At 43.1% G+C, this 72,089-nt stretch overlaps 2 protein-coding genes across 3 annotated transcripts; one reads left to right on the forward strand and one right to left on the reverse strand.

Moving 5' to 3' along the window:
* The first annotated feature begins 9,650 nt into the window (after window positions 1-9,650).
* LOC147614748 (mitochondrial uncoupling protein 1-like) lies at window positions 9,651-49,395 on the forward strand. The gene is made up of 6 exons (XM_086780087.1): window positions 9,651-9,871; window positions 13,260-13,478; window positions 13,854-13,932; window positions 14,182-14,315; window positions 48,879-48,945; window positions 49,020-49,395. The coding sequence occupies exons 1-6, from the start codon at window positions 9,764-9,766 to the stop codon at window positions 49,253-49,255; spliced, it is 843 nt and encodes a 280-aa protein (XP_086636213.1). The 5' UTR covers window positions 9,651-9,763; the 3' UTR covers window positions 49,256-49,395.
* Window positions 49,396-63,566: 14,171 nt separating this feature from the next.
* LOC147614749 (putative sucrose-phosphate synthase 2) lies at window positions 63,567-69,479 on the reverse strand. 2 transcript variants are annotated; one of them, XM_086780078.1, is made up of 14 exons: window positions 69,028-69,437; window positions 68,338-68,427; window positions 67,980-68,197; window positions 67,831-67,894; window positions 67,020-67,721; window positions 66,738-66,866; window positions 66,517-66,648; window positions 66,224-66,400; window positions 66,048-66,101; window positions 65,815-65,877; window positions 64,701-65,708; window positions 64,465-64,592; window positions 64,076-64,332; window positions 63,567-63,716 (listed from the first exon to the last, which is right to left on the reverse strand). In XM_086780078.1, exons 1-14 carry the CDS (start codon window positions 69,214-69,216, stop codon window positions 63,670-63,672), a joined length of 3,258 nt encoding a protein of 1,085 aa, XP_086636204.1. In that variant the 5' UTR covers window positions 69,217-69,437; the 3' UTR covers window positions 63,567-63,669. The 2 variants fall into 2 exon arrangements, with proteins under 2 accessions (XP_086636204.1, XP_086636205.1); XM_086780079.1 differs by lacking the exon at window positions 63,567-63,716 and having other exon boundaries at window positions 64,009-64,332; window positions 69,028-69,479.
* Between the last annotated feature and the right edge of the window lie 2,610 nt (window positions 69,480-72,089).

The following is a 72,089-nucleotide window of genomic DNA, read 5'->3' on the forward strand; positions in this document are numbered from 1 at the left end:
TTTTCCCATGCAACATCCGCATGTCCCATGCATTACTAGCGTATAAATCCCACGTAACAATGTGTACGTGTCTCACGTGCTGCCATATGTAAGGGTCATAATAGAAATAAACACTGTTAAATAATACCCCCTTCCCCAATATATCACATGTCAAGAACTTCGGTCGTGGAGAGGCCTGACCTCTTAGAAATAAACGTGGTTCTTTTTGGAAAATAATACCCCTCTTCCCCAAAATAACACAAGTCAAGTCAAGATATTGGGCCATGAACTCAATGAAGCAATCCTAGAGACTCGCCAATATGTCCATACATGGCTCCTTCCACACCTCAAACATAGCTGCATTGCTTATGGTGGATCTTATGCAAGAAGGTGAAGTTGGAACAATATGGAGGCCATCGTGCCACATGATGGCCATTATGAGCTATGCTTGTGGGTTAATGATGCCCATACAAATACAAAGAGCCAAAATATGATTTTGGTCATGTTGTGGCTACTAGTGATGGCCTAGTAGTAGAAGCAGCACATGAGCAAGCAGTCTAGCAGAAATCTCAAGCAAACTCCAGAAGAGGCTAGGCTGCCATAATAATCCTTCCAAGGATTTAAAGTGAAAGCACTATATTATTTGGTATAGCTATGTGAAATCTTCATTGGCTCCGCTTTGTATATTGAAAGTGCTATTTTTTAAATGAGGAAAGTAATTTACCCTATGATTATTTATTTAAGTCCGCCATACCTCGTGTATAGTCCTTTTTTTTTATAATACAAACAACCACACGTGCACGATATGGAAAAGCAAGGTTTGAAATATTATTTTTCATGTTGCTAGCTCATGACAAACGTATTATTTCCAAGCTTTGTAGAGAATCCAAATGGTGCTAAGTGGTCACTACATTCTTTTCATACGAGGGAGTTTTGCTCAAAACAATCGAGGTGCACTTGTCTTGCCATGCCTTTATACTAGGGTTTTCAAAATGATGTCAAGTTCTTTCTAGAGCTACTAGCTTTGTTGTTAACACGCTATCATATCGTGTTTGTATTAACACATGGCTTTGATCCATCGCTTGCAGCAGCACCACTCCCAAGCACACCGTTCATATTCACAATTATAGTAAGAGGGAATGAAACTCAGACCCTGGGTGCTAATAGCTCTATCCACATTGCACAATACAACACTCGTGCGATGTGGATGCAACATAGAGAAGGTTTTATATGTGTTGTTGACTACCTAGGCACCCGCCCTCGAGCCAACTAGAGTAACTGCTACTAGTTTTGCATCCGCGTGTTGCTGCAGCATTGTCCTCACCCATGCATAGTCTACCCCTTTGTATAGTGCTGCCAAATGTGGCCAGAAAAAGAGGAGAGGAGATGGTTTTAAAAGAGGAGAGGAGATTGTTTTAGAAGAGGTGTGACATGTAGCGCATGCAGGAAGTAGTGGGTTAGTGTCACATTAATTCTACACGAGCGATCGCATGACTCTTGTACGTCGACGGGTGGTCAACTACTTGGGCCTTGCATGGCGGAGCCAAGTAGTGGTTGGTGTCAAGGTGAGAAAGAGGGAGTGAATGGATGGGGGGATTGGGATCCGGGTTCTGAGGAGGAGATGAAGCATCGAGGGGATGACATTGAGGTGGAGTGCTCCAAGAGAAAATGCGTGCCGAATTGGTTGAATGTGAGACTCTGTGCACACGTGAAAAATAAGATATGTTTGAAGCTCAATCAAGATTTCGTTAGAAGCTAGATAGGTATGTTTTCGATGTGCAATGTCTTCATCTTTTGTCTGGGTAAGCCTTCGTCTAAGGGTGAATTAGGAAGATGGCTTCAGGAGAGTATTCTGCGTGATTGTGCTGTTTCTAAGATTTTTATTTGGGGAAAGGTTTCTTCAATGTTCTCTTTATTAAGGGCCAATCAGTCTCTGAATTATTTGCTAAAGGGCCTCTATTCTTTGGGCAACGTTTGGTGTATGTCTTTCCCTTTGATCTGTTATTTGATGTTAATAAAAGCCTGCAGAATGCTTGTCCTGTGGGGGTAGAAGGGGTCGGGTCTTCCCCCCTGCCTCAGGCCTGCATTGCGAGATATAGCTCAAACTCTAGGTTCTGTGTTGTATGTCCCTAGTGATGATGTTGGAGGGAGGCAGGGTAACATTGTGTGTATTACTTGGAACTTGAAACCCCAAAATCAATTGACGTGGACCTAGGTCAATTGGGCACTCTGGAATTAGGTCTTAAATTTGGAGCTTTCCCTAGTGCATGCTTCAGGTGTGGTGCGTTTGGTCATATTGCCAAGGATTGTCCTGAATTGGTCACCAATAGGGAGGAGGTAAAAGAGGATAATGTAGGAGGAATTGATAAAGATAAAACTTTCCAAGAAAACCAGAAGAAAGAAGAGAAAGGAAAAGAAGTAGTGAAGGAGTCTCAGAAAAACGAGTAACAGGCAACTCTATGCTTAGTTTGGGTATCTGGTGGACTCATAAGTTTAATCCCACTTTGGCCCTACTTGATATCTCTACTGCAAAGAGTCTCAACAACAAAGGCATTAGGTATTTTGTTAGATTATCGTAACACCACTACGGGCGTTACCACAAGAGGGGACGGCCTCTGGCTCACCACCCAGCCATAGAGGAAGAATGAGGATTGCCCCTCATCCCCACGCTATATAGTGTGTGGCCTGCCGTCCACACTAGCCTGGCCGCCCATGACTCCGCACGGGCGTCCTCTCCCATTAAACCCCGGATGGCCACATCCTTGGCCATCCGGTCTGTCGTCAGTCATCACAGGCGTTACAGCCTACGTGACATTACCCCCCCTTAAGAAGAGTTTTCGTCCTCGAAAACAAACTCGGGAAACCGCTTGGAAATTGTACTATGGCGTTCCCAGGTAGCTACCTCCTCATCCCTATCTGTCCATTTAACAAGTACCTCTTGGTACACTTTATGTCGGGTTTGTCTGTCACAATACTCTAGAATCTTTTCAGGTGCATGTGGTATCTTTGGTGGCTCTATCAAGTCCACCAAAATCTCCAAAGAAACTGCGTTCTCTAACCCGTGAACTGATTTCTTCAGTTTACTGACATGGAAGACAGGATGGACTTGAGAACTCTCCGGTAACTCAAGTTTATATGCTACGTCCCCAATCTTCTTAAGGATTTTAAAAGGACCACAATATCTCGGAGAAAGTTTATCACACTTTCCCGTTTTCATGGTTTCTGACTGCGCAGGAACCTTGAGGAATACAACGTCACCTTCTGCAAAGGTCACCTTTCTACGTCCTTTATCTGCATAAGTTTTAGCGCGATCCTGAGTGCTACGAATGCTCTCACGTGCGGCTTTGAGCATATCATTCATATCTTCAAGGAAATCCTTGACAGATTGAATCTTCTCCTTTTCTAGGCCTACAGCCATCGGAGATCTCGGCTGGAATCCATACATTAACATGAATGGTGTAAATCCAGTCGCTGAGTGTTTGGAGCTGTTATAGGTAAACTCCAATAAGGGCAAGTACTCTTCCCAATTAGATTGCTTGTTACTAACATAAGAACGCAACATATCCTCTAGAATTTGGTTAACTCTTTCAGTTTGACCATCAGACTCCGGATGATCCGCTGTACTCATACTCAAAGTAGTATCCAACTTTTTGAAGACTTCCCTCCCAAAATGACTGTTGAACTTTCTATCTCTATCTGACACTATATCTGCGGGCAGGCCATATAGCTTGTAGAGATGTTCAATAAAGAGTTTTGCCAACTCTGGTGTTTTAACAGTTTTCTTCATGGCGATAAACTTTGCCATTTTAGTTAACCTGTCACACTACCACCCACACCGAGTCATTCCCTCGACTCATCTTAGGTAAACCGGTAATGAAATCCATGGAAATGCTTTCCCATTTCCCTTGAGGAATCTCCAGCGGATGGAGTAGTCCTCCAACCTTAAGACGTTCATGTTTATTGACCTGGCACTTATTGCATTTCAACACATAAGTCTGGACGTCCTTAAACAAACTAGGCCAATAAAACTATCTTTTTATTAGTGCATAGGTCTTCTGAATCCCGGGATGACCCGCACTTGGACTATCATGACTTTCTTTAAGAATTTGGGCCCGAAAGTCACCAATAGTTGGTACATATACTCTACCCTTGTAGAGTAAGTACCCGTCGTCAGAGTAATTAGCATATTTCTCCCCCCGACGAAGTTTATCACTCCCTTTTGAAGCCGTGGCAGTCAAAGGTGATGAAGGGCCTACGTCAGAGCTCTCCGGCTCCAAACTATACCCAGAAGACACGGCTAGTCTCTCCGGACTAACTCTCGCTTCCCTTCCCGTTGCACCTTCGGCCAGTCTCTCCGAACTAGCAATATGTGCCAAACGAGGGAGGTGGTCGCGTCTGTGAAGAAGTGCGTACACGCACAGCGTGCCAGACCTCTGTAAAAGATGGATCGTGCTCACATAAACCACGTAGTGACTCCAAGAAATCATTCTTGAAGACTGTGAAACTAAGTTCATTAATCTGTGGCATGCGACTAAGTGCATCTGCCACCACGTTATACGTACCTTTCTGGTAACGTATCTGAAGGTCAAACTCCTGTAGAATCTCCGCCCACCGAGCTTTTCTACCCTTCAGTTCATTTTGACTTGAAAACCATTTCAGACTTTCATGGTCCGTCCGGACCTCAAAAGTAGCACCATATAAATAGTGTCTCCACTTTTTCAGTGCATGAACTATCGCTAGTAACTCTCGCTCGTAAGCCGAGTAGTTACGCTGTGCACGATCTAACTTTTTACTCTCAAATGCAATTGGGCGTCCCCTTTGCATAAGTACGGCCCCAATGGCCTCATTACTAGCGTCTATTTCCAAAACAAACGGCTCATTTGGATCGACAATAGTCAAAATAGGTGCAGCTGCTACGGTCACCTTGAGCTTATCAAAGCTCTTCTGTTGGGCTTCCCCCCAACTAATGTTTTTAGTTTTTGACCGTATAACTGGTCAGTCACAACGGTTTAAGAATAGCCTCTACTTTTTCTAGCTCCATCCGCATACCATCGGCGGATATAATATGGCCAAGGTAGTGAATTTCTGTTTCAAAAAATTCACATTTGCTTTTCTTTGCAAATAGTTTGTGCTTTCGCAACAACTTGAACACTAGACGCAAATGCTCTGTGTGTTCGTTCTGTGTCATTGTACACAAGAATATCATCTAGGAAAACTACTAAGAATTTTCCCAAATATGGACATAAAATGCTGTCCATCAGCGTCATAAACGTCTCTGGAGCATTGGTTAGCCCAAATGGCATAACCAAAAACTCAAAATGCCCGAAACGGGTCCTAAATGCTGTCTTTGCAACATCTTCTTGTTTAATTCTAACCTGATGATATCCTGATCTCAGGTCTATTTTTGTGAAGTATCTCGATCCATAGAGTTGATCAAAGAACTCATCCATGCGTGGCATCAGATACTTGTTCTTAATCGTTATCTGATTAAGAGCCCTATAGTCTATGCACATCCGCATAGATCCGTCTTTCTTCTTTACCAGAAGAATAGGCGATGCCCACGGACTTGAACTAGGCCGAATGAAGCCTTTGTTCAAATATTCCGTCAATTGTTTTTCCACCTCCTGTGCCTCGGAGTGGCTTAATCTATAAGCAGGTTTGCTTATAGGTTTTGATCCTGGCATAACTTCGATGCCATGGTCTACTTCTCTAGATGGTGGTAAGCCATCTGACAAATCATCAGGAAAAACATCCTGAAATTCCTCTAGTAAATTCATTAAAGTATCTACGTACTTTTTCTTTAATGTCTCTTTCACCTTGGATTTTTTCTTGTTTGAATCGCAGGGTTTTCAAACAGTGGGTCTCGTCCAAGGCTATTTTGTTTTCCTTGTTTGTCTATGCAAACATCATTTACAGTTTTATCTACGGAAACAGAATTTAAAAGAGGGTAACAAGCATATACCTCTGCTATCTGGTCTCTGCGGACCGCTACGCATAGCTCCATGGAGGAAATAAGTGGTGTGGCGGGGACAGTACGGTCGCCCTGCAGGGTAATGACTCCAAGCCATACAGCCACTCCCTGCCTAGATATACGTCTGCTCTGGCTAAGTGCATGACTTGAAAGTCAAGCGGAGCCTCGTAGTTCTGCATAGATAATGGGACCCCCAATACTACGGTATTCCATACCGTTTTGTCATATCCGTTGGCTAGGCCAACAGTATACTCATGATCACTCCGGGTCTCAGTCAACCCCAACTTCTTGACTAACGAGTAATTCAAGAAGTTGTGGCTAGCTCCATCATCAATAAAAACTGTGACTCTACGGCCACCTATGGTGCCATACATGTGCACCATGTCATGCGGACCTACAGTAGGCTGCCACATCGCTGGTGTCACTGAACAAGCATGATGCTCATCACAATGACACACTGTCACCTCTTTGAACTTTGCGGAACTGAGAGGGAGTCTCTGCACTGTATGCAAGTGCCTCGAGGATTTACCATCTTTTTTGGGCTCGTTGCCACTCGTGCTAGCTTTAGGCTTTGGACACTCAGCCTTCGTGTGTCCTACATCATTGCAATTAAAGTAGCGATTTTCCTTTCGTGCTTTAATATACTGCTCTTTCTTTTGGATTTCGATGTCTCTTTTCTTCTTGGATGGTCGCGGTTTTTTAGACCAATGACCACCCTATCCTTCCTGGTCCGTCCTATCCCCTTGTTTATCACTGCGGAACCCTTTTCTTTTAAGACCTAACCTCCTCTTTTCACTACCCTCGGCCCTGCTCGAACCACCACGCGCACTACGGCGCTTGATGTCATCGAATATCTGTGCGTACTTAATTGCCTGTGCTAAGTCTTTAGGCCGTAAGGGCTCTACGTACTCAAGGTAATCATCTTTGAGGCCTCTTTTAAAGCCTCGCAATGTGTGGAATGCATCGATCCCATTTAGCTTGAGTACTATCTCCCTATAGTCTGAGATGTATTGAGTCAGGGATTTGTTCTCCATCGAGCACTTGTCCCATAAGTCCCAGCTTCTCTCCGCCTCATTAACAGGCAAAAACTCTTTTCGAAACATCGTTTCAAACTCCGTCCAAGTGGCAGGACGAGTTGTCAAACTCATCCACCACTTGTACGCTTTGCCGGTTAATGAGAGGCCTCTACGGGCTGTATCCGGCTAGGCTGCTGTCGCAGCGCGTGCAAATCTGACCACTTCGTTAGAAACATATTGACCGAGTCTTTGTTTCTCTCCTTCTCCTCTCGCCACCAAAACTAGGCGGCTTTATAAGTCTTTTAATAACGACAAAGCTGTCTCTACGGACGGCCCTGCAGGCGCATCGGCCTGTACTCCTACAACCACTGGCGAGGCTACGCTCACCCGTGCCGCAGGAGTTCGTCTATCACTCACGAGGAGTCGGAGTACTAGTCGAGGCGGCTGTCAGTGCATCTAACCGTGTGGAGATGCTCTGTAGCATCGTGACTAAGTGAGCCTGGACTTTACCCATATTGTTCAGTTTGGCATTAAGATATTTAAAAAGTCCACTAGAGAGCTCCGTCTCTGTCAGGACGTCGGCAGGGTCCAATAGGTCATAATCGTCGTCATCATATTCTAAGAGGTCCTCCTCAGTCCCCTCGGCGACGTCGGGGTGGGCTTCGCCCCCCCCTTCTGCGCAACAGCAGTTTCGTGTTTAGGGAGGCCGCCGCTGGCAGCACCAGGCAGCCGCATTATTTTTTCTAGCCGCACTCACCCGACGCAATGCTCCAGCAGCATCTTTCTCTACACAGCCACTTGCTCTACACCAGGCGACCTCTCTCTACACCCAATCGAAAATGTGTTTTTGCAGACAAGCTTCAACGCCAAAAGAAAAACGAAAAATGCTTACCTGCAGATTCGCTTTGGTGTGTGCTAGAGAGAGAGAGAGAGAGAGAGAGAGAGAGAGAGAGAGAGAGAGAGAGAGAGAGAGAGAGAGAGAGAGAGAGAGAGAGAGAGAGAATTCTTCCTTTCAATTCTGGCCGCCTCCCTCCACACAGTCCATTGTGGAGATAAGGATGAGATTTTGAATGGTTGAAAACCATTGAGTGGGCTCCGGTCCCCCGGTCACGCACTGACCCTGACGACCCAATCGAACGGACGCTCTGATACTAGTGTTAGATTATCGTAACACCACTACGGGCGTTACCATAAGAGGGGACGGCCTTTGGCTCACCACCCAGCCATAGAGGAAGAATGAGGATTGCCCCTCATTCCCTAGGCTATATAGTGTGTGGCCTGCCGTCCACACTAGCCTGGCCGCCCATGACTCCGCACGGGCGTCCTCTCCCACTGAACCCCGAATGGCCACGCCCTTGGCCATCCGGTCTGCCGCCGTCAGTCACATGCGTTATAGCCTACGTGACATATTTGGTTGACTGTTGGGATAGGTCATATGGTAGGGTGGAAAGATGTGGATCAGCTATCTTTGGAATTTCAGTTAGCTAGAAGGAAAAGAGATCTGATGGTCTAGGTACTGGATTTGCTTCAAAGGGAGTTATGTTTTACTACTGCTGATACCTCAGTTTGGATTAAAGATTGGGCTTGGCTTATAGTGTCAAACTTAAGGATGGCAAAACCAGAGATTTATACTCACTAATGAGAAATGGGGATACCAATGTGTTGTATTGCAATAAAATTTGGAATGCAAATTGGAGCCCTTCCAGTTGGAAGGAAATATATCTGGTGGCATTTGTACTAGGTGCAAGTCATCACTTGAAGATGGTAAACATGTGTTTTGGGATTACCCAATAATTAGGGGTAATTGGTTCAAAATGTCTAAATGGATAGAGAAGAGCTCGGGTATGCAAACATGCTGGAGGACTAGATCTTGGGTAAATGGTCAACATATTGGTCTGGTTTTTAATATTATCAGAGCTTGCATTTTGTTGGAAATCTGGTCTACAGGAATGCAATTGTATTTATGAAGGCTATATATAATGGTTTACAAGAGTCAGACTTGATGCATAAGTGTGTATACATGTGTTGGTCTGTGTGCAATGTGAATAAAATAAGATGTTCTGAGTTGGATATGTTGATTCAGAATTTGCAAAGGAATATGATCTGAATTCTGCCCCAGAGCTTGGTGAGCTTCAAGCATACTAGGAATAAATCCCTAACATTGGTTTGTATGTGGCAGGTGAGATGTTGGGAAGGCAAGAAAAGGCCCCCAAGTTTGGACCAAAAACTCTAAGGTGGTACCGCAAAGAAAAACAAGTTGATCATACATTTGTTGCCTTTATAGAAAACCCTGTGGGAACGAGACCCACTGTTAAAATTTGGTCCAAGAAAGGGGGAATGTTGGAAAAACAGTCCCCTCGTGGATGCACTACAGAAGCTATAATGGAGGCTAGCATCCTGTTGGGGTATCAGATATCTTGGGAACAATTCTGTTTTTTGATGGAAGAAGAGAGATGGGAATTTTTGTGTAAAACTCTGAATGAAGTTGAGAAAGAGTCGTAAATATGGATATTATAGCTCTGACCTGGTTGTGTTACAGTTTCTGAATAGTTATAGTTAATATATATAATTATTATTGATCCCAAAAAGAAAAAGAAAAAGAAAAATAAAAAGAAGAGACGGTAAAGAGAGTGCCTATCCTTAATAGAATAGATTTGGCCTACAAAAGCCTACATGCTTCAACTCTTCTACTTTTACTGTAGGTAGCTAATTCTCCAACGCAACCATTGAGAGAAGCCTTTCAGCATTTCACTTCAGAATCCGCAACAGCAAACCTGTTGAAAAACCTTCACCTACCATGGCTGCTGTTCCTGCTGCCCTTCAAAGCACAACCCCGCGCACCAGGAAACAGATATCTGTCGCCGGTACCTTTGCTAGCAGTGCCTTCAGTGCTCGCTGGGCCGAGGTAAGCTTTCTCTGATCTCGATCTAGGTCACATTTCTCTGAGATTTCTGCAATGTCTGCACTGAAAAAAAATAAAAAATATAAGGCAAGCTTTTCATGTCCTTACACTAGCTGCAATTTTTGCAGTGCTTTTTTTTTTCCTCCCTCGAGGTAAACTATCTATATCCTCTCTAGGTCACGCTTTTCTTCGATTTCTGCAATATTTGCACTGATCCTTTTTTTTTCCAAGGTAAGCTTTCCACGGCCTCAGAAAAAAGCGGTAGAGAAATCGCAGAGAAAATGTAAGGCCATTGAAAGTTCACTTCGTGGGGAAAAAAAGGGCGTACAAACAGCGGAAATAACAGAGAAGAGTGTAAGGCCATGCAAAGCTTACCGCCAAGAGAAAAAAAAAACATTGCAGAAATCGTATACCTTTCTCTTTTCTGCGTCAACTGCCATGACAGTTGAGAAAGCTTTCCATGACCTTTTCTCTTCAAACTTCGAAAATTCAGGGTACACTTTTTACCTTCCTACAGTATAAACGATCTCTAATTTCCAGAGATTCTTAAGCTTTTCCAAGCATTGACAACCATGTCTGGTTTGCAGAAACTACTTTACCATGTAAGCTCTCACTGTTTACAGAGTAGAGAATCTACGAATCAGCTCTATTTATTTCCTCCAAGGATTCATGCTGTGAGCTTGTTGATTGAATGAAAAATCCTGATTTTTGCATTGTGAGGATAGCAAACATTTCTAGTTTCATCTTGCTTTCTTGTCAAAAATTTAATTGAAGGAGATAGCACAGGCAGAAGCATAAACAATAAACATATGAGAGAGTGCAAAAGAGATTGAGAGAGTTGGACAAGATCACCTTTTATAACAGCAGTAAAGCTTTACAATGGCAATGGCCAGCAACTGAGAGTTGAACTATGTGCAAGGGAAGTGGATGAAAGAGTGAATAATGGGGAACTCCTTATATAGTGCAGGAGGAAACTGGCCGATTGTCTCTAGGGCTAACTGACTGGCCCTGGACAAATAAATAGGAGAAAAATCTAGTAAAATCCCAGATAAATAGTAAAGCCCCAAAACACTGAGATGCACAATTCTAACACCCCCTCTGCAGCTCATAGTGTGCAAGAGTCGGAAGAAGATAAGTCGATGAAGATGCAACCATGGACCCTCCAGCACCGCGAATACTGGAATCACCTCGGAGAGAGCATCCGCCAACCTGTTTCCTCGAAACAAGATGCCACCACGAAGAGCAAGGAACTTTGCTTGGCCACAAATTCCTACACAAGTGTGTAGTGAACTCCAAAAATAGATGATGAGTTGCTAGACACACCGTGTCCATAATTCCCAACAGTGGACAAAACACATCACGTTCCAATAGCCTCGAACAATGAACTTGGAACAGATCCAGTTCATAATCTCTGCTGTACCAAAGATAACCAAGTCCTGCCAGATGTCTAATGCTTGGAACTCCAAATCACGGTCCCCATGCAGCAGTAGGTGGAGCTGTAATCAGCTCCCTTTCCCGCCCACAAGCCTCTTCTGGTTGGAAGCACATGGGGGAAAACTGCATGTGTACTAGAGAAGCATACCATCTGGGGTCTCCTGGGCCGGAAGCATACCATCTGGGGTCTCCTGGAGCCCTAGAAGTGGTACTAGAATCTGTATCACTATCCTGTGGCGTGTCTTTGCCTTTTCTCTGAGATGAAGCCTTGCCCTTGGTCTTGTCCTTCTTCTTGGACAAACAATCCTTGGACAGATGTCCTCTTTTCCCGCAACAAGAGAAACAATGACTCTAACGTGCCTGGTCAGAATTGTTGATTGACACCTTCAATTTACCCTGGGAGATGAGAATGGACTCCTCCAAAAGTAGGGAGCTAAGATCATCAAAATTCAACTGAGTGGATGTGACCTGGCACCGCAAAGATCGAGAAATAACATCATAGTCCGGAGGAAGCTTGGTGAGGATAAGAGCAGTCAACTGAGAAGAGGACAAAGCAGTACCCATAGCTAGTAACTGGTCATGGATTGGCCTTCATGAGAAAAGACTGCATGGAATTGCTTTCAAGGAAATAACAAGTCGTAGAGCTGTCCCTGGAAGGTAACTGCCCTCATCGATAAAAGAGATCCTCCAATTTTGACCATACTTGATGAGCACTGGTGAGAGTTTGCACTGCCGGTGAGACCTCCTCGGTGATGGTCCGCGTAAGCACAGAATGTGCCTTCGAGTCTTGATTCTTCCAGTCTTGTAATTGCACAACAAATTCATCCTCCTGATCCTTAGTCCACCGCCTAGAGTTTTGAGGATGCTCAGGCTTCCTTTCAGTGCCCTGAACAATGTCCCACAAACCCTTGTGGATGAACAAGATCCGCATCTGAAGCTTCCAATGAGCATAGTTGGGTCCTTTCAACTTGTCATCCTTGTTCGTAAGGGGGGAGCCATATCCACAGCAACAAAGAACAAATCTCAGCTCTCAAACACTTCTCTCAAGTGCTTTCCAACGAAGCAAGGCACCAGGAACAATTAACTCCCTCTCAAACTGTAGAGAGGAGGAGGCAGGACAGCAGCAAAACAGTCCAAGAGCCGTCGGGAACCTCCTATCGGAAGGGCAGGGACTCGTGGAGGAAGAAGACAATGTAGGGCCACTTGTCTGGCAGCACCAAATGCAAAGAACTCACCAAAAACACATGCTGTAGAAGAAAATGCAGCTAGAACGCTTCAAAAACTGCCTCTGAAGAGCAAAACACAGCTTGTAGGGCTGGCCGACAGCAACCAGAAGAGGGCTGGACCAGAAATGCAGCAAGGTACTGAAGCACATCTCCTGCATGGGACTGATCTACAGACGGAGAAGTGATGAAAACAAAATGCACAGCAAAGTGGGTAGATTTGTAGAGTTTGGAGCAGCTTATATGATACCATGAATGAGATAGCATTGGCGGAAGCATAAACAGTAAACATATGAGAGTGCAAAGGAGATTGAGAGAGTTGGACAAGATCACCTTTTATAACAACATTAAAGCTTTACAATGGCAATGGCCAGCAACAACTGAGAGTTGAACTATGTGCAATGAAAGTGGATGAAAGAGTGAATAATGGGGAACTCCTTATATAGTGTAGGAGGAAACTGGCCGACTCTCTCTAGGGCTGGCTAACTGACTGGCCCTGGACAAATAAATGGGAGAAAAATCTAGTAAAATCCCAGATAAATAATAAAGCCCTAGAACACTGAGATGCACAATTCTAACAGTAATTCCCTTCTCTATAAGCATTAAAAAGCCTATCGGCTCAAAATCGTACAACTAATATGCAGTACGAAATTGAACAAAACAAAAAATCAAATTCTTAACCGGAAATGACGTACAAGGCTACGTTCTAACTATTCTCATCTCATGTTTGTCAGACATGCACCATTCCTCTTGACACAGCTAAAGTCAGGTTGCAACTACAAGGAAAAGCACTGCAAGGTGATGAGGCGGCAGCACTGAAGTATCGTGGGATGTTTGGCACAATTGCAACCATCGCACAGGAGGAAGGCCTAAGGTCTCTCTGGAATGGTTTAGTTCCCGGATTGCATCGTCAATGTCTGTTTGGAGACTTACGGATTGGTCTTTATGAACCGGTATGGTATTACTATGCTTTTATGAATTGCCACAATATTCGATTTTGCTTTTGGTTGTTGAATTATGCTGTCGATAAAAAATTCAAGTGTTGTTAAGGCGGAGCAAGATTGGCTGATCTTAGCCTACACTGTACAGGCGTGTCGAAGTTTGCACGTAGTGTTTTGATGATTGTTTGTTAGTTTTTATATATTAAAGATTGTTAGTTTTTATATATTAAATATTATCAATTGTCTCCTCTTGCTGGTTTCTCAGAGCAATCTAGGCGTAAGGTTGAAGGATTTTATTATGGCTTTAACAAAAATATGTGTGCATCTATTGATAATATGCCTGTTTGCTTTCCGCTTTTTGTTGACAATTATTTTGCCTGTTTTCAGGTAAAGAGCTTGTATGTTGGGAAAGATTTTGTTGGAGATGTGCCGTTGCACAAATTTTTTTTAGCAGGTCTAACGACAGGTATGTAATAGCTTGTGAAGGTTTAAAAAGGGTGAGGGCTATCAATGATCTTGTTGTAACAGCTTTTGTTGTCGATTCACATGAAGTGAGCATAGGCAAAATCTTGATAATTTCTGGTGATATATGCCAGTATGTATGAAGATGCTTGAGGTAGGTAATATGTGCTGGTGTGTGCATTTTCATCAGAAGTGCTGCTGTGATGTGCACCAGTTTACTGATGCCCACCCATTGTTTTGAGTATTTCTTCAGGTGCGCTTGCTATCACTGTTGCAAGTCCCACAGATCTGGTAAAAGTTAGGCTTCAGGCAGAAGGGAAACTTCCCCCAGGAGTCCCTCGCAGATATAGTGGAGCAATGAATGCATATTCCACAATTGTAATGCAGGTTCTGATTTTCTCTATCTATTTTTTCCATCACACTTCTTGTGAATCTTTACAATCATTTTCAAGCTCCGTGACAAATAATAATGTATTGGTTAATTCTAGCCAGAAATCTGCAAAGCTTCGGCTTTCGATTGTCAAAAACCCTACAGCATACTCTATATCAACAAAGTTTGTATTGAATGCATGCTTTCTACTTGTGGCGAGTTGCTGAGTAGATGATTGATTGAGCGTGCTTCTCTATGGACTCGGGACTTCAAAAGAGAGAAAATGACTATTATGTACAGTAGAGTAGGGAGAAAGGTTATGCAGAACAAGTATCTCAATGTTAGAATTTGCCGATTCTATGGGCAGCGCCCAATGTAATTTGTGTGGTGTGGACACTTATTAAAGTGTCAATGTAAGGTGTGTACACCTAGTGTCTTAGAAACTTAAAGTAGTGACACTAGGCTCTAGAGTAAAATAAACCTAACTTTAGTTAGTTGGTGGAAGGCTGGTTAGGTCAACCCTTGACCTAAACATAAGTTGTACTTTCACTCTATCTTTTGTACTAGTAAGCTCACTCTCTTGCTGTCATTGTCTCTCCTCTCTCTCTCCATAGCTGGCTGCCATTTTCCAACATTTGGTATCAGAGCAGCTCGTACGCGCGGATTCCGTTCAGCCACCGTCAGCCGGTGCCATCCCGCCCAAGGTCCTACTGCTGCCAGCTTGGTTCTCAGCTCGAGGAAGAGTTTTCAGCTGCTGTGAGGTGCTGCTGAAGTGGAGGAGGAGCTGTAGCTGAGCCGTCTCTTGTCTACTCCAAATCTGTCCATTTGCTCCAGATCTGTCCAGCTCAGTCATCTGCTCCAGATCTGCTGATTTCAGCCTGCGCGCAGTCCTGCACGCAGCCCGAGGAGCTGCTGTTTTGGAAGAGCTGCTGTTGTTTTCAGCTCTGCCCGCCATTTTCTCAGCTCTACCCGCCATTTTCTCAGTCCTGCCCGCCAATTTCTGCAAACCCTAAAAAGTGCAGAAGCCCTAATTTTCAGATTTGGGGTTTTCTCAAAATTTCTGGAATTTCCAGTCTATTTCAGCCATCTCTTCTCGAATCTCAGCTCGTGCTGCCCAAAAATTTGGGGCTTTTCAGTTTTTTTGGATCCGGCACGCATCACGAGGCAGATTTCAACTGCTGTTCACTGCTGACACGCATCCCGAGGCGACATTTCTGCAGAAATTCCAGCTGTAAGGTACAAATTTCTTCGATTTCTTCGAAATTTTTAGAAAGAAATTTGGGGCTTTTGCCCGACACGCACTCCAAGGCAAGCAACAAGCAGTACAGCAGCATTTAATTGCTGTTACAGTCAAATTGGGCACAGAATTTTGGGAAAATTCAGTAAATTTTGGTAAGAATCAGCATTAAGTTGCTGTATTTTGTACTTTTGTGGGCACACATTTCGAGGCGGGTGTGGTACAGCAGTATAGTGCTGTAATTTACTGGCTGAGTGCTGATTTGGGTGGCATTGTGCACACTTTGGCATTTGAGTGACAGTTTGGTACTTGTTTCTTAATCCCGTGGGGGATTTTGGTACTTTGAGGAGTATACTCTATACTTCAGCATTGAAGTATTTGGCTGCAGATTTTTGTCTATCATTGACAGCATGGCACGTCAGGGGAATAATGATCAGAGCAACATCCTTGGTGTCCTCACTCAGGAGGACAAACTTGATGGCTCAAACTACCCACTGTGGAGTTTTATGGTCCGTAACCTTCTTGTGGCGAAGGACTTGTGGGACTATGTTACAGGTGATTTGCAGCGATTAGGAGGTCTTGCACCTACACCTCAGCGTAACGCTCGAGGACAGGTTGCTGGTGCTGCTGGTGATGGTATTGGTGCTGCTACTGCTGCTGCCCCTCCTCTCCCTCCTACCGAGGATCAGAGGAAATGGGACTCAAAAGATGCACAGGCACTTTCTTTGATTGCCTTGTCAGTGAAAAGGGCAATTATTCCGCACATTCGGTCTTGTAAGACCTCAAAATCAGCATGGGATGTACTTGAGCGTATGTTTGCAGCACGCAATGAGGCCAGGATATCCTATCTCCGCAGAGAGTTGGCCAATGTATTATGTGACCATGGATGAAGGTGATAGCATGACAGAGCACCTTACTCACATACAGGATTTGCATGAGTAGCTACTCAATGTCGATGAGGTCATTCAGGATGCTGAATTGGTAAACATCACACTGAACTCTCTTCCAGAGTCATATCTTGGTTTCCACACCTCTTTGATGTTGTCTTTGAGGGGGGGGCAGCAGCCTCTTACATTTGTGGAGTTGGAAGGCCTCTTGCTGAAAGAGGAACAGACTCGGAAGAATGTGGCATTGCGTTCAGGTGATGTGGCTATGCTTTCCAAGTTCAAAGGCAAAGGAAAAGTCAAGCAAAATGTAAAAAATCAGCAAAAGGGTGATGCTGGACAGCCATCAAATAAGGTTGTCCAAGACACAGAAAAGACTAAAAAGAAGGGGAAATGCCATTATTGCAAGAATCCCGGTCACTATATCGATGAATGCAGAAAGAGATTGGCCAAAGAGAAGAAAAAGAACTCCGGTTTGGCTGTCCAAGAAACATCAGCCAGCAAATCTACTGATGATGATACTTCAGCCAACTTTGTAGAGGAGGACTATGCATTTCTCACATGCAGTTATGATTCTTCAATGGCTGATTCAGCATTTAATGCTGCTGAAACATAGCAAACATGGTATTTTGACAGTGGGGCGCCAAAGCACATCACTTCCAGGAAGTGTTTGTTTACCTCTTTGCATTCAGCCCCTGCTGGGAAGCGTGTTACACGTGCGAACAGCAGCAGTTATGATGTACGTGGCATTGGGACAGTCACTATTACTGCTGCAGATGGTTGTGATTTCATGCTTCTAGATGTCTTGTTTGTACTTGGCATTACAAAGAACTTGTTGTCTATCTTTGCTTTTAATAAGCATGGCTTTCAGGTCATCTTTGAGGATGACAAATGCATTGTTAGAGACAGAGAGATGGATTATGCACTTAGGCTGTCCGGCACCCTGCATAAGGGTCTATTTTTGTTGGATTCATATGACAGACAGTCTCATGATGCTTTAGCAGTCACTACTCTTTCGCCCGCTATTCAAAATGCGGAGCTATGGCATGCCCGCTATGGACACATGAGCTTTGGGAGTTTGATGACCCTTCAGAGGTGTCATATGGTAGATGCATTGCCTCCAGTGGAGACTCCACGCATGTGAGGGATGTATTTGTTAGAAGTCATCTCCTGTCTAGATATATACACCAGGGCCTTTGTTGTGGGTGTGCCCGCCCTTATCAGGTGTTTTATCATTTTTCCTCACTCCCCGTATTTTTCCCCTATTTTTCCCATTTTTTCTGAGGCTTGGGAGGGCTGCCAGAGGGTGCCAAGAGCAGTACAGTGCTGGCCGACTGGGTGTTTATCAGTCGTGGGCACTCTTGCTGCTGGCCGACTGGTTTTCATCAGTCGTGAGCACCAGTTTGCTGGCTGACTGCATTTATGCAGTCGTAGGACCTTTTCTTCAGTCGTGGGCACGTTAGGTGCTGGCCGACTGCCCTCCAGGGAGGTATATATAGGCCCCCAGCCCCCATACCTTATTTGTATCATTCCTCGGGATCTTCTTGTGTATATAGAGCAGAGTTACACGCCTACATCTCTCTCTCTCTTGTGCTGTTTTTCTGCCTGCGTTTTTGCTCTCGTGTTCCCAGATTTGGTCATCATCTCCGCTGCGTATTCTGACATGGTATCAAAGCCCTAGGCTCTAGATAGGTCTTGGGATTTGTGAAAGCAAGAGGGGGCTGTTTTGTGGCTGATTGGTGGACTGTTTTGGACTGTTCGGGAAGAGGAGAAGCAAGAGGAAGGCGGGCTGATTTGCTGGACAGCCACTTGCAGGTATCAGTTCTTCTTTGTTCCCACCCACCCACCCTTTTCAGAGTACATCCCCGCAATGGCAGATGGCCATCATGTTGCTGTCACATTTGCCCTCTTCGTACTCAGCATTCTACTCGTCGTTGATTACCAGTGGCAGGCTCAGCACCATCACGTGGGAGGAGCCTGTGCCCATGGTCCTAGACCAGGAGGAACGATTCACGAACCCTCCTCAGGGTGGAGGTTCGGAGGCCTTTACTGGCCAACGGTCGAAAGGCCGTAACTCGGGCAAAGGGAAGGCTTCATCGGAGAAGTCTTCTGAGAAGAAGTCCGACGCTGACCGCGAGAAACTGAAGGCAGAGAGGACCTGTAATGATTGTGGCGAGAAAGGCCACTACTGGAGGCAGTGTCCCAAGCGGAAGACCGAGAAGGGTGAAGACTCCTCAGCAACAATCATGAAGACTCCGGCTTTTGTGCACCTGGAGGTGATGGACACCGATGCTTCATTTTCTTCGGGCAGGGAGAAGATTGGAGGACTCTCCGCAACGGATACTCGGGAGTGGATTCTCGATAGTGGTGCTTCCAGGCACACGACTCCTTCCCGTTCTGGTTTACAGGATCTCTGCAGGCTTTCTGGTCATATTCTTACTGGGGATACGTCCACTATCCCAGTTCACAGTGAGGGCAGGATGGAGATAGTTCCCGATGGCAGAGGGGGGAAGCATTCCTCCCAGGTGTTGTATGTTCCGGCACTTGGTTTTCATCTGTTGTCAGTGCATCAGGTTTGCAAGACTGGCGTACGGGTGGAGTTTGATGAGCATTTTGTTGCTCTCCGGGACAAAGCAACAGGCCAAGTGGTTTGGGAAGGTGGAGTGGAGAATGGAGTTTACAGGCTTTCAGCACTCTCTCTCCTAGGTCCTCAGGTTTGTGATGAGTGGCAGTCTGGTAATGGCCACTTAAGTGTGGATACGCTGCAGGTGCGGGCTTTCCAAGACCAGATGGTGGATAGCGTACCAGTAGATGGCAGCAATTGGCAGGAACTTTCCAGTACTGATGTTGGTAGTTCTTGTGTTCGTGAGTCAGAGGAAGCTGAACAGGTCACTTATGCTCTGATGTCTCGTAGTGTTCGGGACATAGAACTTCCAGTAGTTGAGGATGTTCTTTCCACGGGGACCTTTCGGAAAGCCAGGCAGGTAGCAGGTGATTACTTGCAGAAGGAGGTGGTTTCTCTAGGCTTTGTGGTTCCGGATTCAGAGGGGGTGGTTGACAGGTTTCATCAGGTTTCCAGGACTTGCTTGTGCACCGTAACAGGTGTTGATCCTTGTGAGCAGTGTGATGTCTCTGCCTGTGACTCAGAAGCTGTATGGTTCATTGATCTGGTTGATGGACACTGGATTGGACGGGAGCTTCCTGATGAGGCAGTTGAGCTCATGGTTGCAGATGTCTCTTTGGGAGGCAGGATTGCGTTTCCTGTGGTTTTTGCGGCATGTGAAGGATCATGGACTCTTTTACACAGGAGGGGATGGAGTCCGACTCCACGGTTGGAGTGACTCAGTTTGGGGAGGAGATCCGGACACGAGGGGATCTACTTCAGGCCCAGGAGCAGTTTTTCGGAGTAGCAAGAGGTTACACTGCAGGTTTGGGCTTCCACTGGAGGAACCCATGGTGATCCAGAGGCACTTTGTTCATGAACAGATCGTTGCTGATGACATCTTGCTGGAGTTCTGTTCGACGGAGGACAGTACGGTGGACCTCTTCACGAAGTGGCTCTCTCAGGATTTGCTCAGGCGGCACCCCAGCTCCCAGTGGTTGGTTACACAGCCAGGAGCTGAGAGGGGGTGTTAGAAGTCATCTCCTGTCTAGATATATACACCAGGGCCTTTGCTGTGGGTGTGCCCGCCCTTATCAGGTGTTTTATCATTTTTCCTCACTCCCTGTATTTTTCCCATATTTTTCCCATTTTTTCTGAGGCTTGCCGACTGGTTTTCATCAGTCGTGGGCACCAGTTTGCTGGCCGACTGCATTTATGCAGTCGTAGGACCTTTTCTTCAGTCGTGGGCACTTTAGGTGCTGGCCGACTGCCCTCCAGGGAGGTATATATAGGCCCCCAGCCCCCATACCTTATTTGTATCATTCCTCGGGATCTTCTTGTGTATATAGAGCAGAGTTACACGCCTACATCTCTCTCTCTTGTGCTGTTTTTTTGCCTGCGTTTTTGCTCGTGTTCCCAAATCTGGTCATCATCTCCGCTGCGTATTCTGACAGTATTTTGGGCAAGATGCATAGGTTTGCCTTCAAAAAGGATGGTGCAGTGCGTGCTGTTCGAAAAATGCAGCTTATTCACTCTGATGTTTGTGGTCCCATGAGGACACGTGCACTTGGAGGTCATCAGTACTTTGTTACATTTATTGATGACTACTCTCGGTATACATGGGTGTATGGGCTGAAGGCAAAATCCGATGTGTTCATGCATTTCAAACATCTTGTTGCAAAGCTTGAAGCTGAAATTGACTTAAAAGTGCAGACACTTTGCACAGATAGAGGGGGGGAGTACATGTCTCGTGCTTTTGAGACATATTTGCTTGATCATGGCATTACGCATCGAGCCATTGTTAGAATGACTCCTCAGCAAAATGGTGTTGCTGAAAGGAAGAATCGGACTCTTATGGAGATGACTCGTTGTATGCTAAAAAGCAAGGGGCTACCTCATAAATTTTGGCTAGAAGGCCTTCGGTGTGCAAATCATGTGTTGAATCGTGCACCCACTAAGGCACTGAAGACGATCACACCGTTCGAAGCTTGGCATGGCAAGAAACCCAAAAGTAGACTACTTTCGGGTGTGTGGTTGCATAGCCTATGCACATGTTCCGAAAGAGCTTCGTGGGAAGCTTGATGACAAGGCTGTAAAATGCATATTTATTGGCTACAGTTCGGAGAGCAAGGGCTATCGCTTGTATGACCCACGCATGAAGAAAGTCTTTGTCAGTAGGGATGTCCTATTTGCTGAAAATGCTCCATTTTCACATGATCAGTTTCAAATGCCAGCCACCCATGACATTGGTGATGTCTTTGAGGGTCTTTTGCCACTTACTTTGGAGTCTGTGCCTGCTGTAAATGGCAGGACAGACTTAATACAGCAAGCAGCAAGCTGTTGCTGCACCATATGCTCCCGAACAGCAGGGTATCGATGATGGTTTGCCACATGCAGTGGAAGAAACAGTACAGCATGAAAGGGCTGCTGTAAATGCAGCCAAAACAGTCCCAAGATGGCTGTTACAGACTCTCCAGGAGAATAAAATGGATGCTCCTATACCTCAACGCACTAGAAGGGCTGCCAGAAATGCAGCAAATGATGCAGGGGGGGCACATTTGATTGATTTTACGGAAGTAGATGATTGTGATGAGCATGTGTTTATGAGCTCACTATTGGATGATGATGAGCCTACTTCCTTGGACGAAGCTCAGCAAGATGTACAGCAGGGTATCGATGATGGTTTGCCACATGCAGTGGAAGAAACAGTACAGCATGAAAGGGCTGCTGTAAATGCAGCCAAAACAGTCCCAAGATGGCTGTTACAGACTCTCCAGGAGAATAAAATGGATGCTCCTATACCTCAACGCACTAGAAGGGCTGCCAGAAATGCAGCAAATGATGCAGGGGGGGCACATTTGATTGATTTTACGGAAGTAGATGATTGTGATGAGCATGTGTTTATGAGCTCACTATTGGATGATGATGAGCCTACTTCCTTGGACGAAGCTCAGCAAGATGTACATTGGATGCAGGCCATGCAGGATGAGTTAGACTCTATTGCCACTAACTCTACATGGGATCTTGTGGATTTACCACCTGGCAAGAAGGCCATTGGCACAAAATGGGTTTTTAAACTCAAACGCAAGGCTGATGGTACAATTGACAGGTACAAAGCACGGTTGGTAGCAAAAGGCTATGCACAGAAGAAGGGCATAGATTATGAAGAAACTTTTGCTCCTGCATCCTGTATGAGTACGGTGAGATGTGTGATTGCTATGGCTGCAAATTATGGTTGGAAAGTACATCAGTTGGACATTAAGACAGCATTCTTGAATGGGGATTTGCATGAGGATGTTTATGTGTCACAACCTCGAGGGTTTGTGGTTAAGGGGAAAGAGCACATGGTATGCAAGCTGCATAAAGCTCTTTATGGTCTCAAACAGGCTCCTCGTGCATGGTACTCCAAAATTGATGCTTATTTGGCTAGCAAAGGGTTCAAAAATAGTCCAACTGCTCCCACTCTATACATTAAGAATGAGGGGGGGGGGACTTGCTGATTATCATTCTTTATGTAGATGACATGCTGCTCACTGGACCTACAAAAGAAAAATTACAGATTTTAAGGCTGAATTAAAACATGCATTTGCTATGTCAGATATGGGCTGCCTACACTATTATTTGGGGATTCAATTCACCCAAAATCAGCATGGTATCATCATGTCACAGTCACAATATGTGGATAAGCTGTTACATAGGTTTAGTATGCAAGATTGCAAACCTATGTGCACTCCTATGGAGCCAGGCTTAAAGCTGTCTATGCATGATGGTGAAGAGATGTCTGATGTTGCAATTTACAGCCAGGCTGTTGGCTGTCTTATTTATCTTTGCAACACACGCCCTGACATTCAGTATGTAGTATCTCAGGTGAGCAGGTATATGCATAGCCCACGGACCATACATTGGCAAGCTGTTAAGCGGATCTTCAGATATTTGCAAGGTACTCAGTCACATGCATTATTATTTCCTAGGGGGGGAGACTTGCACTTACAGGCTTACAGTGATTCAGATTGGGCTGGTGATGCAGACACTAGGCAGTCTACTAGTGGACACTGTTTCTTTCTAGGCCGTTCATGCATTTCATGGCTAAGCAAGAAACAGCCTACAGTGGCTACCTGAGTACAGGGCAGCCTTCATGGCAACAGTGGAATGTGTATGGTTGCGCACATTGTTGGCTGATCTACATTTACCGATGGAGGGTCCTACACCCATTCTTTCTGATAGTCAGAGTGCTATTGCAGTAGCACGAAATCCTGTGTTTCATGCTCGCACGAAACACATAGAGGTGCATTACCATTATGTCAGAGAGAGAGATGCTATGCAGGAGAGATCAGCTTGATGTATGTACCCACACAGAAAAATGTTGCAGACATTTTCACCAAGGCACTACCACGCGAGAAGTTTGAGGCTTTTCGAAAGTCCTTAAACTTGTTACCCTTTGGTGATTGATCATCCTTGTACTTCACCACATTGGCACTGCAGGGGGGTGTTAGAATTTGCCGATTCTATGGGCATCGCCCAATGTAATTTGTGTGGTGTGGACACTTATTAAAGTGTCAATGTAAGGTGTGTACACCTAGTGTCTTAGAAACTTAAAGTAGACACTAGGCTCTAGAGTAAAATAAACCGAACTCTAGTTAGTTGGTGGAAGGCTGGTTAGGTCAACCCTTGACCTAAACATAAGTTGTACTTTCACTCTTATCTTTTGTACTAGTAAGCTCACTCTCTTGCTCTCATTGTCTCTCCTCTGTCTCTCCATAGCTGGCTGCCATTTTCCAACACTCAAATGTTCATTAGAGGTCATGGCTCCGTTTTAATCTACCTATTAATTACTGAGGCAGCGTGATTAATTTCTAAGCTATACCTTGGTCAAGTTTCGAACCCTTCTTACAAATGGATCCACCCTTCCCACCTTTCTTACAAGAGTGGCATGGGTTGGGATGAGTTGAGGTGTGCAGCTTTAACACCAACTATCAACACACCCTTGCTGATTGCTATCGCATATTAGAAGTTTATAACCTTTATTTGGGCTTTTGTTTGCCCTCTTAATAGGGCAAGCTTTGTTTAATCAAGTTCCCTTCTTGCTATTGCAGGTGGCTTCAATAGCGCAGATTACTTTTTTTTCATACTAAAACCCTATAACATTACTTAGCTATGGTTCTTGATTCTTTTTTTTTTTGAATACTCTTTGAGTATGGGATTTAAAATCTTGTAGTATATCACATAATCAAGTGTTTTAACAATAGGGGATGATAACATTGTGATAGATCCATAGAGTGCCATTACTAAAACACTTTAAGCTAGTATTCTAGGACTACAGCTTTAGAAAAAGCTTTCAGTGCTTTTTCTAATTTATCTCTTTCAGAGGAAGATATGACTCGGCTTTTTAAGCCCACCTCCATGTTTATGTGTCTCTGTGTGAGTCAAGGGTTCTCTACCTGGGATGTCTCTCGAAATCTGAATTAAATAAACCCTGTGTGTGTTTTCTCTTTTATATATGTTTGTAATGCCTTGTTTTATAAAAGGCTCCATTCCTATACTATCCTTGCCGAGATCTTCAAGGGGGGGGGGGGGGGGAATGATCTTCTCTGCACTAAGCTTTGCTGAACAATTCCATCAAATAGCTAGGCACTTGTTGTTAGAGCACAACCCTAGCCGAGGTACCATCAAGTAACACATGCATGTCCCATACCATGCACCCCAATCCCCCTTTGGATTGTTACATGCGTAGAGATGTATGCTTGATTACATCTTGACTCCTAATTAACAATGATATTAATTACATAATCCCATAGCTGCAAATACACATGAAATATTGACCTAATCAATTATATATTGCAAAAGATGAATACTGCATCGTTCTTAGCCTTTTGTGAAGGCTGTCCCAAATCAGTCTTTAGCTGAAAATTACTTTTGGCTTTTCCCTTGCCCTTGCCTTGGGCAACAAAAGCCCCATCCCTGCCATGCATGATGGAAGATTCGTTCTTCCGATTTTGCTCAACCTGTAGCAACAAACCAACTAGCTCTTCAAACAAGATTGGTTCTAGGTTTCCTCGCATAGATAGAGTGAGCGATGTGTCGAAATTCAGGTAAGTTTCTGGCAATGATGATAATGTCCTGAAGAACTAACTCCTTTTCAGGAATGACCTCATCAATGTTAAGCAACTGCTTTCGAAGATCTTGAATCTTTATAAGATAATCAGCCATGTTGTCCCCATGTTCCATGGACACATTTTCCAACTCCCTTTTAAGAAAGGCAACTTTGGCCTCATTCTTAGCCTGATACATGGTCTCCAATATATTCCATTCTGATATGTGGTATTATTGATCGCTTTATTGACAAAGTGATAAAAGCCATCGCTTGGGCATCACGAGTATCCCATCTCTTCTCCTCTTGTGAGGAAGGAGCAGGTGCTGCAACTTGCTAAGCACTATGGCTAGGTGTGTTAGGTGCTATGTTTGTAGAGCATACATCTTCATTGGATACATAACCCCATAAACCTTTGGCCACAAGAAGGTTTCGGACCATGAAACTCCATAGGAAGTAATTACTACCATCCAGTTTGTCCTCTTAGGACAAAACCTTGAATATAGTAGTTGTATTCCTAGCCATAATGTTGAAATCTCTCTCCAAGAGATATGCAAACACGTGCAACTAAGTATTTTATAAAAAGCACTTGCAATCACAAGTTCTTGAGCAAACTTTTTGTTTCTAATACACGGCTGCAATAAATGTTTGGAGTGTCTTGATGACACGTGCAATCCAAATCCCTGCACATTCACTGCACAAACATCCAAACAAGGTCTGTAGAATGAAAAGCCCCAAATTTTTGTTCGCCAGTGAGCTGGATGATGTGCCAATTGCACACAAATGCGAAAAGCCCCAAACTTTTAATACATTGTTGGGCTGAATTTTGTGCCAATTGCAGAGAAATCGCAAAGCACCAAATCTCTGTGTACCCTGTACCATCAATCGTGCAATTGCACAGAAATTGCAAAAGCCCAAATCTCTGTGTACCCTCTAACATCAATTGTGCAATTAAGCACAAATCTCAGAAAAGCCCCAATTTTTTTTTACTCAACCTTGCACCTGGAATCTTGCAGTGCACTATTGCCTACACCTAGAATTATGCACTGAAGCATGTAATTCTCAAAAACCCCAAAACAGAAATCTAAAGTACCTGCTGGAGGGGGACGGGTGGGCGATTGTCGTAACAAAGAAGTTGCAAAGTAGCAACTTTGAAGGTGTTATGCTGAAGTGAGGCAGCGAAGCGATTGATGTTTGAGTGCGGCCAGCTAACAGAGGGCGAAGGCCAACCTTGGAGCAGTCAACTAGCTGAAGAATGGCAAACACTCACCCAAAGGCTGTGGTAACACCGTCGCTGCTTGAGAAGGCGGCTTGGAAGGGGCGAGCCGTGACGGTTGAATAGGATCAGGCGATGAAGGTGACCGACGGCGAGCACAAAAGCTAGACCTACGAAATTGTGACGGAGACGGCTTGCTGGAGTCGGACGAGGAAATCGATGGAACAGCACATAGAGGGATGATGGACGGCGAAGCGGTATGACAAAAGTAGCCCGAAGAAAAACAACAAATCCGGTCTTGTCACATAAGGCACAAAGTGGACAAAGCTCTGCCCACTATGATACGACGAGCGTGCCGCTTGTAGGTGGAGGCGGAGGAGGACATCCCCGCACTAGTGCCACCGGGTTGGCCTGCCAAATTGGGTGGTAAGCGGTAGGGACAATGAAGGTGGTGGAAGCAACGTTGGACAGAGGCTTCGGGTCGGCCGCCGCCTAGTCATGCACGAATGGATGGACCCATCGTTTGTGTGATGGTAAGCCGACAACAAAGCTCTGAGCTGCAGCTACACAGTTAGGGTTGGCACAACAACGCACTCACACACAGTGAAGCAAATACACAGAACACCCAAGATGCAAAGAATAGGATTGCATTGGAATATTTGATCTCCAAGAGGAAAAACCGAAAGGGAAAAAGTGCCCTTTTCACATGTGTACTCATATCATATATACCAGGCTCGAAACCCTTGAGCAAGTTTCCGTATCGCTTGAGCAAGGCTATGGAATTGGAGTTGGACTACCAACTCCAAGAATTGTTGGAATCATGTTTCATACATTCCAATGTGTCCCCATTTGCAACACTGATCCTTTTTGTCAAGAAAGAAGGATGGATCTTCTAGACTTTGTGTGGATTATCGTGCTCCGAACAAGCTGACAGTTAAAAGCAAGTTACCGATGCCTTAGATTGATTATATCATAATGGAGCCAAGGTGTTTTTCGAAGCTTGACCTAAAAGGTGGATATCGTCAAGTATGGATTGAAGAAGGAGACATCGCGAAGACAACCTTCCGCATTGAACGGGCCCACTACGAGTATATGGTCCTACCCTTCAGTTTGACGAATGCCCCGGCGAAATTTAACCACATGATGATGCGTGTGTTCAAGAAAGCGGTTCTTCATTTTCTTGAATGACATATTGGTTTTTTCAGTTACAGTTGAGCAACACAACATTGACATAGAATGATATCCAATCATTTGTGGGAATTCGCCATGCATATTCCACCCACATCGACAAGTTCTCAAACCTCTCGCAACCCTCACAAATATGGTCAAGGGTATCAAGACCCATAGACAACACATCCACATACTCCGCATGGACTCCAAGCTTTCAAGAACCTCAAGGTTGCTTTTGTAGAGGCCCCTTGTTTAGCACTTGCCTTGTGGGATGATCTATTTCAAGTAATCACCGATGCCAGCAACATCGCCATTGGAGCTGTGTTACAACAAAATGATCATCAAGTGCTTACATGTCTCCTAAGTTGATTCCTGCAGAGAGATTACTTAGTCTATGATTGGGAACTCCTTCCCATGACCCAAGCCCTAATGCATTGGAAACATTTTCTATATGGGTGTTATTTTGAGGTTTGCACTGATCATCACTACATTGTGTTGGCTTCAAACGATACCACGTGCGCAATGGAGTGATTAGTAGCACCGTTGGAGCTAGATCTTCTAGCAATTTGGTTGTAACATGTAACGGAATCATGTATAGATGAAAGGATCCTATCACACAAACTCTCACATCGCCTTCTGGATCTTGAGTTTCGTGAATCTTTAGCAATTCACTTTATCACTTCAAACTTTAAGAGATAGAGAGAGAGAGATAGCGATCTAGATTCTATACACAGTATGGGGTCCCAATTACCCACTGAAGGGCTCCCTTCTATTGCTAGGAGTACTTGCTTTATTTCTTTGAAGAGAATGATTGCAGGACTGACGTTGAGACTGTAGATGAGCCAAACGCAAGACCTTCAGAAGACCAAGAGTAGGGCTGACTGCACGTTGTTGTAGAAGCACCAATGATGACCAATCTCGATGCCAATGCACTCTTCCAAGGGGTTGTAGGAATGTCACATGCACTTTGCACTATAGTGCATGGTGACAAGATGGCTCATCATCATTAGTGCAACATTGTATAGTATTAGTACCCTTTAGGATGATATTTGTCGTATGCCGTGATCCCATTGTAATCCTGAGTCCAAGATATGTTAGGCACGAGCTACGTAGGTCATTCCTCAGCCATAGTGAGTGAGTGAGTGAGTGAGTCAAGTCCCTTAACCCACTTGGAGAGAATCATTTATGCATGTAGAGTCAATAGAAACCTTAAGGTTTGCATTAGAAAGCATTCTACATATTGCATATCATTCATCCATTGCACATTGACCATTGCAGAAGCCTTGAAATAACATTTGGTATTTTTAGGATATTTATTAGCATTTATCTGGCATTTTTTTCATATTTCTAGCATTTAATTCCATTATCCATGATAAACAAGTCGTGTAGCAATTTATGCTACAGTCGGCCAGCATTAAATGCCATCCGACCAGCTCATAGTTAGTTGCTTTGCACCATTCCTGAAAGAGTGCACAAAGCGGAAGCAGAGTGGCACTAGAATGTGTTGAACAGAGAGTGCAAGGGAGAGAGAGATATGGAGAAAACTATGCTGAATATACTGAAGCAAAACAGTCCCAAGCAAGAGACACTATAAGTCTCATAAGTGAGGGAGCAAAATATGTACAAGACTGAATGAACAATGAGAGGCCATCACCCACTATTTGTAGTAGAGGTAAGCTGGCCGACTGGAGCTGCAAAACAGGGTGGCTGGAGCTACTGGACAGGCCGACTGGAAAATGCCAGAAAAGTTGGGAAAAATCTCAAAAAAATACTAGAAAAAGGGGTGGCTAGCCCACAAGCAAGGGCCATGCAAAAGGGACCAAATGGGCACCATAAAAGAGCAGAATCTGGGGATGAATGTGCTAACAATTCCATCCATCATCTCATAATTCAGCAGTCAAGCATCAAGCGTTAGAGCCGTCAGCCTAAGGAGCATCAACGATTGACCATTCAGTATCTAGAGCTTCAGCCATCAGCGTTTTCAGCCAGCGTTTCATCCTACAGCATCTAGGAGCATCTACGCATGTGCACTCAGCTTCCATCAACAAAACGTATCAGCTCCCAGCATTCAGCCCATCAGAAGACGTGCGTTTTTTGCATAGAGATAGTTGCTATATCGATGAGGTTGAAGCTGTGTAAACACGAACATAAATCAATGCTACTTCCGCTCCCTTGCAGATAGCTTTGTCAGAATATGCAACGGATGAAACCGGCCTCTGGTAGAAACCAAAGTGCGGTAGACTAGTAGTCACCCTTCCACTTGTAGTCCAGATATAAAAACAAATTTAATTTGGAGCTAGAGTGCCCCAAATCTGAAATGAAACGGACACCTGTTGGTCCCAAAGCTTGGCGCCCCTTTCGGTATTTCTTTATTCAAATTCAAAAAGATGTAAAGCTGAGTACAATACAACCAGCCAGGAGAAATACACCTGTATGTCCAATATGGCAGCCCACAAGACCTCTTAGCACAGAGGATTCACACACAGATCTGTGTCCCACAAAAGCAACACTCTGTGTTTCCCTCTGATCAGCCAAGACCATTCAACAGGGCAGCCTTGAGCACACATCTGGCATATCTCAAGTACATGGTTCCACAATTCAGCACAAACATACATCCACTGTCCAATCTCTGTTTCCACCCTTTCAATCTGCCATACCCCTCCTCTCACAAGGGGCCAAAAAGCACAACTCTGCAGCAGACATAAGCCAATGGAAAGAAAGAAAGATGGACAAGTTCAGAGCTTACCAAATCAGCACGTGGTTCTGCACTTGTGAGGCCAATCGTACCAGTCTGTACTTGCCTTCCTGCAACCACTTGACTGATGTACCAAATAAACTCTGGGAAAGCTTTGCCTGCAGCTGGAGATGCACTGCTCCCTACTGTTCAGGTCTGAACAGATCTGCAACCAACTGTACCTGCCCGCACAGGTCAGTAGAATCCTACTGTACCTGTCCGTACAGTTTCTACAGGCGCCTGTATTGTACTGGTCAGTACCAAACAACAGCCGCCTGCTGACTGTATCTGTCAACGCAGCTTGCACCTGTCCTGTCCAGCGTCGCCTGCGCCTGTCTTGTTCGTACAACTGTACCAGCAGTCGTACAGCTGCCATGTGGACTGTATCTACAGCTGTACCTGCCTGCGCTGCCTGAAACTGCAACTGCAGCTGCCTGCAACAGCCAGCAAACAGCAGAGTATTAGCCGTCTGACGTGCTGCAACCGTACACAGTACCTGCTGTCCGTACAGAGCTGTACGGCATGTTCTTCAAAAAGTCCAGCAAAAAACAGCAGCCAAACAGTCGACAGTCTTCTTCTCTTTTCCACGCTTGAGAACTTGCACGTAGGTTACACGCCTCCCAAAAAGCAAGAGAGAGAGAGATGAGAGAGGCGTGTAACTCCAAAAGTGGAGTGGCCTCTCTCCCAAAATTATCCTAGGACCCAACTTTAATAAACATTAAAGTTCCTTAGGCCTAGGGGCAACCCATGAATAAAACATTAAAATATTAATGTTTTTTGGTCCCCCTTCACACCTGGAGCTGTCCACACATCATTATCTCTGTCCGGGCACCCCAAATGTGAATCATTTAATATTTTTGCTCAGCAACCACCATGCCCACACTTGTGCTGTTCCATTTTCACAGGGTCATGACATACCCCCCTCTTGAAAAATGGCAAGCGTCCTCGATTGCATTCTGGTGATACAGCAAAATATCCAAAGTGAAATATACAATATGGCAAGATCAGCGTCCCAATCTCTCTAAGCCATGCACATGTAACATCATTCACTGCAAACCAATGGCGTAGTAGTAGTCCAAGTTGTATACCACTGTGAACCATACACAACCACAACATCCAATGTGACTAGTACACATATATCATAGAAGTCCCATAAATAGATGTACTGTCAGCCATCTGTACCTTCGGGTGAGACAAAAACTGCACCAAGCGACCTCTAGATGTCATCTGAGCTTGTCTGTATCAAGGGAGTGGAGGTGCTACCCCCCTCTTGAGCATCATGCAATGCTCCAGACCCATGCTCTGCTGAACGTGAATGAGCCATAACAAGAGTCGGCTCCAACTCAAAGGCATCAAGATAAAGTTGCAAAACCTAAGGTGAATCTGTTAAGTCACCTTCCTCCATCCACTTCGCATCCATCGGTGAATAGTTCTTGAACTTCACAAGATAGCGACGGGAAACTTTACCTCGTACCTTTCTTTCCTTATGTGCCAGTATCTGCTCTGGAATAAGAACCTCATCAAGTTCCTCAACCTCCGGCTGAGCCTCATCTGATACATCCTCAGGCACATCCCCATGGAAAGGTCTAAGGAGACTCACGTGAAATGCATTGTGAATCTTCCAGTGATCTGGTAGCTTCAAACGATAGGCCACCTCACCAATCTTTTCCAATACCTGAAAAGGCTCATAATAACGCATGCTCAACTTAGGGAATAAGCGCTCTTTACCCTTCATCTTCTTGAGTCTAGCCTTTTCAAATCGCAAAAGAACCCAATCACCCAATGCAAACTCTAATGCACGTCTGTGACGGTCTGCTGCTTTCTTTTGCTTTTGCTGAGTTTTCTGGAGTGCCAACTTAACTCTCCGATAAGCTTCATCCATACTCTCCACATACTGATCAGCCTCAAAGATCTTATCCTTTGTGTGCAAAATGGGTGGTACCTTCTTCCCTCCTTCCACAATCTCAAAAGGCGCCTTGCCTGTCGAGGTATGAACGGTGTTGTTATATGCAAACTCCACCAAAGGAAGATACTTTTCCCATTGCTGCTTGTGCTCTGACACATAACATTTGAGAAGATCCAACACTGTAGAGTTAGCCTCTTCGGATTGACCATGTGTTTGTGGATGAAACGAAGATGAAAACTTGAGAGTTGTACCCATGTTGTCAAACAACCCTCTCCAGAACAAACTCGTCATCTGTGGATCACGGTCACTAATGATAGACGTAGGCAAGCCATGATACTTGAAGATGTTCGCCATGAACAACTTCACCATATGATCCACTTTGATCGTCTTACGCACGGGAATGAAATGAGCCTGCTTACTGAACCTACATATGATAGTCCAAATGCCATCATTGCCGGTTTGTTTCCGTGGCAGATCAAATATAAAATCCATGGCAATGCTCTCCCAAGGTCTATCTGGAATAGGTAAAGGCTGTAGTAATCCTGGTGTCTTTTGACGGTCAAACTTTACCTTCTGACATATGATGCATTGCCTAACAAAGGCATCAACATCTCTTCTCAAGGTTGGCCAATAAAAGAAAGTCTCCATTGCTTTTACCGTGGCGTCAATGCCTCTATGACCTGCATACGGTGGAGCATGACTTTCAATCATAACCTTGAGTCGCAATGGCCTGGTAACACACAGTCTGCCATGCATCAACAAAAACCCATCTCTGAGAGTATAGTGCTCATGCCGCTGACCCTCAGATATCTGATCATACAACCTTTCAAAATCCTCATCATGGGCATACTGCTCTTTCATTTCATCAAGCTCATGATGATAAGCAAGTGAAACTGCTGAGACTTGTGGCTTGCGTGACAAAGCATCTGCCACTACATTCTTTTTGCCTTCCACATGCACAATCTGGAAGTGAAACATAGACAAAAAGTTTGCCCATCGCATATGCTTCTCTGAAAGCTTAGTTTGCGTGAGGAAATAACGCAAGGTCTGATTATCTGTCTGCACAGCCCCAAGCAAATAGTGTTTCCATGTAGAAAGAGCGTGAATTACAGCCAACATCTCTTTCTCATAAACCTGTAAATGCTTCTCGGCATCTTTCAATATTCTGCTCTCATAGACTATCACATGTCCTTTCTGCATGAGAACTGCCTCAATGCTACTTCCACATGCATCACACTGGACAACAAAAGCCTTTCGGAGATCCGGTAATACCAATATTGTATCCGAAGTAAGCTTTTCTTTAAGCTTTTTGAAGGCTGTAATTTCCCGATCAGCCCATCTAAACGAAGTTGCCTTCTTTGTTAAGGCATGAAGGGGCGAAGCAATTTCAGCAAAATACCGTATGTACCGCCTGTAATAGGAACACAATCCCAAAAAGCTGCGTACATTATGCACGGTCCTCAAATCTGGCCAATTAAGAATTGCTTCCACCTTCGATGGATCCATACGGACTCCATGCTTAGACACAATATGCCCCAAGAAATGTATCTCTTGCAAGAAGAACTCACTCTTCTTGCCATTAATAACCAGCCTATGGTTCTGGAGTTCTGCAAACACAATGGCCAAATGTCTTCTATGCTCCTCCTCAGTTTGTGAATGCACAATCATATCATCAAAGAATGTGCCCACAAACGCTCTATGAGGCCGGAAAATCCTGTCCATCATTCTGTTAAATGTGGCAGGTGCATTTGTCAAACCAAAGGGCATAACCAAAAACTCATACAACCCAAACGTGGTTCGAAATGCTGTCTTATGCACATCCTCGGGTCTAATACGTATCTGATGATACCCGCTTTTCAAGTCAATGCGACTAAAGACTGTGGAGTCCTGTAAGCGGTCCAAAATGTCATCGATCCTCGGAATGGGGAATCGATTCTTGATGGTATTCTTGTTCAGCGCCTTGTAATCAATACACATGCGCCAAGAACCATCCTTCTTTTGCACTAAGAGTACAGGTGAGCAAAAGGGTGATGAGCTAGGCTGTATCAACCCTTTATTCAACAGCTCATGTACCTGACTCATAATTTCTTCTTGTTGGGCTGCACTAACACGGTACGGCGGTCTATTGGGTGGAGTACTACCAGGAATCAGATCAATGGCATGATCTTCTGGCCTCTCCGGAGGAAGTTCCCCTGGCAATGACTCGGAAAAACAATCTTGGAGCCCACATAAGAAATCAGTCCTATCCTTATCTAACATAGACAAATTAGACTTAGACTCATCATCTTTTGCATCCTTTACATAAATCAAGTACGCGGAAAGACGCTTTTTCATTACTGATGAAATTGCCGAAGCTGATACAATAGGAACAGATTCCCCTTTAAGTTTTACATCCAAAACATGTTCTTTCCCTCTATGAGTCAAAGTGATCTTCCTATTGTATGTGTCCACCACCGCATGTACTCTGTGGCACCATGGCATTCCCAACAAAACATCACATCCATCAAGTGGCATGATGAAAAACTCTTCGCTGTCCACATAACCCTGCAAATGAAGCCTGAGCTTCCCAATAATAGGAGTGACGGGTTCTGCATACCCTGGACAAGCCATGTTAGCCTCATATAACGGCCCCATCTCCTCTGCACGAATCCCCAATCGGCCAGCCAAATCCGGTGAAATAAAGTTGGCTCTAGCACCTGTGTCAAAGAATATCAAGGCATTTTGATCTCTCACTTTGCCCCATGCCCTGCACAACTCTGTTTCTTCACCACCTGGCTGTTCCCCAACAAGATCAGGAACTAACCCTGCAGAAGGTTTTGGTTTCTTTGACTTGGGCTCTCCTTTATTGTCAGAGTCCTTTTGGGACTTTCTCTTGGGACAATTAAAAGACATATGTCCCTCTTCTGTACAGTAAAAACATTTCCAAGCATCTCTCAAAGCCTGTCTCTCCTCAGAAGTTCTCTTGGGCATTGGCAACTTCTTATACCGCGTCTCAGTAGACCCTTTTGAATCACGCAAAACATGCCCTGATTTTTCAGCTTTCTTGCTCGAGTGCTTACTGCCTTTAAACCCAGATGAGACTCCAGTGAGTAACGCATTAGCTGTCATAGCATTCTCGATCATCTGTGACATGTTTGTTTGCACGGTAAGAAGTAACTGGGAGTAAAGCTTCCCAAAACTTCTTGTTATAATCTTCCAAATTTTCACATTTTGATGCATCCAACTTGTGCCATGCTGTCATTACATCCACCTCAAAAGTAGATATGAGCCATACGGAAGAGAACACTTGTTTAAATTGTACCCAAGTAGTTGGTGCTATGCCCTGCAGAAGAAGAGTAGACCACCACTGCAATGCATTGCCTTTGAGAAAAGTCGCAGCTTTTCTCGCTTTAGAGGACTCCGTGTAATTACCCCCAGAAAAAGCAGCATCAAACTGCTGTAAAAAGGTAAGTGCTTTTAACTTATCTTTGGCTCCACTGAATGTATCAAATTTCACTGCAGCTCCCCCTTCCTTATAATCCTTCGCCTTTCCCATAGGCGTTAGATTATCGTATGGAAGTGGCTTCGCAAGATTGCTGCCCCCAACATTCATGCCCATCATAGGGTCAACATTACCAATTCCCACACCTGGCATGCCATACATTCCAGCCATGTTTCCAAACATACCATTATGCATACATGGCTGCATGTCACGATACATATTTGCTTGCATTCCAGGCTGCATGCCCCCTAACATGTTTCCTTGCATTCCGGACTGCATACCACCATACATATTCCCTTGCATTCCAGGCTGAAAATTTGCTCCAAAAGTCCCTGGCATACCCATGCCTCCCTGAGGATAACCCCCAGTCATAGATTGGAACACCGAGCCACCACCAAAAATAACCTGGATGCATAGACTGCTGAGGAATAGATGGCTGTCCAAAGAAGGAACTTTGAGAGTTAGCACCAAAAGCATGCTGCATGTTCGGAAACTGTCCAAAAGATGGATCCTGTGGGAAGGCACCACTATGACCCTGAGGAAGGTTCTTAGAACGCACCTTCTTCTTCTTCTTTTCAGGCTCAGTACGGGATCTCATAAATTCAGCAAACTTCTCACTTTGTGTGAGCTGCATAAACACATCCATAACACCGGCCAAACGATTTTTAAACTGAGCATCATCTTCCTCTTTACTAGGCACATCTTCTGGCTGTGTTACATCCTCATATTGCTCAGCATCTGCAGCCTGTTCTCCTGCAAGAATATCCTCAGATTCATTTCTTTCAGGAGAGGTCTCTTGCTCTTCCTCTTCATGATAAAAATATTCGTCTTCGGTATCAGACATGTTGCTGAATTTTTCAGCGATGACTTTCCTTGAGTCAACCACGAGCTCACCCCCTTAAGAAAGTTGGTGATGGGTCCCAGGGACGGAACCTTGAAACCGGCCTCTGGTAGAAACCAAAGTGCGGTAGACTAGCAGTCACCCTTCCACTTGTAGTCCAGATATAAAAACAAATTTAATTTGGAGCTAGAGTCCCCCAAATCTGAAATGAAATCGACACCTGTTGGCCCCAAAGCTTGACGACCCTTTTGTTATTTCTTTATTCAAATTCAAAAAGATGTAAAGCTGAGTACAATAAAACTAGCCAGGAGAAATACACCTGTATGTCCAATCTGGCAGCCAACAAGACCTCTTAGCACAGAGGATTCACACACAGATCTGTGTCCCACAAAAGCAACACTTTGTGTTTCCCTCTGATTAGCCAAGACCATTCAGCAGGGCAGCCTTGAGCACACATCTGGCATATCTCAAGTACATGGTTCCACAATTCAGCAGTCTGTACTTGCCTTCCTGCATGCAACTAGCTGTACCTGCCCGTACAGGTCAATAGAACCCTACTGTACCTGTCCGTACAGTTTCTACAGGCGCCTGTACTATACTAGTCAGTACCAAACAGTAGTCGCCTGCTGACTGTATCTATCAACGCAGCCTGCACCTGTCCTGTCCAGCGTCGCCTGCACCTGTCTTGTCCGTACAACTGTACCAGCAGTCGTACAGCTGCCACGTGGACTGTACCTATAGTTGTACCTGCCTGCGCTACCTGAAACTGCAATTGCAACCGCCTGCAATAGCCAGCAACAGAGTATCAGCCATCTGACCTGCTGCAACCGTACACAGTACCTGTTGTCCGTATAGAGCTGTATGGCATGTTCTTCAAAAACTCCAGCAAAAAACAGCAGCCAAACAGTCGACAGTCTTCTTCTCTTTTCCACGCTTGAGAACTTGCACGTAGGTTGCACGCCTCCCAAAAAGCAAGAGAGAGAGAGATGAGAGAGGCGTGTAACTCCAAAAGTGGAGTGGCCTCTCTCCCAAAATTATCCTAGGGCCCAACTTTAATAAACATTAAAGTTTCCTAGGGGCCACTTAGGCCTAGGGGCAACCCATGTATAAAACATTAAAATATTAATGTTTTTTGGTCCCCCTTCACACCTGGAGATGTCCACACATCATTATCTCTGTCCGGGCACCCCAAATGTGAATCATTTAATATTTTTGCTTAGCAACCACCATGCCCACACTTGTGTTGTTCCATTTTCACAGGGTCATGGCAGTGGAGATGAAGACAAAATCTGAAAACTCAAGAGCAAGTGCACTGCAGAAAAACACAGCAATAGGGAAGGAGAGAGAGAGGCGTATAACTCTGCTATATATACACAAGAAAATCCCGAAATATGAATACAATGAGTGGGGGGGCCAAGGGGCCATTTTATATGGCCCCTATGAACCAGTCGGCCAGCATAAAAGGCAGCCGACAGCCCTCTGATGACACCTGACCTGTACTATCTCCAGTCGGCCAGCACTCAGAGTGAGTCGTGGAGAAGCAGAAGCAGTCGGCCATCATAACTGGGTCATCCAAGAGCCACAGGACAGCCTCCCACACCAGAAAAAATAGGAAAAAAATATGGAGAGTGGGGAAAAATGAGAAAACACCTAAATCGGGCGGGCACTCCCACAACAGAGGCCGTGGTGTAAACATATAGACAAGAGATGACTGCTAACACCCCCTCTTAGCGCCTGGATGTGGAACCAATCCTGGAGTGCCACCGGAGCATAGCCTGAGGTAGAGACTTCGTGAAGAGGTCCGAGGCATTGTCCTCCGTCGAACAACAAAGAAGCAAGATGTCACTAGCCAAGATCTTCTCACGTACAAAGTGATATTGTATCTCTTATGTGCTTGGTCAGGCATGGAAGACCGGGTTTCGAGCAATAGCTATACAGCTCCGGTTATCGCACTGGATGACCGTGGGCTCCTTTTGTGGAAACCCAATCTCGCCAAGCAACCTCCGCAGCCACACAACCTCGCAAGCAGCACCACAAGCAGCCCGGTACTTTGCCTCTGTCGATGATAAGGCAATAGTTGGCTGCCTCTTACTGCTCCATGAAACCGCTCCTGAGAGCCGAGGGAAAAACTGTAGCCTGATGTGGATCTCCTCCCCAATCTGAGTCACTCCAACCTTGGAGTCTGACTCCATCCATCAATCCCCCTCCTGTGTAAAAGAGTCCAAGATCCTTCGCATGTTGCAGAAACCACAAGATACGCAATCTTGCCTCCCAAAGAGTCCTTTGGAAACATGAGCTCAACAGCCTCATTAAGAAGCTCACGTCCAATCTGGTATGCATCAACCAAATCAATGAACCATTCTGCTTCCGAGTCAAGGAGGCATCATACTGCTCACAAGGATCAACAACTGTTACGGTGGGATGCCAAGTCCTGGAAACTTGCTGAAGACCACTCAAGGCCTTCGAAAACCTGTAAACCGGTGCCCTCTGAATTCGGAACCACAAAGCCTGGTGAATGTGCAACATCCACCTCCTCCTGCAAGTAATCAACTGCCACCCCTTCCAATAGGTCCCCGTGGAAAGAGCTTCCATAAACTACAGGAGTTTCTCTGTCCTGAATGCTACGAGACATGAGAGCATAGGTTACCTGTAAAGTTTTCTCTGACTGACGAACACAAGAACTACCAACGTCTATACTGGAAAGTTCCTGCCAACTGTTGCCATCATCTGGCAAGCCATCCACCATCTGGTCCGGGAAAGCCTGCACTTGCAGCGTATCCACACTTAAGTGGCCATTACAAGACTACCACTCTTCACAAAACTGAGGACCTGGGAGAGAGAGTGCTGAAAGTTTGTAAACTCCATTCTCCACTCCACCTTCCCAAACTACTTGGCCTGTTGCTTTGTCCTGGAGAGCAACAAAATGCTCATCAAACTCCACCCGAATGCCAGCCTTGCACCTAATGCACTGACAACAGATGAAAACCAAGTGATGGAACATACAACACTTGGGAGGAATGCTTCCCCCCTCTGCCATCGGGAACTATCTCCAACCTGCCCTCACTGTGAACTGGGATAGTGGATGTATCCCCAGTAAGAATGTGACCAGAATACTTGCAGAGATCCTGTAAAGCCGAACGGAAAGGAGTCATGTGCCTAGAAGCACCACTGTCTAGAATCCACTTCCGAGTATCCGTAGCGGAGAGTCCTCCAACCTCCTTCTTGCACGAAGAAAATGAAAGATTGGTGTCCATCACCTCTAGGTGCACAAAAGCTGGAGTCTTCACGGTTGCTGCTGAGGATTCTGCACCCTTCCCGGCGCTCCGCTTGGGACACTGCCTCCAATAGTGGCCTTTCTCGCCACAATCATTACAGGTCCCCCTGCCTTCAGTTTCTCACGGTTTGCGTCGGACTTCCTCTCAGAAGACTTCTTCGGTGAAGCCTTCCCTTTGCCCTTGTTATTACGGCCTTTCAACCGTTGGCTAGTTAAGGCCTCTGAACCTCCGCCCTGTGGAGGGTTCGTGAATCTTTCCTCCTGGTCCGAGACCATGGGCACAAGCTCCTCCCATGTGATGGTGCTGAGCCTGCCACTGGTAATGAACGAAGAGTAAAATGTTGAGTATAGAGAGGGCAAATGTGAGCAACGTTATGGCCATATCCTTCGACGATATCTCTTTCCCAGCCTGGAGAACTTCCTGTTGAAGAGCCTGCAGCTTGTTGATGTGCTCCCGTATCGTCGACGACTTTGCAAGATTCATCACCCGCATCTGTACTTCCAAGGAGATCCTCTTCATGGGCGATACCCTGTTATAGAGAGAAGCCAAATGCTGCCATATACCTCTGGCCAGCGTCATATGCTTGATATGATTGATTACCTGCGGTGTGCAGTTGAGGAAAATGAAAGAACGAACCTTGGCATTGACACGATCCCATAATTGTGCTTGTGCCTCACGTTCCTTCCAAATTGAGGGTAACTCCCCTTCCTCTAACTCCGGCTGTGGAACCCCAACAACAATGAAATCAGCAAGGTCGTAAGCCTCCAAAATAGATTCCATCATGACCTTCCATATGCCGTAGTTGTTCCCGTCCAATTGACGGTCCACTGGGAACATGGGGAGTGTCGGGATCTTCACGTGTTTCTCAGCCATCTCAAGTAAATCTGCCATTGCGGGGGTGTAACTGAAAAGGGTGGGTGGGTGGGAAAAAAGAAGAACTTAAACCTGCAAGTGGCTGTCCAGCAAATCAGCCCGCCTTCCTCTTGCTTCTCCTCTTCTCGTACGGTCCAAAACAGTCCACCAATCAGCAACAAAACAGCCCCCTCTTGCTCACACAGTTCCCAAATTTATCAAGAGCCTAGAGCTCTGATACCATGTCAGAATATGCAGTGCTGATCAAACGAAATCTGAAAACTCAAGAGCAAGTGCACTGAAGAAAAACACAGCAATAGAGAAGGAGAGAGAGAGGCGTGTAACTCTATATACGCAAGAAAATCCCGAAATCTGAATACAATGAGTGGGGGGGCCAAGGGGCCATTTTATATGGCCTCGATGAACCAGTCGGCCAGCATAAAAGGTAGCCGACAGCCCTCGGATGACACCTAACCTGCACTATCTCCAGTCGGCCAGCAATCTGCAGCCGGCCAGCACTCAGAGTGAGTCATGGAGAAGGAGAAGCAGTCGGCCATCATAACTGGGTCATCCAAGAGCCACGGGATAGCCTCCCACACCAGAAAAAATAGGGAAAAAATATGGAGAGTGGGAAAAATGAGAAAACGCCTAAATTGGGCGGGCACACCCGCAACAGAGGCCCTAGTGTAAATATACAGAAAGGAGATAAGTGCTAACAAGCTCGTGGGGCCTGGAGATGAGAAATCAAAGGAATGCGAAGAATGCTCGTATCCCCACGAATCATGACAGGCTCAGGAAAACCTTTACAGATAGTAAAAGTGTCTTTTTCCTAATTGGGAATGGGTTCATACTACCAAAACCAATGGAGTCCTAAGATCATGTCACACCCCAAAAGAGGCGAGACAATGAAATCTCGTTGGAGTGAGGCCTTTTGAACCTGAAAAGAAAACTGCTATGCTTTTTGAGATATGTGGGTGTGGAGACCAGGTGTAAACCTGTCCTAGTGGTAGAGCTCATTTTGGTAGCCAACTGGGGAGAGATGGCGTTCTCAAAACTGCCCACTTTGTACTGATAACTTTCTTGCCATGAGGCAAATCAAGCAAACACTCATTTTTTAGGATTGAGTCATACTCATAGGAAAAGGTTCCTCGTCACTGCATGTGGTGGCAATGAGAGTATAATCCGCATAATAATTGGATGCATGATGAGAACCTGCACATGTCCAGCTAGGCAAAGGAGCTGTCAATCTGCTGTCACCTAATGTATCCAACGGCCATCTAGGCACTCGTTTGGCCTCTGAATGTCCGTTTCTCATCTATTGCATCATCAACAATAGCCTCATCTATGGGGCATGTCTTACTTGCCAAAAGGTGAAATTTGACAGGCAAAAGCCTCCAAGTTTGCTTCAGTCATTGCCTATTTCCTCGTAGCCATGGGAAAGCATTACTATGGACTTCGTTATGGTTTTGCCTAGATCCCAACATGGGAATGATGCTATTTGGACCATTGTGGACAGGTTTAGCAAGTAAGCTCACTTCTTGCCTGTCAAGAAAACCATTAAAGTTGATCATATGGTGAAGCTTTTTCTTGCTCACATATTCAAACATTATGGTATGCCAAAATCCATCATTGGGGATAGAGATCCCAAGACTACGAGCTTCTTTTGGAGGACTTTATTTGATAACATGAGCACTAAGCTTGATTTTTCATTAGCTTATCACCCCCAAACGGATGGCCAAAGTGAAGCTGCAAATTCAACCGAGTTGGATTTGTTGAAGTGTTATGTGGCAGATCAAAAGACTGCGTGGGAGAAATATCTTCCACTTGTAGAGTTTGCCTACAACAACACAGTTCATGCCTCCACGGGTAAGGCCCCGTTTGAGATTAATTATGGCAGACTGGTCTTGCCTACACCCATCCTTCGTACAAAGGATGAGATTTTGTGCAGCTGATGAATATGTGCGTGACTTGGATGTAGTCTTTGCTTAGGTGCGGACATCCATTGCAAGGTCACAAGACAAGCATAAAAGGGCTGCTGACAAGAATAGAAGGGACATGCAAGTCAAGGAAGGTGATTGGGTATTGCTGAAATTTGAGAAAGCTAGGCTTTGGAAGAGGCCAGGACGAGAGGGATCATATCCAAAGCTTTCTACTCGATATTATGGACCCTTCAAAGTGGTTGACAAGATCAATGAAGTGTCTTTCAGGCTTGCTTTACCCAGCCATTGGAAGATTCACAATGCTTTTCATGTAAGTCTTTTGCGGAAGTATGTGGGGCCAGATCCAGAGGAGCCTGTAACAGAAGATCCGCAAGAAGTTGATGAGCTTGAGGAGATCCTTTAGCCAGAGTAGATTGTATTTCACAAGGAGAGAAAGTTACCACATGGGAAGCTTTCCAGGAAAAACCTTGTGAAATTTAAAAATTATTTGCTAATTGATGCAAAGTGGGTAGACCAGGATTATTTTGCTGACTATCCTCAGCTTTTGCAGCATATCTTGAGGCTTTTCAGTTGAGGACAACTGTTTAGAAGCCCGGAGGGATGCCACCATTTGGTCCATCTCCATTTCTGGAGCCACTTCTATGGGATTGTCACTCCATAAAGCGGCCAGATTTGTGCCATGTTCACATGGGGCCAGGCCAGTGTCCCATGTGAAAGGGCCAGTCTTTTGGTCACATGGACGGAAGCCAGATTAGTGCCACCCGTGTGACCAGTGCTGCGTCACATGGATGAGAACCAGTTTCGTGCCACCCGTGTGTGACCTGCTTTGTGCTAAATGGACGGGAGCTTGTTGGTGCCACTCGTGTATGGTTAGGATGGCGTCTTACCTATGGGACTGTCACTCCATAGGAAGACCAGGACATATTTTTATATTTCTGTCACGCTAGTTTTGTGCCCGATAGGAACTTCTTGTACAAGTTTCATGAAAGGGAGATTTCGTCCATTAATGTGTACATGCATTTATACCTGCAGGCATAAATTTGTTTTTGCATGACTTGTTGCGCGTGTCTGCCTGTTATGTTGTGCCAGTACACTGGACGGGGACACCTCCAGTGTACCATGGAGTGCTGTTTGTTGACTCGGTGGTGTGGCGTGTGAACAAGTGGTAAGTATTACCATTTTGGCCCTTTTAAAATGTAAAATCCATAAACTGTGGTTAACTTTAATGCTTATAAGGCAATTTGTTCACACACATTTAAATTTGGGCTAGCCGCTAGACATTTACTTTCTAGTGTGGGTGCCCATAAACTAACCTTTGATTAGAGTTCAAAAATTCTAAAAGCAACTATTGCATGGAACATTAGTACATATTTCCCACGTGGGTGGTGACTAGCTCTCTCTTTCTCCGTCGCCTGCTACCCATAGGCTGGATTCTGCTCTTGTACTTACCTCAAAAACCTGTACCCGACTACTGCCCGCTTGTTGTACTTGCTGCCAGTGTGCTGTACGGCCGCTGTACGTGCTGTACCTACCTCCCACCTGCACACGTGAGTTGTACGGCTGCTGAAATTTGTACCGGCCTGTACTTGTTGCCCATGTGCTGAATTTGCAAGTACAGCACGTGATGTACTTGTTGTACCTGCTGTAAGTACAGAATTTGAATACTACCTGGTTGGTTGTACCTGCACACGTGTGAAGACTTGATGTACCTGCTGCAAGTACAGAACCTGAATACTACCTGGCTAGTTGTACCTACACACGTGTGAAGCACCTGATGTACCTGTTGGAAGTACAGAACCTGAATACTACCTAGTTGGTCTACTTGCACACGTGTGAAGCACCTGATGTACCTGTTGTACTTGCTGCAAGTACAGAACCTAAATACTACCTGGTTGGTTGTACCTACACACATGTGAAGTACTTGATGTGCTTGATTGTACCTGTCGCAAATTGTACCTGTTGTACCCGAATTATACTCATTGTATCAATGCAGGAGCAAAGCATGTATATGTTGACCATGCTCAGGAAGTTCTTCCTGGTGTGGTTAGTATTTTTCCCCTGTGGTGTGTTGTTAATCGCGCTCTGAGAGCCTCTGAGAGCCAATGAAGGTTAGACTCACCAGGGAATTTGGGAGCAAAGCTCATTGGGGAGAACCAGGCCATGTTCCCTCCACGGTGTACCCCTTGGCCTGCGTTAGTACGGGCGTGCCTGTTGGTGCACAGTCCCGGAAGACCAGTGAAAGGCAGGTGTCCACCTAGTGAAGGTGGGAATGAGCTTGTGATTTGAGGCTACTTCGACCAACACATCTTCATCGACTTGAACCAGTTTGTTTGGTTGTTTTCACTCCCTGGTGGAGAAATCTGGCCTATCAAGCCCGTGACACTTGTACGTATAAATACTCCAAGAAATACAAAATGTATTGAGGGGGGGGGGGGGGGGGGCGGCCCTTTCCGGCCCCAGTGCTGGTGTCATGTGTATTTTCATTATTTCTAGTATTTATGTTGCTAATGTTGTTTCCATTGTTAATATTAGTTAAATGAAGTGTTCTAAATATGTGTATATTGTCTTCCGATCTGTAGGCCTCCTGATTGATATCATGCCAGGAAGTTCATCAAGAGGTTTGCAGTGGATGCTAGACTATTGCAAGTTTTTGACAAAGAAAGTCGTGGGAATGTTTGTGAACCAAAGCTGAAATAGAATCGTTTGAAGCATTGAAATTTTATGCTAGCAAAGGACCGGTGTTGATTATTCTAGATTTATAAAAAACTTTTGTGGTTGAACGTGATACTTCAAGAGATTGCGTTGGAGCAGTCTTGAAACCATGAGGGCCATGCTGTGACCTATGAAAGTTGAAGACAACAAGATAGCGGATTCATTATCGTAGAGATTCATGAGCCATGTGGTTTCTATGGGATATCGTATGGATTTTATTTTAATGAACGATCTTTATGTTATCGATGAAGATTTTCAAGATATTTGGAACATATTGCAAAATGGAGATTTTGTGACTTCTTATGTCATCAAAGAGGGTTTTCTTATGATGCAAACCCGTTTATGTGAGAAAGGATTTGAGGCCACAAGTGATCGAAGAATGCCATGCTCCACCCTACATGGGGCACAGAGGCATCTTCACTACAACTCAAGCTTTGGAGAGCATGAGAAAGGACATTGAACGATATGTTTGAGAATGATTGATTTGTCATAAGGTCAAGTTTGATCGAGAAAAGCCAGCAGGATTATTTCAACCATTGCTTGTTCTGAATGTTCCATGGAGAGTATTGCTATGGATTTTATCTTTGGATTACCAAAATCAGGATATGGGACTGATGGTATATGGACCTTTTCAGATTACAAAGAAGGCCAACGATGTATGCGATCGCTCGGACCTTCAAGATCATTGGAGGATACATAATACCTTCCATGTCAGTTTATTAAAACTATACACAGGATCACCCTCAGAGGAGCTTGTATTGGAAAGGTGGAAGAGCAAGAAGAGATTTTGCAACAAGAACATATTGTGTTTCATTCTGTGAGAAAAAGAGAAAAGATAGTGGTCAGAAAGTTTCTCTTGAAATTCGAGAATTATTCGCTATTTGATGTGAAATGGATACCTATCCAGATATACTTCAAGCTTATAAGGAAGCGGTTGGTCCAAATGTATTTGAAGTACAGGCATAGATGTCTTGTGAACAAGACAGATTCAAGAGGGAGGGATTGTACCTGTACTCTCTTCATTGGAATGGAATTGATTATTATCGTGCTTATATAATGATTACTTGGACATTCTCTAGTTTGGGTGGCAACGATGCTAGATAACCCAAGGAGCAAAATTTGTATTTGGGTGGCAACGAAGCAAGATGATCCATTGGACGGCCTTTGTGCCAATACTTGGATTTTATAGTCGGGTGGTCATTGCGATCAGATAGCCGAGATGACTATTGATGAACAGTCAGGCGGTCATTGCGATGAGATAGCCCAGATGACTATATTGGATTTCATAGTCGGGCGGTCAATGCGATCAGATAGTCTTGAGGATTGATTGAGTGGTTTCCTTCAGAAGCCAGAGAGCTCAGCACTGGTTTTCGATGAGACTAGACATGACGATCCATGAACAGGAGGATCTTTACATGTGCATTGCATACGGATGTATATTTGAATTTCTTTGACTTTGTGTGCTGTTTTTGATGTGTGGACAATACTTGGATTTATGGCATGTGATAGTCCATTGGGCTCCAGACTACCTGGCTAGTACTTGGAATACCTAGTAGATACGAATGATACATACCTGTTTGTTGACTAGCTTCTGTCTAGTTTTTACAGGAGGTAAGTATGCATTTCTTTTATCCAACACATGTAATGGACCATGAAGAAGTACCATCAAGAACAAAGCCATTGGTCATAGAGATGTTGCCAGATGAGCAGATGCCACCACAGATATGGGGAAAGACCAGATACACAAGCTCATGAGATGGGGCTAGTACTTGAAACATATGTTTGTACCTGAAACATATGGATATACTTGAAACATACGGATATGCTTGGTACACTAAGCACTTCTATTCCGCAGTTGAGGACAATTGCGATGTAAGAGAGAGGGAATGTAACTATTTGGTCCTCCTAGCACTATTCACATGATGAAATCCAAACTGACATGTGGTATTGAGTGGAACAGCTTGAAAAAGTTTGCCAACTTTGACACATCAAATTTTCTCTAAGCCATGTGAACTGTACTGTCTAGTTATGTGAACATTTGTGCCCAGCCACAAGTGTACATGTAGATGATATTTTGACTTTTCATGGGTCTTATATGGGAGGAGCTGGTGGACATTTGGTCAACCCTTTCACACCACAGATAATGACTGGAGCTTAGACTCTGACTGATACTGATGGTGGGGTTTTACTTCAAGTCCAGTGACCAAGGCTTTGAGCTCACTCTTGTTTGACTCTTGCTGTTGAACTCCCAACTACTGAATAACTGTTGAATATTCCTTATGTGCAATCCTCCTAAAGTCTGTTCTCAGTACCTAAAATATGGAGGCAGAAGAAAGTGGTAATGGTATTGGAGTCGGTCTACAAGTCCGCCAGGTGTAGGTCATATTCCCATGCTTCTGTGTGGGCTCTAAATCAAAGTGTCTCCACCATGCGACTGCATCTCCTTCTAAATAAATTGATGGCGGATTCTTGTTCGGTCTTGACCACCTTGGGAGTACAGGGTTTTATGTTTTACTTCTAGTGTATGCAGTCTTGCTTTTATGTACCTGAATTCTGAAGGGGTTTCTATGGTTGCTGGCCTGGCTGAGTCTAGGCTGCTCATGAGCTGTCAACAGGCCCCAAATTGCTGCCTGCCCTTGTTGTCTCTTGTATCCTGATATCTTGGTTGTCATTGATGCCCACTTTGCTCATATTGCTCCTGCCCTGTGTGTTCTCATAGGCTTTTGCTCCTGGCACTAGAACTCTCCCCCATCATCCCTAGTACATTTCGTCATGACCCTATCCCTTTACAGATTAGGGCTCATAATATTGTGTTTCTCCCTAATCTACCCTGTACATTATCTCAGTAGTCATGGCTCATTGGATCTGAGGCTTGATGTATGTTACTGGCCCAGCTAGAGGCTCATTTTTTGGCACTTATGATGAGTGTGATAGCCCCAGCAGATTGAAATGTCTTTCCCCCCCCCCCCCCCCTCCCTGTAGTTTAATTGACAAATGTGCACCGCTGTAGTTTAATTGACTTATGTCCTTTTTTTCCCTGTAGTTTAATTGACAAATGTGCACTGCTGATGTTTGTTATTCACACTACTCATTTTATTAGGTCATGGGCTGAGATCATGTAGCATGTGTGTAAATTGACAATTGACGTGTCCAGATGTCATCACATTGTCAACTTTGTTTGCTCTAGCTATTTGTGGGAGCAGGTCTAGTTATACCAGTTTGAAGAGTGTTGTTTATGCTAAGGGAGAGCAATGCACTGAGGCATACACAAAGTCTAGGTGTCCAGTGTAAGATAATTTTCCTAATGTAGTTTTGGGAGAGGGTGTCAAAGAAAAGGGAAATTGATATTTCTGTGGAGGGTGGTGTGCAATGTGGGATGTGTTAAACACGAGGTGGCTGTATGGCTATGAGTGGTTGAGTCGAGTCTGATAGATGAGTGGTCTCTCTCCTAAAAGGTAACATAGGTAATGGAAGAGATGAATGAATAACTTGGGTTAATCTGCATATTTAGGCAAATATGATTCTCTATCTTAACTAAACCGTTCTCCACAGGGGTGTATATTTTGGATGGTACGTTCTATTCTAGTATATGCTGTCCTTGTTATCAAGTACCTTAATTGATGAGGAACATCATATTTGCAGGGAGTAAGGTGCTCTGCTGAGCAGCAGACTATTCAAAACCCAGTTGCAACTAAAAGTCCTGTTCAAGGTAAACTTCTCCTTACTCCAGTTGCCATGCTATGTGTTCATGCCATCGTCTAAGAATTCTTGCAATGCTGGCAGCACGTCAAAAGGAAAATCTTCCAAAGCTGGATGATAGTGGGCCTGGAGGTGGACCTGGGCGTGGTGATGGTGGTGGAGGTGGTGGTGGTGGTGGTGGAGGCTGGGCAGGCGGGTTTTTTCTATGGGGATTTCTCATGTTGGTTGCTTTTATCAGAGACAAGGAAAAAGATAAACCATACAGGCAGGGTGCATTAACCAAGAGCAAGTTAAAACAGATGCGGCAGGCTCAAATGTAATGATGCAGCAACTTAGGTTCTTGCGATTTGAGATGCGATTTTTGAGTGAATGGCACCTGGTTTTTATTATTATGACTCAGAATGTTGTGCCATCTAGAACTTTTTTCTCCCCCCAATGAAAATGCCTCTCTTTGATGCTAGTAGGTGTTTCTAATTGGTTAGCCACGCAATCATGTACGATCTAAAAGATTCAAGTCGCATGGCCAAGAGTTCACCTGTCCCACTCAGTTCCATCCAAGTTATACCGTATTTGATATCAAACAATAATGTTTCTTTTTGTAATTAATTTCCTCTTTGTAAATGCTTACAGGTGGAAGGCGTGGTTTATATTGGGGACATGCTCTCGTAAGCTTTGTGTATGAGGGTGATGTGCAGCAGTCAGCTTGTTTTGTGCATTAGTGTGACTAGAGACTGTTGAAAGGAATGGGAGATATGTGGTTTAATGGCCATGGAATCATAGTGAGTCAAACAATGAGACTTGTGATTGCCAATGAGGTGATAGCCGAAGTGGTGATGGTATTTGCCTAGGACGTGTGATCTTAAAGGGGAGCTTGACAAGGTTGAAAGAGGAAAGGCTAAGGGGGTTTTGAGGTAATCGAGGTGGACGTTGGAGCTTACAAGTGAGACTGGATGACAAAGGAGTGGCATGGAAGGTGGCACTCAATTTCAACAAGCAGATGCACTGGCTTATGGGGTGTGCTTTTGCTACACCTCAAAATCAATTGATACTTAATTGCAAGAGACTATGTGTAGACTATAGAAAGAACAGGTGAGGGGTGGCACACTTGATGATACATAATCAATTTCAACAAGCGGATGCATTGGCTTATGGGGTGCAATCAATTGATAGATAGTTGCATGATAGCTAGAGCGACTATGTGTAGATTATGGAAAAAACAAGAAACTAGGTGAGAGGTCGCACACTTTATGATACATAATACAAGGAATGATGATGACAAAGAGAAGGTGATTTGCAAAGCTTGGGGACAGCCCAAGGATTAGCCCCCACTCTTTATGTTTGATGGTTTCCTTCTCTGTTTTGTTTGAAAGGTCTTAGTGATTCATGTATCTTAGATCAGTGTGGGTGAGAGCTGGCATATTCTCTTTTAGAGTACTACATTATCCAAGAGTTGCCGTTTCTTTCTATGGTGTGTTTTTGACATGTCTATTGTGTTATGTCGATGTGTCATGTACAATATGTTCTAGTCATGCATGTGTGTTGGAAAAGAAACCCCATGTTGGTGTGGGTGAGGAATGATCCTTCCCTTTTGTCATGTATCATGTGCCATTGTTTGTTTTAACCTATGGTAAGTGATGTTTCTATGTAATAAGGAAACTAGAAGATAGAGAATTGAACAAGCAACTTGAAATATAAACCTTGCTCAATATCTTTGAAGAAAATGTCAAATGGAAGTGCCCTCTTTGTCGATATACAAATAAAGCAAGGTGATTTGTAATCACAATAGAGGAGCTCTCTACTGTTGTAAGCATTTGATTAACGTCATGAAATATGAGACCGCTATGGAGAAAAAAAAATCAAACATCAATGTATCAAAAAGGGACACATGATGGGAAGAGATGGTGTAGAGAGTCTTATAGTGGTGCCTCATGTTTCATGACTTGCATTGTGAGGGAGCTATGGAGAAAAGACGCAATATGAGCTTTGATATTGAAAAGTTTGTCCCACAAAAGGGTGAGCAATAACTAGTGGGAAGAGAAGGTGCAAAGAGCCTTATTGAGGTTAAAGCTTGGGCTTGAGGAAAAAGTCTTTTTGAGATTACCCAATATTGAGTACTATTGATGCAATTAAAGAGATTGGAAGGTAATCCTAAGCTAAGAGGCTGTGGGGAGCCTTGGTATGGCCACTCATGAGAAAGCTATGCAAGTGCAAATGGTTGCCCACATAAACCTATGCTTCGTCCAAGTGAACAATAGATGAGGCAATATCTTGTCATTAGTTACATGTTTGTGCAAATGTTGTGTGCCACTATTTGCAGTGTGCTTCAAAACCAAGAAAACCTTATCCAAGAAGCAAAAGAAAATGCAATGTAGACTAGGCTTTAAAAGTTTTTGATGCTTTGGCTAACAATTCTTGTGCTTCCCATTGGTATAGTGAGATGACTTCATGTTTTTTATTTGGTGATTCCATAGCGCAATTCACTAATCACAAAACGATTGTAATATTCCAAAAGAGTTGCCATCCTTCCATCAAGCCTACCTTGCTACCTTGCTATCAATTATGTGTCATAAGATTGGTTACATTATGATAACACCACCCTAACACTCAAGCCTACCCTCTTGTGGCTTGCAACCCTAATTATGATCATCGATGTGTTAAAATTTCAACATTAGTGATGACACTTAAGCCTATCCTCTTGATTGTTGTCCACAACATGATGGTCCTTTGTATTACTCATTTTAAACCATAACTCTTATGGGGGATATGTTGCATTTTACACCACCCTAACACACTCAATCCCAATCTCTTGTGGCTTGTAACCTTAATCATGATCATCGATGTGTTAATATTTCAACATTAGTGACCGACACTTAAGCCTATCCTCTTGATTGTTGTCTACACATGATGGTCCCTTCTTGTATTACTCACTTTAAATCATAGGTATCTGGGGGATATGTTGCATTTTACCTCATGTTCTAATAATATCGTTTCCTAATAATGCCTTTTAGTGTTAGCTCTTGCACCTTCCAACGAGGAGGTGTTGGGATCGAATCTGCCCTCTCCCTAGGGAGGGAAGTGATGGCATGTAATTTCAATACCATATTGCATATTTACCTTGTGAAAAGAATGGATTTTATCTCAAATTTTCTACCATGCTCTTAATGTAAGGACCTATACAGATAAATTTTTTGAACCATGGAATTGGACATTTCCAATTACTAAACTATTCTTGTTGTCCACCTTCTTTTCGTGGAACTTACAACCCATCACCTTTAGCCCTTGAATTTTGATGTGTTCTAAACGTCGATTTGCTTTCTAGATATTAGCCCCCCTTTTGGTGCATTGGCTTTGCTATCTCAAGCTCAAAAGAAGCATTATTCTATGGCTTACTTATGCTGAACCATTTCTCAAAACTTGATTGCTTATTTATACACAGATAATGTTTAGAATTTCATTGTTTTTTTGAAACTCATGGCCATCAAGTTCCTAAGAACTTTACTAATTCCCCCTTTTAGTAGAGCTCAAAGGTTTTCTACCATGTCCACAATGTTATTTTTTAAGCCATGCTTATTGCATCAAACACTAGTGAAGTTTGAGTGACATTGATGATCTTTTCTTTCACTATCCAATTATGAATTGAATTTGTTTTGCTAGCTATTAATCTTGTGGTCATGAGCTCTCTCTTTTGGTACCCATTTCTCTTGTGGTCGTGAGTTTTTCCCTCTCTTGACGGTGCACCTTCGATTATATGTTGGTTCATTTGAGTACGTTTTAGCCTCCAATTGAGGAACATGTATCGGCCTTGACACCTATTCCAAATGGGTCCTTGGGCTTGGATTTAACTTAGCCCTCTATTGGGGGTTAGCTTATGACTAATCTTCATGTAGCTACATCTAAGTTGACCTTTTTTATCAACATAAGTATTACCTCTAACTACATCCATGTTTATTTTCGGAATCCAATATTGATGATTAGCCTTTCTTTTGGCATTTCCTATGTGTGTAAATATTAGTGTGTGTAGTACCCACAATTGGTGGACTCTAGTCCCCCTTGCTTTGTATTTCTATTGAATTTGATATTTCTTTGCTTGCATTCTGTTAACCACTTCATTGGTTAACATGGTTTTGCATGTCCGATCCACTGTAAGGCCTTTTGCCATCTTACCTGTGCGAATGAGCACTATCTTGCATATAAAGTAACTTTACCATGAGCTTACTGTCAAATAGGAAAATTCTACATATTTAGTGCACCTAGTTGCTTAAGGCTAGTAATAGGCACTAGACCGTTTTTAAGTTTGACTGGCCTAATGTGAAAACTAGTCATTTGTATATAAGTCATTTTTGATAATAAGGAATACACAATCATTTTTGTATATAAGACATTTATATATAAGTTATTTGTAGAGATCGGACCATTTTTAAGTTTGGCAGGCCTAGTGTAAAAACCAGTCATTTATATATGTCATTTTACACAATTGCAATAGTTTTCTTGTGAGCTCTTCTTTCCTCTTCTTTCTTGCTTCTATGCTTTTGAATTTATTCTTGCTAAATGGATGCATGCTTGAACGTTTGATTGTAGGTTTCCCTCCTTCGATTAGCTTCTTCTTCCCCTGCTTTTTGTGTGAGAGAACGATTGCAAAGACGGATCTCTTTTTTCTTCCATCTAGGCATTGAGAGTTCTCCCTTTACTCTTTTTGGGAAGGAGCATTCCAGTGTGAAAAAAGTGAGGACCCAACGAGACGAGCTCGCAACTTGAAGGCAAGACCCAACGACACATGTTTCGACAAGGCTAATGTAAGCTCTTGACTTGAACATATTTGATGTTTCCACTATCAAGGATGAGCATAGGGGTTAGCTCCGTTTTTTGTTCATTCCAAGCTATTGGGATCACCTTACAATCACATATAATCAAACAAGCAAGTAAGAACCAATAGCACATGCAAGCAACTAAGAAGAGGAGAGAGCACACAAGAAAACTATTGAAAGGGAATGATTGTGTATTGCTTATTTTAAAAAATGACTTATATACAAGTGACTAGTTTTCACACTACGCCGACCATACTTAAAAATGGTTCGACCTGTATTACTAGTCTTAAGCAACTATGTACACTAAGTTTGCAAAATTTTCCTATTTATTGATATTAAGCGCATGGTAAGGCCGCTTTATATGTTCTGGCATCATCGTCCTACAAACAGATAAAAGTGCCCACGCCGTTCCTGCATGTAAGATGGAAAAGCATCTTATGGTAGGTTGGGTAGGCAAAACCATGTTAACCAACAAAGTGATTAACATACCCTCCTTCCTAATGGTGACCATGTCCTCGAATCACCTAGGAAGCTGATATCGAGAAGTGAATTGTATGAGGGATTCTAGGATACAACATAGAGTTGGTGGCTGAGGTTTAGTGGTTAGCTTGGGACCGATACACAACCAAATGACAGGGCAAGGTGATGGGCAACCCTGATGGGAAAGATAGCTTGTCGAGGCAGTATGGAAAGTGATAGGTGATATAGAGGTACTGTGTACTGGGTCTCTGGTGCATTAGAGAAAATTTGGACTCAAATTGGGCCCTTTAAGGATTGCTACACATTCTCTCTCTACAAAAATGGGCTCATGTGGTGAAATTTTGTTACAAATCCACTCAAAAGTGAGTGGAGTTTGGACATTTGGAATCTACTCTTCGAGACCTTTCTAATGATATATAGCATGATGGAAAATTTTTCATATTCAAGAAGTCTCCAAATTTGGTGATGACATGGCACGTAACGTGCCATATCATACTACGTGCCACATCATCACCAAATTTGGAGACTTCTTGATTATGAAAAATTACCCATCATGCTATATATCATTGGAAAGGTCTCAAAGAGTAGATTCCAAATGTCGAAACTCCACTCACTTTTGAGTTGATTTGTGAAAATTTCACCATGATCCCATTTTGTAGAGAAAAGATGTGTAGCAATCCTTAAAGGGCCCAATTTGAGTCCAAATTTTCCCTAATGGTTGTGGAAGTGGTATAGAAGCGGTCCACACCATGTGAGTGGTGGAATTAGTGCCAAAACCACCATGGAATGATTATTATGCCAGATGGAGGTCCGGGATAGCTTGGCATAACAAGATACTATGCCTAGATGGGACTTTTCTTGACGAATATGTTGGCCAAGGAAAGGTTTTGCTGGTGGTGAATTGGAATAAAAACCGAAAATGAAACTGCTCTTAGCTTGTACTTGAAGGAAGATCATATTCCCTTTTGTAGATTCTCCATTAGACCTTTTTGGATCTTGATTGGCATACATGGTATAATGATGAGGCACTTTTGATAGCCTTACCTAATGCTTGATCACTTCATTACTCCTAAGAACCATTACTTTGAAGTGCTACTGCCATAAAAAAGAAATGAAAGTATCCAATGGCAAGAAGTTATGTAGCTAAACTCGTGTGCTGGTCTTGAAAAAACAGTAAGGACAAAGGAACTCGGAGCCATTTGATCGGTTGACTAGATTAGTAAGTGGGCTAGCCAACATAGGGACCCGCGCTGGACACTTGCTCTAGAGAAGAAGCTCCATGATGAGTTTGTACCGGCAATGTGTTCTCAGTGTTATGCATGTGCCTGAGGAGAGAAGGATGTTAGAATGCTTGGCCCATTTCTTTGTTCATAACAACAAGGGGTGGTGGGTGCCAACAACCAAGTAGACATGCATAAACCCTAGGCACAACATGTAGACATACTAGACATCGTGAGGGCCAGATGGCACATACGCAAGGGGGGTGGGGGCGTAGGTGCAGCATAGGATTAGGTCTCTCTCTCTCTCTCTCTCTCTCTCTCTCTCTCTCTCTCTCTCTCTCTCTCTCTGTGTCTCTCTCCATGCAAGAAGCAATTGCATGCATAAGGCTAAGATTAGATCCTTCTCTCTCTCTCTCTCTCAATGTAGGCATGAGGTCCTCCTCTCTCTACATAGAAGGAATCCTCTAAGAACCCCAATCATGCTAGCACACTTCCTTGATGATTCTGTTAGCTTATAATGGAGTTGAGCTCACACACACACACAATCCTTAATGACAAGAATACAAGGGTGGAGAGTGTGAGAGAGAATGGCTAAGCACAAAGAGGAGATAGATGAAGCTCAAGAAGAAAGTACCAATGAGTAACAATCCTAAACAGTGGGTGATGTTGCTTATCTATTAGCTATCTTAAGGTGTCCATTCACACCTAGATGGCCATGGAAAAAACACCAGTGAGACAAAAGTGCCCATGGCATCAGTACATGGCCTCACTGTAGTACAAATGTGAGGTTTATAGAGATTACAGATGAGCCTCTAAAAGGGATAAGGCCCAAAGCTTTGCGAAAGGCCTCAAAATTTTCACATGATGATAAGGGTTTAGTGAAAATATCTGCCACATTATTATGTGTACCCAACAGATCAGATTGATCTTACCTATATGGAATCTCTCACACGGACATAGTGGTAGTGCACTTCAATGTGCTTAGTCATGGCATGAAAGACATGATTCTTGTCTACTGCCATCGCGCTTTGACTCCTAGACAATACCACTTTCTAGATGATTCAACATCGTTAATTGTCAATTGTGACCGGACTCACCAATCTTATATCATCAATCCTTGATCTCACTTATCGTCGTCGTGATTCGACCTCTTCAATTCCACCCTTTGATCATTCCCTTTGAATCTCAGATTCAACTTTACAAATTGCTAGACCCCTCAAATTGTCGTTCACGATCCGATTCAACTCAATTAAACTCAAGTGCCATGGTGTGTGCATGGGGTGTAATTGTACATGTTTTTAGTTTTTTTAAAACGATTCTTGATATGTTTTTAGGTTTTTAGGTTTTTTATCATTCCTAGTGAAGGTAGTGATTCTACACTTAAGCGGGGAGGGTTACGTTACATATATACACGACATGAGTTAGGGTTCAACGTTTACTGTACACGTACACGACGAGTTGCTTGCCTATCCACGAGACCAAAGTTGGGATACATTGCGGTGAGCTTGGCCGCTAATGTACTCGTATATAGCAGTTGCATGAAAGATTATTAACATACACAAGAGAAACTTATTTGCTACTAGCCCAAGCAACCACAGGGGTACAATACATTTATAAGATAGTATGGGCCCTGAATCTTGTCCTCTGGTTCACATGAGTCCTAATTCTTGTCCTCTGGTTCAAATAAGTTAGGGAAAATCATGGAGTCAAGGCAATTAGCATGTCCTTCTAGCAAGTGCCATCAATAATGATAGTTTTCCTAGACATGAGATCTAAAAGCAACTACCACAGTCCTGATAGACACTTCCAAAAAATTGCTTTGTCATCATAAATTGCACCATGCCTTCCCATGCATTTGTACGCTCTTCATTCCTACTTAAGCTTTGGAGTTTGCATCCAGAGGTGTGGCTTTGGGTGTCCACACCCACTTGGATTCGACATTTTAGGGTGCATTTATGAATGGATGGTCATGTTTTTGGGACCTAGATAGACGGATTCCCTTTGTAGAAGCCTTGGGCTTCTAGGAATCGCCAGGATTGTGGGTAAAACTTTGTTGCTTGGGGTTCCCGCTTGGCAGATCTTTGCTCACGGTTGGACTTGGCTAAATGGTGGTTGCTAAGTCCTTGCATGGGTATCCTACTTTCCCTAGCTTGCTAGGGTACACTTGGGTACCCATTCTTTTTTAGTGAAGGTTGCTGAGGTTGAGGTTTGGGGGGTAGTCTTCTTCATCGACGAGTTTTTTGGATATCCATAATGGTTTGAGGGGGTGGCCAATGTGGCAAGGCAGGTGGATTGTTTTTAGTGTTAGAGGGTAACCTGAGGTGGTGGTTTGTAGGTTGGAAGAAGGACGAGGCTTGGGATGTTGATAAGTTTGGGGTACTCTATTTAGAAAAGTATTTCTTCACCTTATATAAAAACAAACCAAAAACATAAGTAGACAGCCATTATTACGCATTAGTATCGGTGAGAAAGTATTTTACTTCGTTGAGAAAAGTAAAATCTTATCTTTTATATAAAGAACAAATTAAAAACTGAACTACATGAGAGTTAGACAACCATCACAAGTAAAGGTGCTAGAGATAAACATCAATATGAGAATCACATAGTGGCTTTTGTAATGAATTAATTTAGTGTAGTCACGGGAAAAAATTATCTGTATCTTATAAAAAAAGAAGAAAACCAAAAACTTTAGAGGAGGCTTAAAGAACCTTTAATAAGGCATGTAAATATTAAAGGTATTAAACATAAGAGTATGAGAGTTATAGCACGTCTTTTGATATTAAGCACACAAGTAAAGGTGGTGAAGATAATCATAAAAAGAGTATGAAAATCATAAATAAAAAATCATATATTTTTTATTTATGAAAATCATAAATAAAAAATATAATCAAAGTGATACTTTATTGCTTTATACGCTAATTAATCCATAAAATGATTGAGGGGCCACACGTGTACGGTGAGGGGTGGCGTGCTTGCGAAGCTATGTATGAGGTCAAACATGGGCTCATGAATCATCATCCAAATCCGTTATGCAAACTTCCAAAGGTGGCGCCCAACAAAAAAGAAAAAAGAAAAAAAAGAAATATAATTTGCCTAATAAATAAATTAATAAACACAATAAAAAACCATCTACTAATATATTATTGTGTTGAAGAATATCAAAGGCCCCAAAATAATATTTGATCTGGACTCATAAATTATAATTCAATATAATTTTGATAAAAAAGCGCAAGGAAGCGGCGGCACGCAGACGCACGTGCGATGATTCCCACGTGACTTTTGTTGCACGCGCGCGATTCCCCATTCTTGTCTATTTTTGAGAGAGCCGCCATCGCATGCACGCGCGCCCAATCACCGCTTGCCGCCCATGTGCTTGCACGTGTTCGAACTTACATACCCTTAATTTGAACTACTCTTTAAAAAACACTCATTTTATTAATGCCTCTTAATCAATTATTTGATATGTCACAAATAAACTTTTTTTCTACCCAAATAAACTTTTTTTCTACGCGGTGAAAAAAAAAGATTAGGTTTTTTTTTTTTTGAAAAAAAATGGATAGACTAAAACTAAAACTAAAACTAAAATGCATAGGTTCATTTTATTAATCGGTTTTATAACTAAAACTTCAAGTAAAGATTCAAGGTTAGGTAAAATTATCTCTCAATTTGAGCCGTGAAAATTACCCCAAAGGACGGTTTTTTCTGACACTGATATGTATATATGTTCAGACAAATTATTTAATCAATACAACCTTACGAGATGAGTTTCCCTCACCCCCTTCTCTCTCTCTCTCTCTCTCTCTCTCTCTCTCCCTCCACTTGTTGATAAGTGAGCCCCTTGAGGCTTTTTATAGAGAATTGTGGACCTTAAATAGAAAGGATATGGGTGAATGCATGCAAATAGAAAGCATATGGGTGAATGTGTATGCAAATTGAAAGGATATGGGAGACTTTTTCAAACATTAATCATTACATACTAAAATGAAACCTTAGAAAAACACTCTTATTCTTGAAAATTTCACATGATATATTTAATGGAAATTCAAAAAACATTTTGGTGCCATATACACCTTTTATTAACAACTTTTTGTAGGTGGTATTTAATTAATACAACCTTAGTATATGATTTCGGGAAAAACTAACGGAAAGGATACGAGACAAGCAACGTTTGAGATCGATTTATGTCGGACAAAATGTGCGAAAGGCTTTAAAACCTTATAATAACCTTGGAAAAATAAAAAAGCTATACCTAGAGTAATTAATGAATATGAATTTTTACTAATTGTGGCCCCTTATTCAATCTACCGTAGCCCTATAAAAATAGGGCACCAAAATCATTTTTTGGGGTTGATTAATTAAAAATATTAGGCAAACGTTCAAATTAGGACAATCTCTCATCGTATAATATAGGTCACCAAAATCATTTTTAAGGGTTAATTGATTAAATTAGATAAACTTTCAAAGATTTTTATATAGTTTGATTTGCACTATAAATATAACAACCTATGATAATCATCAAATATTTTACTTACGATGAGATTATATTCATAAAATGATTATTAATTGGTTAATAATAGCGTTATAATACTGAATAGATTTCTATACATGATTGAGATTTCAAAACTTCTATCTGAGCAACTATTTTATTCATTATGCGAATAACTTTTTATATTGTGATTTATTTTGTATGAGAAACTATTATTTATTTACAGTGTTAAGATCATTATTTATTTAGTATTAAAAGATAACTTTCAAGCAACGACTCATTATTTATTCAGCATGTCTACTCTTTTTTTTTTCTTTCAAATCCTACTAGGTTTCATAATATTATTCAGGAATAATATTTGCTAGTTTAAATTATGATTTTTTTTCATTACATAAAAGTAGCACTAATTATGATAACATCATTTTGTATTATTAACATTCAATAGTTAAAATCCCATGCAAAAAGAAATGCATAAACCATAGAGTAACCTTTAACACGTGTCTAATGAAAGTATCATTGGTTCTTCTCTTCGTGTCTGTTTGCATTGCTTACCATGTTTTGACCATATATATGATTATTACATATTTTTGTCATTCTAGGCAAATAAAATAACCTTTGGCTCCTCCTCCATGCAAAGAATAGAACCTTCATTCAAGTAATGTTGTTGATTTTCATTACCCTCTATCATTCCTCTTGATGGGATAAATCATCCTTTCATTGCTTTTTGGATTTCTTTTTTTCATTTTCATTTTTAAAATGTTTCCTTTGTATGATGAAGGTGGTGCTAACTTCTTGCATCCATATTTTTTAATGTGTAGAAGACAAAGGCACCATGAAATTTAACAATCTAGGGTTTTTTTCCTCTGGGTGTAAATATATAATCACTTTATATATTTGACAATGTAGCATTTTTTTCCTTGGGTGTAAATATATAATCACACTTGATTATGCAAGCTCCATTTCGATGTTATTCATGTGGTAATTTGATGAGTCCTCGCATTTTCCATTTATGTGCTCCTTGTGTGTAATGATGAGTCACTATGATCCATTTTGTCATGTTCATGTGTGAACATTTTTTACATGGATGCTCATACAATCATGATGGTTTAAAACCTCTTTTTCTCTCAATGCATGTGATTTGTGGGTAATGATGACGAGTCCTTGCATGTTCCTTTCTATTCTCTTCATACGAAAAGATTTTTTCTCTGTGCACGTGCTCTGTGGGAAATGGTGGCCATTTCTACGATATGCTAGTGTGAACCTTTTTTTTTTCATGCATGTACTTTCTAGCTAATGAAAGAGAGCTCACACACTCCATTTTTGTGATATTCTCAAAACCTAACTCATGATTTTCAAACTTTGTTGTTTTGTGCATGGTGTGTTTACTATTGAGTCCTTGCACTTTGTGTTGTTTTTATGCATGATGATGTCCATTGTAATATTCTAATATACTAATGCATATTTGTTGTTTCCTTAATGCAAGTGATTGTTATAGGTATTGTTGGTTGTTGCATGCTCCTTAAGAAGCTTTGAGAAAGAAGTAAACTTTTGATCCACCTGTTGAAGCCCACTTGTGAATGAGAAAGTGTTCTTCCTCATTAGACACAAACTTTTTAATAAAAACAATCTATTCAAGGTATCGATAATTGTTGGTGTGGGTAATGGTGTTATAGACCTTAGCCTTCCAGGAGCCAATTGAAGATCTTGTGAAAATGAAATGTGTCACATGGATTTTTTTGTAAACACAGGGGAGGAACATTGCATCGCTTACATCTTCCAATGGTTGTTAGGCTAATTCCCTCATCCTTGATTACAACAATAGGCAAATTGCCTAAATCATACATGACTTGGGATACATGTAAACCACCTAGGGGGCTTGGTTATGTGTAGAAGGTTACATCAAGTTAGATTGCATATTTTCAAGGTTTGATGGGATACTACATGAAGGATTTACACAAGCAATCCCACTTTATGTTTTTCACACATAATATTACTTTTTGAGGAGATCATTACTAGGGGCAAGCAAATATTGTAAAAGCCAACCTACAATGGTGGTGTAAACTTAGAAGACTCACACAATACATGATCTTTTTTAAAAAACATAACTGAAGCATGATGGAAGATAGCGAATATTTCAATAAGCAAAGATACAATGATGGTTGCATTCCACACCCATGCATTCCAATGGAAGGATTTTAGATGGCTGTTAGAAGTGCTAAGAGTGGATGTAAGGTAATGGGGTAAATACATAGTGAATACTTATGAGCATGGGCTTTATAGTATGCATATAGGCCTCGAGACATAACCATTCGTGCTCATCTTGGGCCCCGTAATGTCATGACATGCTATCCAAGAGTCAAGTCTACCGACCCCAATGCTATTTTCAACTCATGTGGTTTGTACCTACCTATAGCCTATTTGAGAGTGTGCTAAACTTACTAGCCACTATAGCTACCATATGGTGTCTAGACCAAGCTACCTATAGCCTATTTGAGAGTGTGCTAAACTTACATACATACATATGTATGTATGTATGTAGGCGCACGTGCGTGTGTGTGTGTGTGTATATATATGCAACTCTCATTCTAGAGTAGAGAAGGAAGCACCACAATACCCTCACCACCTTTGACCACTACAATATGCATTTGAGAGCATATTGAGCTTGTTTGATATTAAACCACTACCATATATTTCTTGCACAAGTGTGTAAAAGGAAAGTGTCAGACATAATGGAAACTAGAATTTAGAAATTACTTGTTTAGTATCTTACCACTCTCTGTCTCTCTGTCTGTCTCTCTCTCTCTCTCTCTCAAGCTCCTTACCATGAAAATTTGTCTCTTGTTTGTTGTAGAAGGTAAGCAAAACCCAATAAAAAATAATTTATATTTTGAAAAATTCTCTGCACCTTATTCTTGGTTAGGATGGGTCGTGATGAGCTGAGGCCCATTACACATCGCCATACCCCTGCCTGCCCATGCTGATGTGGTGGGGGTATCCGCCGCCCATAATTCATGGCCAGGCAATCTCCCCCGCCCATAATTCATGGCCAGGCAATCTCCCCCGCCCAATCATGGGCGGTGGGGTATGTGTAACGGGCCTGAGCCACTCGGGCAAGTGCCCGCTGACCGTAATGGTACCTTTTTGATGTATGCATGTTCATCTTGGCCTAGTTATAAGCTGGAACCCACGACCTCTTGGTTAGATGAGCTGAGCCACTCGGGCAAGTGCCCGCTGACCATATGGGTACCTTTTTGATGTGTATGCATGTTCATCTTGGCCTAGTTGAAAAAGACTTTTATGCTTTTGACCATGCATATTAAAGCCAATCATCATGTACCCCAGCTGTGGGGGGTTGTGACTTGGGGAGGGGAGGTCTGAATTGAAGCCCCACACACCCTCCCTTCCCCACCCCAGCCCCCCAAACCTGCCCCTCCCCCGGGGCTGGTAAAGCAGCCACACTTGCCCATGCACCCATTTTTAAATCCTTGGATAAGCAAGAAAAAAAAACTGTCCATTCAAGAATGGACTACAACCCTCCTCCGAGGAGGGAACATATGCAGAACCCCTAAGGGGGGGCTCCCTCCATGGCTGGCCGCTCTCAGAGGGAGACTGCAATGGAGGGGGAGGTAGGAAAAGCTACATTGAGGGTCTATAATACCAGTTGATGCAGCAGGAGTCCCTTAAGAGAGGAGGGGGCCCATGCTCCAAATGCACAAGAAGGCAGCCCAATCCTGCTGCACGCGCTACAAACCGCCGACAGAGCTCCAGGCGTCCACCCCATATACAGCCTCTGCTCAAAAAAACAATTTACAAGACCAAACATGTATTTCTTAGAGAGAAGTCAACTACTACAAAGGGACTGTCATTGTGATAGGGCAACAAAACCTCACCAGCAATCCTCCCCTACTATTCTAAATCTTTACAATATTAATGTTTCAGTCCATAATCCAAGCTTAAAATAGAAGAATTTTATGCCAAATGCTCTCTCTCTCTCTCTCTCTCTCTCTCTCTCTCTCTCTCTCTCTCTCTCTCTCTCTCTCTCTCTCTCTTGATTTTATTATGTCTAAGCTGAAAGTTGTAAAACTGAAGGAGTTTAGTAAAATAAAACAAAGCATTGATTTCAATACAATGGACTTTATGCCAACCTACCTATGGCACCCTGTATTTCTTCATAGTTAGCTCCATCTTCTGTCATCACAATGTTTGGGCTTTCCAACGGTATCACATCTTCTCTGTGGTAGCTATAGCTACCACGTAAAAGGCTGTCACAGCCATTTTCAACAGACCCTCTCAATACCACTGTTTTGTGGACACCGGAAAGCAGCTCTTCATAGTCAGTGTCTCCTGTCTCTCCCACAAAAACAAACATGTTGCTCAGATCGGCTCCCCATCTAACAAAGAGATACCTGTGGAGAAACCCCACAACAATATGAGCTTATATACAAAATTGTGTACTAAAGGGGACATGAACATGATTTTAAGCTTATGTACATGATTGTGCACCAAAGGGGGTTATAAAGATTCACTAAGCATGATACCTAAGCGCCTGCGCCCGGGATGCTAGGAGTGGCAACACATGGAGTTTAGATTTGTTCCGGCAGTAGATTACATGGCATCGCAACCCACGCATTCTCAACTTCTTACGAAGCTCTTCCACATTTGGAACCTGTTGAGAAGCCAAAAACTTAAACTCTGCTAAAAGGGTGTACATGACAATATAAGCAAAGAGTATTTAGTTATCATACAGAAACAGAAAACACTGCTGTCTGCTTACTTTAGATGGATCTTTGACTTCATAAGCAAGGCAATGCGAGTTTGAATTCTCGTGATCCTCTACAATGGCACAATCTCCCTTGCTTCCCATCTTCTCTCCTCCATCTATGTTCAAGAGTCTGGCCATAGTCCTTTTCAAACCCTCTCCGCCCCATCTGTACTCAATATGTGTGGCATAGTCTGGGTCGGCAACAAACAGTTGCGGTTCTAGAGCGGTAGAAGATTCATGTGCATTGTTGGCAGGATAATAAAGTTCACTTCCACTGCTGCAAATCAATGCATCAAAATCATGTTGCAGTTCACCCAATCGAAACATGTCCACTGTATCTTTCAATGACAGAGCTGTCAACAAGACGAAACCAGGCGGGCGTGGAAACAGGCTCGTTTTGGTGGCTTTGATTATCTCTCTGATGATCTGCACTACTGTGTTGTCAGGCTTTCCACAAGCATTATATGAATCAACAGCTATTACCACAAACTTTCGCTTCCTCCGAAGGTGGGGCACTTTGGTGACCATGCTGCCATTGCTTGTAACAGACTTCTCAACACTAGAGGTTCTATAAGAGTCATTTTCATCGCGTAATGCCTCCTTTCTGACTTTTTCTAGTTCATGCTTGAAATCTGACACCATAATGTAGCTGTGTATGCCTCCATTTTGTGCTGCCTTATGTGCCTCCATGGTCTCCAATGAGCCATTCACTGGCAACTTGTCATCTATGGAGAGCCGCAGAGAGATATCATTGATATCCCTTAAAGAGTCTCCTTGCGAGTCCTCATCCAGCTGCCCATTGATTGTAGTCTCATCCTGCCATTGGGGATGCCTCATTCTGCAAAGAGCGATCCGGGCCAGGTATGTACGACAATGTTGTGGCCAAGAGAAAAGGTGAATGTTTTTAAGCCCATTGCGTCTGCATTCCACCCATAGATTTCTGTCAGCTACAAGCCTCAACAATGCGTCTGATATACCTTTCTGATCATGAGGGTCTACCAGCAATCCATTATTAAGAGCCTGTGGCACATGATAAAATTGCACTAAGTGTGATTAAAAAATCCCTGTATATAAAGCCTGAGCATCTATGAATACCACTAGCGTGTTCCTGACAGGGACCACATACCCTATGGATGTCAACGGGACCTCCATTTTGGGTTGCAACCATGGGTAAACCATGAGCGGCTGCCTGCAACAACACAACCAAGTTATGCTTCTAAGTAAAGCAGGTAAAAGAATGTCCAAGAGCAAATATAGTATATAAGGAGCATAATTAGATATGCACAATCCTAGAGTGTGCACATGCACATGCACATGCACATGCAATGCGGTCACACGCCAGTTTATGCACAATTTTACCTCGATAAGAGTGAGACCGAATGGTTCAACCAATGCAGGATTTATAAACACACCCTGCTCATAATAAATGGAAACCAAAGCATGCTGTTAGCTTACATCTTAGCTTGTAAAGAACCTTGAAGGGCTCTGCAAGAAAAGTTGAATACATCAACCCCATGTACAAAAGTTCAGCAGACCTTAGTTCTTGCAGCAAGTCGGTAAATGTCGGGAACATCTGACTGCTTGTGATGCTTAGGATATGCTACTTGTCCATAAAGATCATACTTATCTACAAGCTTCAAAACTGTTGTGAGAACGGTTGCATTTCCGCCCGACATGTCATCAATGTCATCTCTGTTACCCATGACCAGTGTCTGAAAAGAAGTTCTCATATGGTTATAGATTGGGACCTTCAGAAAAAGCATTAATATTGCCAGCAATTAACCTTTGCTTCACTGGACAGAATCGAAATATAATATGAAACACTGACCAGGTTGGCCAAGTCCCTTAGAGGTTTGCATTCACCAAAGGCTTTCACTAATGTGGTTATATTTTTCTTTGGATCCGGGCGGGCAAGTGCAAGAATGATCGGTTTATGCGGGTTGTTAAAAAAACGTCTAATCTGCAATCAGTGCCATGTATTAGAGAGATGGTCCATCCACCATGGCTTGCTCACACTTGCTTGAAAGTAATAAGTTGAGCAACATTTACCTCTGACCAGATTGGGGGTTCGGCCAAAGGTGACCCTGGATCGGACAGGGCACCTTCAAGGTCTCCATCTATAGCATCTCCAGCATCCGGGGCAATCACATTACTAAAATCCATTCCAGGAGGAATTACCTGCAAAAAAAAACAGTGATGATATGTGAGACCAATCATAAACCAAATGCAAGAGCTGCATTATTGCCTCATTTCCACCTGTATTAAAGTAAGTGATGATATGTGAGACCAATCATAAACCAAAGCAGATCGTATCACTGATTGGTAACTTACCACCATACGGGGCATGTAGCGTCCATGGCAGCTTACACCCCTCTTGGCCCTGAGCCTCAAAACCCTCTCAAGTTTGACATCAAACCCATCATATAAACCCCACTGCTCCTCAATCTCTTGTTGGGTGCTTGTAATAACAAGCTCAGCAGCATCAAGAGAAAGCTCCTCACCTTCGATGCGTCGCATGATCTTGTAAGTTGAATTGATGTCTTCTTTCGATTGGCGTCCCTGCTTAAGCAACTGTTCCATCTTGTTCCGACCCAGAGAGTGACCAGTCAATACCATAGGGACATTCAGTGCACCTGATAGTAGGGCAGCAATGTCCCCTGCATCAGCATAATGACCATGAATGACATGGGGCCACACGTATTGTTCCCCACCATTTATCTGATCTCCCAGAACCTTTGCCATGTTGAGTATATGAGCTAGAGAACCATCAACAAACTCTTGAATGTGGGGCCACAAGAGCTCTTTGCGGAGGTACGCATCCCGAGGCCCACATGGGATTCGCACAATGTAAGCACCACTGCTTTCACCATCACCACTTATATCAACATTGGAAGACCCATATGTTAGCATCTCTGTTGGTTCACCATAGCTCCAATCGACATCGGGAGAAGTTACTTGACGGGTCAACAGATCTACTCGGTAAACCTCTGGCATGGATGCCAACGCTCTTGCCAACTCTACGACATACTTCACCTGCAACCAACAAACACATTTACAGCCCATGTGAGAAATGGTGAATTACATCTATCACTTACAGAGTTGGGGGAAAATTCACCATGTGGCACTCCTTATGAAGGTGTACCTGGCCACCAGTGTCTGAATCCCTCCCCAGCTCCATATTCTCACCGCGTACAAGGCCATGCACACTGCAAGGACAGGCAAAGTTTTCATACAAGGCGATGAAAGCCCCATACAGGCAACCTACAAGAGCTATGCATACTATATATGTACCTTATCAAAACCATATATAGGCACTTTCTTGTCTGCCCCAGCTCATTTGATATCTCCAAATCCGAGAAGTTTCTTGCCATCTTCGGTGCAAGCCCTGCATCTGAATCCACCTTCTCTCCTTCAGATAATTCCTCTGCCAGTTCTTCTGTGGCATCCTTGTGGCCTTGTTCCCTTTCGATACGGCGACAAGCAATCCTGTTTGCATCTTCACACTCGACCTACACCACACGTAATCAATCACCATGCACCAAGCCTTGTTTGCAAGTCCAAAAAAAGAAGTGGGAGATTGCCTATGTGATTTGGATAAAGATCATTGCCACGGGCACACCGAGCACGTCAGACCCAATGCCCATTTTACCTGTTTCTTTCTTCTAGTCAAGTGCCAAATCCTCCAACACAAGTTTTCCATCCGGGTATTCCGCTCCTGAGAATTCCTCATTGCAGTCACCTGTGCCAGTCAGTATAGTCAGCATGATGGGTTGTGAACCCTTGAGTCAGCATTTACACACCGACATGAAACGTACTAGAAATTATCATGTTTCAATCCCAAAGGCACAATATTATATGCTTGGAGGAAAGGATCAAATGTGAGCATTTGCCATTGGGCTCAAGAAGCACATGTACCTAGAAGCCCAATTCGGAGCATAAAAACTACACATTTAAGACCTCTGAAGTAAAATTAATGGAGCAAAAGTTTTGGAATGAAAGCAAGACCATTAAAGCAAAAGAATGAAGTGACCCAATCAAGATGATTGAAATGATAGACTGCCCATTAGGCATAGAAGGTTCTGTAAACATCAAAAAAACATATGCACACAGATAATGACATTGAGTGGGGTGAATTGTTGGTACAATCAGATCAATTGACTAGTATGATTAATGCATGCAGATTGACTAGTATGATTAATTAATCCATGCATTAGGCATACACTTCCCAAAACTTGGCAAGGACAATGCTATAGCCAAGCAACTATGTAAGTGCATGTAGTGGTTGGATTAAGGCCCCCAAGGAGTGCATGGAAAGGGGCATAGCAATAGAAGCTTTTACCTTCATCCATGTTTTGTGAAGATCACTCTCATCATACCCAGTGACCACCTCCTCAACAAAGTACTTTGTTGGGTTGAAGTAGGAGCTTTCTGGCACGGCCGCGGCCACAGGCGACCGGCATTCGACGATCCCCGTTCCAGCATCAAGTATAGCCTCCAAATACCCATTGATCCATTCATTTCCAGCCATGTTGTACTTGCAAGCAAGCAAGCAAGGTAGTCACCCTGGCAAGTATCAAATGCAAAGATGAATTTGGCAGCTGCAAGCAAAGGTCTGTTTGAGATACTTAATCAAGCTGGTAGATATGGTTTAGGCAACATTCCATAAATCCCTATTTGATTAAGCTAGGGTTGCATTTGGATTGAAGCAATGGTTGGAAGTGTAGCAGAAATGATACACAGAGAGAGGCTCTGTAAGCAAACGATGGAGCTAAGCATTATATATGCATATAGCTTATATTTGATAATATTAATTTTTGCAGAAATGATACAACAGAGAGAGGCTCTGTAAGCAAATGATGGAGCTAAGCATTATATATGCATATAGCTTATATTTGATAATATTAATTTTTGCAGAAAACATGCAATGAAGAAGAAGATTGAAAAGAAGATATATCTCCTTGGGTTTTCTTATTATTATTATTATTAATTTTTTTTAAAGGGGGGGAAAAAACCAAAAGAAATTGGGATGTGGGCCGGGAGAAAACAACTTGGAATGAAATGGAAATTGCAAAGCTTGGAAGAAATTGAGGGTTTTTTAATCGAGGGTGGAGATACAGAAAGAGAGGTTATTTTTAAAAAAATTAAAAAAATAGGAGTTGGGGGGGGGGGGGGGGGAGAGAGAGAGAGAGAGAGAGAAAAGCTTGCAAAGGCTTGCCAACTAGGTTTTTTAATGCAAAAAATGGCTTACTTTACGTGTGGGGGGGGGGGTGCGTGTGAGAGAGAGAGAGAGAGAGGGGTGTGTGTGTGTGAGAGAGAGAGAGAGAGAGAGAGGTTTCTGCTCTTATTCTTCTTCCAGCTGAGAATAGGGAGTGTGTGTGTGTGTGTGAGAGAGAGAGAGAGAGAGAGAGAGGGGTATGTGTGTGTGTGTGAGAGAGAGGGGTTGTGTGTGTGTGAGAGAGAGAGAGAGGGGTATGTATGTGTGTGAGGGAGAGAGAGGGGTTGTGTGTGTGTGAGAGAGAGAGGGGGGGAGAGAGAGAGAGAGGGGTTTGTGTTCTTCTGATTATTAAGCGCTCCGATTGCAGACCAATAATTCAACTTTTGCCTTTCATTTAATGAAGCAACTCTGTGTGTGTGTGTGTGTGTGTGTCTCTCTCTCTCTCTCTCATCTGATCTGCAGCAGGAATCAAAAACCAGTGGCTCCAGCTTTTGTGGAGCAGGGTTGCAGAAAGACACACACGCACACATGCAAAACAAGACCCCAAAAAATAATAATAATAATAGTAATAAAACTACAATCTGAGTCTTGACATATTGGGCAATTCTGGTGCAAAAAAATAAATTAAAAAATTTGAGCAGATTAAAAAAAAGGGCTGAAATTTGCCCTCAAAACACCATGAAAGCAAAAACCTGCTTTAATTTTTTTTAAAAAACATTGCATTTTCGTTCAAAATGCTTTAATTGATTTATTTAAATATTATTTGAACGGAAAAACTGCTTTTAACGCATGATCGGAATCGATTCAGTAAAAATATATCTCAATTTCAATTCGTTATGAAACAATTTCTGTGAAAAATAAACGATTTTGTTATATAATTTGGAGCCATCACAGAAAAGAATTAAATCATTATTTAAAAAGCGAATTACTTTTTTTTTGTAAAATTCTGGAAACTCTAATCATGAAAATAATAATTAACACCCTCACGTTGTCTTGACTTTCTCATGAAAACTAATTAAAAAAAAGTGGCCGTTTCACACGAAAATGCCCCCAATTTTTTACATTTATTTTGTCAAAACAAATTATGTGGGACCCAGTTCCAATCATGCAGGCCGTCGTATGTGGGTCTCTCTGATTGGCAGTTGCTGCATTTATTTAATATAAACTCGTTTTTTCACATTTTTAAACCACTCCATAACATGAAAAAATAATTTCAAAACCAACCACTCATTAAAAGCCCTGGTTTTAGTGTATTTACAAGTAAATTTTCAAAAATATAAGCAAACTCTACACTTGAAGGTTTAAATTTGGGGAGTTTTAGGGATTGGTGTGGGGGCCATCTCGACTAGTGGGTGGCGAACACTCTAACAAATTTCTTAAATTTGGGGAGTTTAAGGGTCGAGGCTATCTCGACCAGTGGGCGAGCACTCTAGCCAAGGATGGTGCGAGTTCAAATCTCCCCCTCCCCTTGCTCCACAAGATGCGGTGGTGTGAGTAATGTACATGCTTGCAATATTTAATAATAATAATAATAATAATTCGGGGATGTTTTACTCTACCTTTAAATTTTTTTCTCAAATTTGTAAAAATTACTCATAATTTCTAGAGATTAAGGTTTTTCACCATTTGGACTTCTTTTCTTGGCACAATGCACGTTTTCTCTTGCATCAAACCTTAAAATTTGTAAACTTCTCACAAGTTTTCAATCAACCCACCACTAACTTTTCATGTTTTTCATCCCCCACAAAGCATACCTTGTCTCCTTTTTATCTTTTCCATCATCGCCCATGTTGCAAAGTAAGGTCAATCTCCAACCCTTTAAAATTCGGCATTGTGATAGCTGCAAGAATCTAAAGTACCTCCTCTCATCAAAGTCCTCGCAATCTCATAGAATAATTTGATCTACGAAATTGTGCATCACCTAAATTTAGCTATTTTAACAATGAGGACATGGTCAAAGAAAAACCTAATATTTATTTATCAAATATACTACCCTGGTTGATTCCAAATGAGTTATTATGTCTAGCTAGACCACTCATCAACCACTTAATCAATGCTACGGCATAGAGTTGTGTGCCTTCCACTTTATCAATAAAAGACTTTGCTACATGTTGATCCCTTATATTCTTGATTCGTGCACTTTATAGACCTACCCCTCACCCACCTCCCCAAACACTACAGATGGA

Source organism: Cibotium barometz, chromosome 41, assembly GCF_041138505.1.
Source record: "Cibotium barometz isolate CiBa-2024 chromosome 41, ASM4113850v1, whole genome shotgun sequence".
In the NCBI taxonomy this organism is placed as follows: domain Eukaryota; kingdom Viridiplantae; phylum Streptophyta; class Polypodiopsida; order Cyatheales; family Cibotiaceae; genus Cibotium; species Cibotium barometz.

Bases quoted from the DNA above. Each gene is read 5' to 3' on its own strand.
- LOC147614749 (XM_086780078.1), bottom strand. From the start codon at position 69,216: ATGGCTGGAAATGAATGGATCAATGGGTATTTGGAGGCTATACTTGAT. The intron at 65,878-66,047 runs GTAAAATTGTGC...GTGTTGTTGCAG, and splicing joins TCGGTCTCACTCTTATCGAG to GCAGCCGCTCATGGTTTACC. The intron at 65,709-65,814 runs GTATGTGGTCCC...CATGTGCCACAG, and splicing joins GTCCCGTTGACATCCATAGG to GCTCTTAATAATGGATTGCT.
- LOC147614748 (XM_086780087.1), top strand. From the start codon at position 9,764: ATGGCTGCTGTTCCTGCTGCCCTTCAAAGCACAACCCCGCGCACCAGG. The intron at 13,933-14,181 runs GTATGTAATAGC...GTATTTCTTCAG, and splicing joins TTTAGCAGGTCTAACGACAG to GTGCGCTTGCTATCACTGTT. The intron at 48,946-49,019 runs GTAAACTTCTCC...CAATGCTGGCAG, and splicing joins AACTAAAAGTCCTGTTCAAG to CACGTCAAAAGGAAAATCTT.